Source organism: Peromyscus maniculatus, chromosome 7, assembly GCF_049852395.1.
Source record: "Peromyscus maniculatus bairdii isolate BWxNUB_F1_BW_parent chromosome 7, HU_Pman_BW_mat_3.1, whole genome shotgun sequence".
Classification (NCBI taxonomy): Eukaryota; Metazoa; Chordata; class Mammalia; order Rodentia; family Cricetidae; genus Peromyscus; species Peromyscus maniculatus.
The window spans coordinates 55,590,264-55,653,282 of record NC_134858.1 but is presented as its reverse complement, the minus strand read 5'-3'; the positions used below and the strand labels follow the sequence as shown (position 1 = coordinate 55,653,282).

Here is a 63,019-nt window from a genome sequence, read left to right as displayed (position 1 = left end):
ACCCCTAGGGCAGATGCACATGCTGGTGGGCACTGCAGACTCCATGTCTGGGGATCTGCTCTTTCTTACCAGGCCTGGAGGGAAGTCTCTACTGACAGGAGCTATTGTCCTACTCTTAGGCTCTGGAAACAATTCAGTGGGCCCTCTTGTTAAAAGTGTCACAGGCTGGACACCCCTGGGAACAGTCTTGGAGTCACGTGGTTCCCAAGCTGAGCTCCTGCCTTGCTCCTGACCATGTTTCCTTAGGTGCCTCTGGGATTTCAGGCCAATGGCAACCATCACCTCCTGCAGGCTGCTTTATCACTCTGCAGACTCACCCGCCCTCACGGGTGACTTCCCTCTCCACCCCTGAGGCTTGGGGCAAATGGGCCTCTTCCTAGCGATGATGCCAGACTCTGTTAGTTTTTAGGGGACAAGGAACAGAGATCGTACCTAGACTGCTGACTCTGGGGAGGGGGTTCACTAGGGTTTGGTAACTCTTCCCGAGCTCCTGGGTCACCTATTAGCTTCTTATTACAGCTTGGATACGATACGATGCATCTCCTCAAAAGGCTCATGTGTGGTGCTTACTTCCACAGCACATGTACTAAAAAGGCTCACGCGTGGAAGGCTCGGCCCACAGCTGAGGGATCCAATCAGTGAGAGGTGACTGAAGCATGAGGGTTCTGACCTAATCAATGGCTCAAGCCACTGACAGACTCATTATCAGATGACATTATTGGAGGTTGCTGGAAACTAGGAAGTGGGGCCTGGTTGGAGGAAGTAGGCTGCCGGTGGGGTGCTGTGGATATTGTTCTATATAAATAAAACACTGGTGGCCAGTGACGAGGCAGGAAGTAGGTGGGACAAGGAGAGAGGAGAATTCTGGGAAGCGGAAGGCTGAGGAGAGAGACACTGCAGCCACCGCCAGGAGAAGAGCATGTAAAGAAGCCGGTAAGCCACCAGCCACGTGGCAAGCTATAGATTTATAAAAATGGGTTAATTTAAGATATAAGAACAGTTAACAAGAAGCCTGCCACGGCCATACAGTTTATAAGTGATACAAGCGTCTGAGTGATTATTTTATAAGTGGATTGTGGGACTGTGGGGCTTGGGGAACCTGGAGAGAAGCTCTCCAGCAACAGTGGGGTTTGTGTGTGTGTGTGTGTGTGTGTGTGTGTGTGTGTGTGTGTGTGTGTGTTTGTTGCTTTTGAATGGTATATCTTGTATGTGGTCCCTTCCTGTTTATCTCTGCTCCCCAGCTGCCCTGAGGTGAGCAACCCATGACACGCTCCCTGCCTGTCTGCCTCAGTGGGGACTATGGACTGAATCACTCAGAAACCATAAGCTGAAGTAAACGCTCCCTCTCCCTCAGGTGTCATTTTCAGGTGTACCATCAATGACAGACTCACGTGATCAACCTTCTCCACAGTGGGTTCAGTCTTCCCTACCACCACTTGCCTGGGAAATGTCTCCATTCTCACAGGAGCATTCCTGACTAGGATGAGTATGGAAAACCCCACGAAGGTTGCGGTTCCCAGAGGGGCTCATGGAGCCCCAGGCTTTCCTTAGGATCTAAAAGTAGCTAATGGTTGGCAAGGAAGAAACATTTTTCTTCCAGTGATGTAGCCATTGGTTAATTTCCCATGCTCCTGTCAACAGACCTAATTAAACCGAGTCTCTCTCTCTCTCTCTCTCTCTCTCTCTCTCTCTCTCTCTCTCACACACACACACACACACACACACACACACACACACACGAAGAAAGAAAAAGGGAAAAGGGGGCTGGAGAGATGGCTCAGAGGTTAAGAGCACTGGCTGCTCTTCCATAGGTCCTGAGTTCAATTCCCAGCACCCACATGGTGGCTCACAACCATCTGTGATGAGATCTAGTGCCCTCTTCTGGCCTGCAGGGGCATACATGCAGACAGAACACTGTATGCATAATAAATAAATAAATCTTGAAAAAAGAAAAGGGCATGAGAGTAGAAGGAGGGTTAGTTGAGATGAGTACGGGGATCAGCAGGAGGAGGGGCCAAGAGAGGGTAATGAGGAATTAATGCATTATATATATATATATATATATATATTAATCAAAATACATTATATATGTATAAAGTGTCATAATGAAACCCACTATTGTGTATAATTAACATATGCTAATAAAAACTTTTTTTAAGAAATGAAATAAAAAGAACCAAAAGGCATCAGGGCCCCAGACCTCTTTCCAAACCTCCTCCATGGGTGTTTGTACCCTGCAGTGGGTCCCACTCTGCCGTCTTCTGGGGAGAAGATGGGTGAAGCAGCCACCTTGGGCTTGGGATTGTGTCGCACTTCTGAGATGGCAGCAGAGAGGCCCCAGAGTGAGTCCCTGTCACGTGGTGAACCTGTTTCACAGAGCTCCTGACCCTTGCTTGTCCCAGCCAGCAGAAACAGGAGGGAGAGACAGCAGGGCCTCAGGCAGGTGTGTGAGCTTAAGTCTTCCTGGCAGGGAGTCAGATCCGATCAGCATGGGGCCCAGGCCTTAAGCCATGTTGGCCTGAGGTCAACCAAGACCGCCGCCCCGCCCCACCCCACCCCACCCCCCAAGCACCTCAGTTGGTTGCTAGGGACCAGTATAATGGTGGCTGGTGAGCAGGGCAGGCTGGTGGGCAGTCAGGTCCCATGAAAATGCCAGCTGGCTCATGTGTATCAGGACACACCCTCCGCATCCTGTCTAGCTGGCCTGTGGGGGTCAGACGGTAGGACACAGTGGTTCTCAAGGGCTTTAGTATACCCACATTACCAAGGTGCTAACTGTAACATTTTCATTTATGCATTGAATGAATCCCTGTCATGATAGTCTGCTGGATGGCACATTACCGACTTGTCTTATTTTCATTTATGCATTGAATGAATCCCGATCATGATAGGCCACTGGATACTTACTGACTTGTCTTAAAGACAGGCTCTCATCTCAGACTAGGCAGATGCTCTCCCTCTCTGCCTCAGCCCTTGCCAAGAGGATGGAGTGGACTGGTGAGGGCCACAGGGTCTGAAGTTCCTAACAGAGAGTGCCCCTCAGATTTTCCATTTTGCCTTATTTTTGCTCCAACATCTACTCTCTGCCTTAATAAGACCTCACTCTGTTGCCTAGCATATGGTCACTCCAGCCATCTTTGTTTTAAAGTTCCAGCAGCCCCAAATGACCCTCATCCCCCTTTCTGGGTACCCCGGGAGATCCCATTCCAAGGGAAGAGCCATAAACACTTGTTCTCATAGGTTTCACAAACTCTAGTAACACCAAGATCCTGCTTTGTAACTCTAAAAAGTCCGCCTTTGTTCACTTGTTTCCCTGCCTGACCTGTAAAATGACGGTTGTGGTTAATCCATTTGCTCAATAAATAAGTATTGAACGACCTGTTCTGAACAGGGCCCAGCTGAATCTGTTATTTAGTGTTGGTTAAAAGGCATGGCGTGCACCAGGTTGTCAATAAATGACGGGTTTCTTACACAAGTCTCGGTTTTAGAAGGAGAAATGGGTGATAGGTGGAGGAGGGACAGAGAATGGGGACTCAAGAGGGGGTGTGGAGGGCTGGGCTTGCTGCGTCTTGGATTCCCACCCCAACCCCCTTCCCCTGTTAACATGGCCTGGCTCTGTCCTTGTCTTTGAATGGTGTGCCCAGTTTTTTGCCTCTGGTTGCATCAAACCACCTCTTGTCTACTACATAGTTGGCCCCTTGTTCCCACATCTGGAAAACAGAGATAAGGATCTTCCTTATTCTCAGGCACCCAAGGACACTGTAGTGTGCCTATCCTACCAAAGTGGTCAGCCTGAGGAGCCTCCAGCCCTGAGGACATGTTTAAGTGGCTTCCTCACCAAAGTGGCGCCCCCTGGCTTCTGACATAACACCTCTGACTTGTCACGGCTGAAACTTCATATTCTTCATTCCTGTCCAGCTTCCAGATAGTATCCCACAGGAGAGACTCTCCCAGAGGAGAGAGAGATTATGTGCATGTGGGAGTGTATGCATGTGTATGTCTGTGCATGCATGCACATGCAAGCAAAGTGAGATCTGGCGTACTGGAGGTCTTCAATGTTGGCTGACTGAATGAATGCACAGTGGATGTCCCTGTCTCAAGGGGGGGGATCATTAATACATTTGACAAATATTTAACAAATCTATAATCCATTCAGTTTCAGACTAAGTCAGGGCCTCTGACACACAGGTTGAGAGTAGCCAAGTTCTCTCCATACAGAAGGTCCACCAGCTTCCTTCTTCCCACACATTTTTTACCCTCCAAGGCTCACCTGGTTCTTGGGCCACCTAATTGTCTATCCTTACACCAGCACATATTTGAGTGCTAAAAAGCTGAGTTTAGGGTCGAAAACTGGTTCCCTAACTCATATTGTATGTCCTTTAGTAAGTGACTTGATTTCTCAGAACCTCAGTTTCCCCAGATGGAAAATAGGCACAAGTTAAAATGAAATGTCTTGTAATTTATGTGAGGAATGAATGAGATAAGGCACATGCTTACACAATTCCAGTGCATAGTATGTGCCCATTAAATGGAGCTATTTATTTTGCTTAGCTTCCTCTCTGTTACAAGGGCCACCTTGGATCCCTCCTGCCTCCTCCAGAGCACCTACAGCACAAGAAAGTGCACCCAGCAGGTGGCAGCTGAGTCTGACTTCCCAGAAGCAGATGCACTCCCCCTGAGAAAAGCCAGACACCAGCAGAGGCCTGGAGGCAGGGAGGAGCAGGAGGCATGGCTGACCTGGTGGAGGAGGAACCCAGGATGGCTTTGTGTGCTCTAAGGGCAGGAGCACCTGCTTTGATGGGCAGAACGCCTTTTCTCCCTGGGTGGACACGGTCTGTGTCAAGTCGTGAGAAGTCCTGGCGATCCTATCCCACTGTCAGTGATGTCTGGATCTGGTGAATAGGCCAAGGGCTTTCTGTGCCTTCACCATGATGGACTTCTATCTACTTCAAAACCAGGACACACACTCTACGCCCCACCTGGGCACAAGTGGTTGAGGTTATCTGTGACCTAACGGTAGTCATATGAACCTGGCTCAAAGGAGGGATTTAGGAAGGAAGAAAAAAAAATCCCTCATAGGGACTCTCAGAGACCCTGGCCCTGGGCTTGAATTTCTTCCCCTGTGAAATGAGAACCGCTCTGTAGGTTTCATTGCCATAATGGTTGAAAAGATGAGAAAAACAATCTCACCACTGATGGGGAAAAACCAGCCTCAGAGAGAGAATGGGAACTGTTCAGGGAGGGCAGGGCCTTGCTGGCCCACTGGTCCCCAGCTGGCCATCACTGGACTTCTACTCTGGTGGCTGCACCACACCGGCTTTGTAGGGCTCTGACCTCACTACAGTTGGGACAGGTCTCATCCCGTGATACCGAAGGTTTGCCAGATTTCCAGTCATGTCCTTGTATCCGCCCTAGACTAGCCTGCTAGTCCCTACTCGGGTTACACAGCACCTCCCCAAGCAGGGGCAGCAGGTACCAGCAGATCCTAAGGCCCCTCCTGGTGGGTTATGGTTCTGCATGAATAGAAATGTACCCCAGGAAGGCCTCAGGACTGATGTTCTCACTGGTTCACCGACCTTACCTGTCTGCTCCAGGCAGAGTAATGAGTCACACTGTGGCCATCTTATGGCCTCAAGCTGTTTGGAGGGGCAAAGCCATGTGATCCTTCTGACTCAGGATGGCTTTTGACCGGGTGTGAAAGGCTTCTACTCAGCCCCTCTAGGCTGGAAGTCACTAGAGATGTGGGGTGACCCACACTGACCACAGTAGGCATTCAGTGCCTCCAATTGATCTCGAGTGTGTACACTCTCCACTTGCTGAATCCCTGTGACTGCAGCTGAGGTGGTCCAGACTATCAGACCCATTTTACAGCTGGAGTCGAAAGGTTCAAAGAGGCAAATGGATTTGCCCAAGGTGATATGGCTGCTATATGACAGGGCCAGGCATAGCCTGTAAAGTACTTGTTCTTGGGGACAGGAAAGCAGAAGCTTGGTGACCTTGGGCCACTTACTTCACCTCTCTGAACCTCAGTCTTCTCATCTGAAAAATGGGGCAAGAAGATAATGTCATATGGTGCCATTCAGCACAGTGGCCTGCTCAATAAATGTGACCAGTGCCTTACATTATCACCCTCAAGACATTTGAATGCAGTTGTTGGGAGGTCACACTGCAGATGAAGCTGTTGCTGCCGTTCAGGACTTATTAAGGTGAGCTAAGCGGTTGGGCATGAAGAAGTCGGAGCCAGGGGAAGGCAGTGGATTTCCTCCTCCCCTCTGCCTGCCTAGTGCGGATGGTCCAGCACATCTGGGTCTTGGTTCCCAGCACTCTGATGGCTGCTATCAACTATCCACACACCTGGGATCTGCTCAGGGCCAAGATCTGAGAATTCTGAACTCCAGAGCTAAGAATGGGAGCTGAAAGAATCGGGAGTGGATTGGATTTTTGGATTTGCTCCGCGGCTACCAGGCTCCTGGTAGTGCAGTGTGCCTGAGGGCAGGGTGCCCTTCTCAGTGTTTGGGGCAACCCTAAGATGCAGGGTGGGGGGTGGGGGCGAGCGTGAGGTGGGGCTGTCTGTCCACGTAGCTCCGCCCAGGAGGACAGAGGGGCTTCTGTGTCTAGCCACAGTGGCGCCAACCCTGTGTTCTAAGTTCCTAGTCTTCCAGGTGAGCTTCCTTTAGCTTGCCTCCAGCTGCCGAGTTCCCTCTAGGACATGGCCCAGGCCAGCACTCACAGACTCTATGGTGCTGGGGACTTGTAGTGGGAATGGTAGGGTTCAGCTCCCTTCAGGAACCCTGCCATATGGAAGGGAGGGGGAATCCTGGGCCTCTGATTGTTTTAGGATGAGCTTTCTTGAAGGCTTTGGGGCCTGTGGGCCCGGATCCTTAGTATTTATGAATTTTATTATGACTGTGTTTGTTTAAATATATATATATATATTTATAGCTCTATGCATTCCCCCCTCCCCAGCCCCTAGTTCTTGCCCTTGGCTTTCTGTTTGGTGGCCGTATAAGGTAGCACTGTCTGTGTGCCCTTGTCTGACACTGTCTGGGTGCTGCTGTTCCTTGTGACCCTCCGGGTCTGTTCTGGAGCCAACGTGGGGCCCAAGCGTCGGGTGGTCAACGGAGAGCGCCTGGTCTTGTGGGGGGCTGGGGAGGGCTTGAGGGGGCCTGTGTGTGGCTCCACATGGGCCAGCTCTGGGGCCAGGCCTGCCTCCTCCTCTACCTCCTCCTCCTCACCATCCCCCTCTTCATCATCACAGCACAGAGCATGGTAGAGCACTTTGTCACTGAACCGTACCCTCTCCCTCGTCCCTGGGGTCCGCTGGGGCACCTGACCCTTTGCAGGGCCAGCGCCGAAGGCCTCTTCGCTGGAGGAGTCTGGCGTCTCCACTCGTGGCCCATTGGGGATGGGCAGACCACCATTCATGAGCTGGTAGTCAGGGCCTGCGCCTGGCCGTGGTGCCTCGGGGCCATCCACAGAGTCTGACGGGGTAGAGACGTCCAGGAAGGAACAGAACTCCCAGCTGTCTGAGAGGATATCGGCTGTCATGAAGTCCAGGTGGCCCAGGTCAAAGGGGCCGCCCACCCCCGCCTTGTCACTGCTGGAGGTGCTGCTCACAGTGGCCGTGGTCCAGTCGTCCGGCTCCAGTTCAAAGTCAAAGTCAGAGGTTAGCTTGTCGATCTGACTCACCACCTGGCCAGGGAAGGGAGAGGAGATGAGAGGGGCTAGGTCTGTGTGTGTGCCTCTGCCCTGCCCTTGGGCACCTCCTGGCAGGTGACTCTGGAAGATGGTGGCTGAACTGAAGTCACGGGTTTGGCTGCGAAGAGCCCACACTGGGGCCAAGAAGGCAGCTCAGTTGGTAAAGAGCTTTGCCTTACAAGCATGAGGATTTGGGTTTGATTCCTAGAACCCATCTTTTGAAAAAACAACAACAAAAGCTGGGCATGGTGGTGCATGCTTATAATCCTAGCCCCGGGGAAGTGGAAACAGGAGCCTCCCTGGGGCTTGCTGGCCAGCCAGCCAAGCCTGCTTGGCAAGTTCCAGGCCAGTGAGAGACTCAGTCTCAAGCATACACAAGGCCAAGTTGGACAAGGATGGGCAGCTTGTGCTGTCCACGGGAGGGAGGGGTACTGCTTTCCACCAGGCCCCCGTCCATTCGCACATCCTTTTCTCTCGAGTACAGCTGCTATCTGGAATGGGGACAGTGTAGTGGACAGGCCTCAAGCTTGTACTGAGGGAGACGGGGGTGGGGGTGGGGGTCAGATAGGAGGGGTTGAGGGACTCCAGCTAGCCCTGGAGACCTCCCGCCGGCTGACCCTAGAACGTGGTAGCTGGACTTGAAGTCAGTGGAGAGAAATGACGGAGTCGTCACAAAGACGACTCTGCCCAGTCTTACTAAAGCATCCTGGACCCACCAGCTAGTGACTCACTCAGGGATCTCTTTCCAACCCCGGGGGACTGGAACAACAAGTGTGTGGCACTGGCTGAGTCACCCTCCTCTTCTAACCCTCACGATCCAGAACCTCCTCCCTCCTTACCTTCCCTGCCCACTGATGAGTGGAGATCAATCTCAGCTTGTTGGGAAAAGGAATAAAGCCAGCATTCTTCGGGAAGCAATAAAGAGACCATCCATCCCGGCCCAGGGATGATTGTTAAAGTCGCTCATGGGGCAGCTCATCTGTGGAGGTCACTGTACCCTGTTCTGCCTGCCCATCTCCCAACAACCCAGAGGGAAGCCCTTGGCCTCTGAGCAGGCAGCCCTGCAGGCAGATACACACTTGCCTGTGCGGCTGCCAGCACATACATCAGGGTAGAATGCATTGAGGGGGGTGGGGGCGCGCAGATTAGGCAAAGGCCTAGGGACAGGACAGAGCATGAGGAGGATGAAGAGAGCAGAGTCAGGCCAAGACTCAAACATAAAGCAATAAAAAACCAGTGGAGGGAACAAGTGTCTGAGTCACAGAGACTCGGGGACAAAGACCTCAGGAACTGTATCTAGCTCCCAGCATCTGGCTGGCATTATCTGCCTGGGCTCAGGGTGGTCGGTTAGGAAGTTAACTAAGCAAGCCCTAACCCAGTCCTCATTACTGGGAACTGCTACCATGGGACGACGCTGTTCCATGCATGGTGAGGGGCAGGTGGCAACTGCCCCCAGGTAAAGCAGAAGGACACTGCCTGCAACATCTGGGTCAGTGGGAGGTGGGCTCTAGCTGCAAGTGACCTGACTGTCCCTATTCCTCTTAAGGTCTGTTTCTCAGTCGAAGTGGGTGAACGAGCTTACCTCTAAGGGAGATTCTAGGAATCTGTGTCTTTAAGAGTCAGTACGAGAAGGTGTTTAGGTGGCGGATGCCAGGGATAGAAGAACTTCTCTGCTGAGAGGCCTGCAGCAAATTGGAGGGGTTAGGACATGGGGTGGGGTGGGGTGGGGTGGGGGGAGACAGACTTTGGGCAAGTCACATACACTTGCTGGAACTCAAAATCATTTGCCATCAAGTGTCCAGCCAAAGTCAGCAGAGCTTTGTAGGGACCAGTGAGGTCGGTGGGAGGGCTCAGAGGGACCCTGGGATCCAAGTGACATCATTTCATACCTTGGCTCACCTACTACGCGCCAGGTTTTCCACTCTCCACCCATGAGATCACAATGCTCCCAGTGGCTGCCTCTTGTTTTGAAAGGCACTGGCCTGGTGGCCGCCTGGGTGCTGGGGCAGCCTCGGGAGTGGCTCTGCCATCCAGGCAGTCACAGGCTCAGAGGGGACTCCCTGATCAGTGAGAGCTGTCACCAGCTGCTGCAGCCCGAGGCTGGGGGTGCCAGGAGGAGGAAGCTGGAGTTGAAAGGCTTGGCTGAGATCCCACAGACTCAGCTGAGGCCAGGCTGAGCAGAGAAGTCCGGCTTCTTGAAGCTCGGCAGGAATGAGCACCATCAGGCCCCAGGCCTGAGGGATAGAGAGCAGGGATATCCCAGGTAGGCCCAACAGGAGCCTAGAAGCCTGGGAGCCCAGACGTGCTCCTTTCACTGAGAAAGCCCTGGCTGGCCACCTGTTCTAGAGGCCTTCTCATTGGCTCCCTTCTCTTCTTCATTAGCATCCTCTTTTGGTTTTGCACGGGGTATGGAGGGAGGGAGAGAGGGATGTGGTCTTCAGGTCTCACGTCTGCCCCCTCTTGGCAGGAGAACTGAAGGCAGGTGTTAATCCACTTCTAAGTTGTGGTCTCTAACTCTGACACTCCTCTCCTTGCTCAGGGAGATGAAGATGGATGAGATATCACCATATTTTAAACTCTAGTGTCAGGACAGGCAAACCTGTCAGTACCTAGACTCTGAAGCCAACCCTGACTTCAGTACTTACGAGCTGCGCAACCTTAATCAAATCACTCTGCTTTTAGCCTCTGTTTCTTCATCAGAGAATTCTAACAGAATTCTCTCTGCTTGAGAGCCAATGTGAGGACTTAACCTAATGCCCCCGGGAAAGCATGCAGAACAATGTAAAACAGCAACATCCACCTTGCACCAGTGAGCATGAGCACGAACCCAGGCCCAAGAGCAGATGGGAGTCAGGCTTCATCTAAGAAATGCCACCCTGATGAGCAGGTTTCAATGCCTGTTCAAAATGCCAGGATATGGTAGGTGTGCCTTCCATGGCCCCATGTGCCGGTACTGCCCATGTTGCCTGAAGTGTGGGTGTGTCCATTCAGAACACAACTAGAAGAGCTCCATGAGGCCTATGGCTGTGAGCTCACAGGCAGATCTGATAAATGCCAGAAGTGAGGGTGAGAAAGGGAAGCCATATGCCCGCGGTGCCCAGCTTCTGTGTAGGGCCATGATTAGCTCACAAACCCACTAATCCTTCCCTGGTGTCTTGTTTCCCAGGTCAATGTGGAGAGCAAGTATGGAGTAGGCCTGAGCTACCTGCCTCTCTGCTCAGGCTGTCTTGAAATCTGTGATTTCTCTCCGAGATTTAATAATCATTTTGCCTACATGTAATTTGGGATTGTCTTGGAGTGCAGAGAAATAATTATATACACAGAAGGAAAGAGGGGGAGAAAGAACCAGAAAAATCTCTAGACTGGGGGTCTAGAGAGAGACTGCTGAATCTACCTGTGCTATTGCCCTTGCTGACAGGGAAACTGAGGCCCAGCACCTGGAAAGAGCTGAGTTAAAGCCAGAAAGTGGAGTCTGACTCCTGGGTCTGGCGTCTTACAAACTATACTCATCTGTTCCGGAGAGGCCAAGAGTGAGTGCTTGGGAGGGAGGGCAGCGCTGAGACAGGACTGAGCCCCTCTCTCAAGGGTGTCCCCAGCCTGTGTCTTGATCTCAGCCTCGCCCACCAACAGTAACTTCCTGCCAGCGCTGATCCATGGCTCTGCATTAGATTTCCTGATCAGCATCAGGACCACACCACCCCTCTGCCTCCAGCCCTTCCCTGTTCCCCAAACTTCTGAGCCTTCCCAACACCACCCCCTTTCCCCTCCAGCAAGTGGCCTCCCCCTCATCTCTCTGCACATTTGACAGAGCTGGAGCCCCAGCTGCCACTGGGGCTCACCTGGCATGCCCTCCCTCCCACCATCCATCCATCCTCACTTCCTGGAAGAAGCCTGCTGGTCCCCAGCGGAGGGCGATGGTGGTCACAGCTATACTTTTACGCATGTATGTTGTGATGTGGCTGATGTCTGCCTGCCTACTAGACAGTAGGCCCAAGAGAGGGCAAGGTTGGCTCTGTTCCACCCACCACTGTGCCCCTGGCTTGCCACAGACACTGGCCCATTCTATAAACACAGCTGTAGTCCATGGGAAAGAAGGCTGGGAGGCCTCTTTGTTACAGACCTGGACCACCAGTACACCTGGCTGAACTCCCTTTCAGATGAATGCATGGGTGCATGCTTATGTGCATGTGCATGTATGCATGCATGCTTGTGTGTGTGCATATGTGTGTGTGTGTGTGTGTGTGTGTGTGTGTGTGTGTGTGTGCGCGTGCGTGCGTGCTTGTGTGGGTGCACATCCACTGAGGCCCCAGCAGCCAGTGCTGAGGGACCAAGAGTCCCAGACCCAGAGTCCCCACTCTTCCCCAGCTCCCTGGGCAGCTGGTTACATAAGTGGGGATTCTGCATTATTTATGACCACTGATTATTTTTTAATTCTGTGATTACATTGTTTATTATCTTCCTGGGGGGCTGTGGCATTGGGGAGATGGGGGGTGAGCTGACCATGATTCATGGCTCTCATCCTGCAATTTGGCCTAATTGGCCAGGGAGCCTCTGTGAATCTGTCCAGAGGAGGAGAAGGCAAAGGAAAAAGGGAGGAAAAGGAGGCATGAAAAAAAAAAAAACAATAAGGAAAAAAAAATCCACCCAAGTTGTACTGAGCTGCGGGTATTGAGCTGACCCACTTTGGCACAGCCCTGTGGTCCCCAGTTTTCCCTGCTCCAGCTCTTTTAGGCCACATTTATTTATCTCTTACTAGCAAAGTCTGTGGCTTTTCCTGCCACTTTGACACATGGCACCTGGCTGATGGACAGCGGGAAACAGGCTGCCACAGAGCCTACTTCCTATGCCAACCAGGTGGTGGGACCGCCACCTCCACCGCCACCTCAGGTCGAGGAGAGGCTGTACCTACCCTGTTCTCCTGAGGTTTTGGGGACACAGAGATGACAGTACCCTGAAGTCAGGTCCTACTCAAGACTCACTGATGATGTGGGGGTACAGGTGGTCAATAAAGGATCACTTTTGAACCCCCACGGACCAGGAAGAAACAAGTACATGTTCAAGGTGAGCTCAAAATCTGATGGGCCAGGGATGAGGACCCCTTCACCCTGCCTGTGGGAGCTTTGAGTCTGTGGGCAGCAGAGGGAACAGGAAGGCAGAGTCTCACCCAGAAACATAACCAAGATATATTAAAAGCGGCGTGTGGCCTTCCACCGACAGCAAACTTGAGTTCCACACTCTGATTCACAGGCTCCACAGGATACCCTCCCTTGCCCCAGGCCCAGACCCCTGCCCCTCTCCGCTCCACTTTCCACTGGCTTCCTGATGATCGGGCACACTCCCTCCTCAAGACCCAGGTGTCACAGCTCCCACCGCCTGCAATGCTCTTCCCCTAGACGTCTGCTGACCTTGTCCCTCATTTCCATGCACGTTATAGGCGCCCCTTTGTACCTCCATCCCTGTCACTGTCCTTTCCTCACTGGGTAGGGGATGGGACCACCTTCTGCAAGTGACCTATTAGAGGCCCCTACCAGACAGCCAGGACCTGGCCCTGATCTCCCTGCTTTTGGCTAAAAACCTTATGCGACTCAAGGCTGTGCAGGCAAGTGCTAGACTCATTCAGTAACAATACCTCGTGGGTGGCCGAGCCCTGGCTCTACAGAGAACATTTGCCTCACATGTATTAGGACCTCGGTTTGATACCTACCACTGCAAAGGAAAAACAGAACAAAAAGGATATGGAGCTGGCTTTGTGTATAGAAGGGAGCACAGGAGGAGTTGGTATCTTCCTCTTACAGACTGGGCCAACAGAAGCACAGAGAAGCAAAGTCACTTTCCTAGATTCACACAGTTCAGGGGGCAGCTGAACTAAGAACTAGAAATCTCTGGCTGCCTGGCATGTGCTCCTTGTCCGTTGGAATGGTCTATGTCTCTAACTGAGATCCATGGAATCTGGGGAGCTTAGGGAGCCTGCTGGGTTTGGCCTGGCATCCTGGCGTATTGGGGAACCTGGGAGAAAGGGCTAATTAATGTCTGGCTGTCATGTCACATTTCTGGGCAGTTCAGTTTCAGCTTTCAAAGTGCTTTTGCATTCTTCACCTTACTTAGTCCCCTACACCAACCCAGGGAGCTGTAGTGAGGGTTGGGAGGATGGGGAGAGGGAACTCCAAATCCTCTGGAAGTGTGATCTAGTATCGGCCCTCCCCCTTCAGGCAAAGCCTCCAACAACCTTACAGCATCCCTGGGAGGGACAAGTCATCAGTAGCCCCATTCAGAGAGGAGCAAATGGAGGCTCAGGGAGCGGGCTTTGTGCTCAGGAGTGTGTGTGTGTGTGTGTGTGTGTGTGTGTGTGTGTGTGTGTGTGTGTGTGTTTGGGGGTGTCTTCTGGGGTCAGAGGTGTCAGTCAGGAAGAGGAGGTAGAGACAGGAGGATGGTGAAGGGAGGCCAGAGAATGGCGGAGCCGGCTCTTTGCTGCCTAGCTCCTTCCACAAGGCTCCCATGCAGTGCCCCTGCCAACTCCATGTCTAACTCTTGTCTCCACACTCAAGTATTTGGTCTGAGCTGGTGGCAATGAGCAAGTGCTGCCCAGGGAGTCACGTGTGATGAGGGAATAGGGGCTTGTTCACTTTACCATGGGCCTACACATAGCCCTGATAGAGAAACACCACAAAGGGCCTGAATGGAGCCACGCAGACCAGCTTTACGTTCTCCCGAGGGACCTAGAGCGACATCCAAAGTTTAAAACCGGGACCCGAGATCCACAGGAACTCCTGTCCCCAACCAACCTCAGCCCACAGAAAGTTGGCTATGACAATTCTTCTGCTTGGGTCTCCCTTCCTCTCCGCCCATTACCCTGCGTACACATCCCCTTTATGGGGGACTAGGGAGCTCTGAGGCTCAACCCCCCACCCAGCTGGGTACCATTGGCAGCGGGCAGACAGTGGCATACGGGGTAGACTCTGGTTTCCATAGCAACCTGCCAAAGTCTTGGGTGGAGACACATGGCCTACAGATGTGGGGGAGGGGACTCGTCACTCAATCCTGGTTCAGACCTCTGGTGTGTGCAGACTATCAACTGGAGCTCTGGGGCGAGGGACATGGGAATCAGTGAGTATAAAAGGGAAGATTGGGGGCATTTAAAAGCTCCACAAACCAACCTGGCACTTGGGCACCACATCACAAGCATCAAGCATCTCTTGGAAGCTACTGTCAAAACGCTAAGGTTACACAATAGCCCACCTGCTGAAGCTTCAAATAGGCATTGGGAATCTTGAATTCTAGGCTCAATTCTGTCATGGGTGAGTTATGGAGCCTTGGGCAAGCCCCTATTTCTCTTCGGACCCCAGTCTCTTCCATAGTAAGTGGATAGTGTCTGCCTGGACTACCTGTGAGATCTCTTCAAGTTCTGGATGATTATGCTGAGGGAGAAGAGGCAGGGGTCTGCCCCACTGGGAGTTGTACCAAAGCTGACTCCCAGGATTATAGACAATAGCAGCTCTGGTTGGGGGCCCATGTCCCTGCCTGAGGCTGAGACTTTAGACAGTTCTTGTGGCCCTAATAAAACCATAGAGCATCCAGAATTAAGACAGAGGAGGAGAGGATACCTAATCCTTTGGACTCATGAGGCCAGAGGAAGGGTTGTTCAGGGACCTGTGGCCTTTGGCTTCCAAACTGTATTATGGAGTCCAGACCATAGCAGCCCAGCGTATGGGCAGAAGCTCCACCAGCTCTGCCTGCCGGAAGTGCCTCTCATCCCCACCTCTGAGGACAGGATCTCCTGGCAGCTTTCATGTAGCAGACCTTGGATCCCCACCCACACTACTCTAACAGGCCTGAGATCTCTGTCACCCTCCAATTCACAGCTCCCTTCAAACAACCCCTCTCCCTGCCTTAATTCAGGCCAGGCTGGAAAGCCACATTGTTCACAGCCTGCCCATCTCCCCAGTCTCTCCTACAGGCCCCTCCCCCCACTACACAGCTGGGAGGGGAGCTTGGGTTCCTAACTCAGAATGATCCATTCTCCCTCTCTCTCTGCAGGGGCCCTGGTTACAAGGAGTTGGAAGTTGCCTAAAGCCCACCTGGCTGGTGAAATGGGACCCAGCGGGCAAATTCAGGCCAGCGGCTCAGAACGCTGGTCATGCATTTTGGACTTGAACACAGCCCAGGGGGCAGGGTGGAAGACATGTGTACCTCATTACTCCAGCAATGTGGGAAGCTGTAATTAAACTGGGCTCCGATTAGAAAGCCAGAGAGGGTTTCTCGGTGACTTTTTGGTCTTTGCAAAAACCCTCCAGAAGCATGCCCTGTGAGGCGGGGGGGGGGGGGGGGGGGGGCACATATCCTTAAAAAGACCCATCTCTTCTTCAACGTACAGAAGGACCTCCGATCCCCACCAGGAGCTCCCAGCCACATTTTTACTCCGACAGGGAGGCCACAACCGGTTTAAACCCCTCTCCCCTTTTGGAAATGAAAGGTTTGGAAGTGATACTTTTTTGAGCTGGGCCTCAAGCAGTGGGGACTGGTTAAGTAAGAGACCACCCACACTTTTCTAGAGTCCTTGCTCAGAGTCTGGTGGGTAAACAGTGGGGGTCAAGGGACAGCTTGGGTTTCAGAAGAATGTGTCCCATTCAGAATGGAGTGGGGCAGATTTAATCCTCACTGGGCACCCTGAGGGTTAACTATAGAGCTGGGCCCACTGGCACCTGCTTAAGCAATCACCACCACACCAAGGCCCCAGCAGCTCTGGGGATAGTGATTTTTTTTTTAGTAAAACAGACCCGAGGAGAGAGAATGAGAAGGGTGATCCTCTGCGGAGCGGGCCATGTGCTCATAGCCTTGCACACTCAAACACACATAGATGTTTTGATGCTGAGCCCAGCCAGGCAGGGCTAGGGTTTTGTGTGGCCCCTGCTGGCCTCTCACTCACCTCCCTCAGCTCCTTAGCCACTTCTTTGAGTTCCCTCAGGATGCCTTCAAGTTGCCCGATGACCATCTTCATGCGCTGTCGAATCCGTTCTCTCTCTCCACCACTGTTGGGGTCGTCACTGGGCTGCCCGAGGTCCGGGGCACCCCGAATGTTCATCCTTCACCACGTGGCCGCAAGCCTGCCCATACTCGCCCCAGCGGGGCACACGCTTTGCCTGCCTCCACGGAGCCCCCCTCGGCCGGGCAGAGCTCCACATTTTAACGGCCCCCCAGCCTACCCTGGCCTTGGGCGGCCCTCACCCAGCCCCTGCAGCCTGCCACTCGACCTACTCTGCCTCTGGGTGGGGGATGGAGCACCCAGAGGGAGACAGAGTCTGACGGGGGGGGGCGTTGGGGGGGTCAAGGTGAGGACACAGGAGGGCAAGGGGAGGGGCCTTAGGGCCCAAGAACAGCTTCCAGCACTTGAAGTGCCTGTGGTGTACAGAGCTGATCTTTGCCTGAATCTGGGTGTGGAGGCAGGGGGATGATTCTGCAAGGACTCGGGTAAGAGATGCCCTTGGGATGGGGGAAGGCAGCAATCCCCTCGCAACTCCTAGGCAGTTACAAAGGCAGAGGTCTCTAGAAGCAGCCGAACCTGCATAGGGACGGTGGTCAGGGTCTTCCAGATGTGGAGGGGCCTCCAGATGTGAACAGCGCTGGAGAGGGACCTGGATTGGAGGAGGGCAGCCCCCTGCAGAAAGAGCGAGCCTGGCGTCAGCCCTCCCAGGCTGCTGCACCAGCCTGCTGCTGCTGCTGCCTCCCTCTTCTCCCGGCCTGCACCCTCCTTCCTCACTGGAGATTTATTTATTTATTTTTGTTTGTGGGGAGGGGTGGTGGAGGCAGATGGTTTTCAGCACACCCTTCTTCTATAGGGAGAGTGGAGGAGCCCCTGGTTTAGAGGCATAAGTCCTCAGCCTCCTCTGGGGCACTCTAGCTGTGCGCCCCCCCGCACTCCCGCGCCCCCCCCCCCCCCCCGCCACCAACCAAGCTTGGCCAGATTGGTTCAGCACAGGGCCTCTCCAGTCCTCCATCCTTCTTCCAATACCCACAGGGAGCCCTCCTTCCCAGCGGACCCTTCCTCCCCCAGCCCCGCCTTCCCTCCGAAGCTGGACTCCCCTACTCACAGAGGGTGGGGGCACCGGCTTTTCCTCCAAGCAGCGTCGGGGGCCGAGCCCCAAGACGAGGTTGGGGGGACCCCAAGGCTCCCCTAGGGCGGGCTTCTCTCTCTGGACCCTTCGGCTCTTGGCCTCAGGAAGGTCCTCCGAGCGGTGACCGGAGACATCTGGGCGGTGGGAGGGGGCGGGGCCTCCGCGCACCGGGGAAGGGGGCAGGAAAAATCTCCCACCACGCCCGCCAGGCTCCGGGTCGCGAGGGTCCGGAGGGCTCAGGGGCCCCGAGGCCACAGGTGACCCGGGCCGAAGCGACGCCGGTCCGGTCCGGGCGACTGAACCAAAGTCGGAAGGCTGGGGAGGGCGCCGGGATCCCCTCAGCCCACGCCCGGCATTCCCCGGGCTCCGCAGGGTTCGCGATTCTCTCTGTCCAGTCCAGTTCGGCGTGTCTGGGCCCCTCTGGGGTCTGTCCTGCCCCTGGCTTGCCTTGCCCTTCCCGAGCTGGCACTGCCAGGCGTCCGGGGTGCACTCAGCCGGGACCCAGAATGTCCGCGCTCCGGTCCGGGCGGCGTCCGGAGCGACCGCAGAATCCGCTCAGCCTTAGCCCGGCAGTCGGCTCGCTCCACCGTGGGCAAAGTCCGGATTCCTTCGAGTCCCGGGGGAGGGGCGGCAGCGGTGGCCTGGGGGACCCGGTGTCCAGCACAGCGTAGATGAGCGCACGAGGTCTGGGGGCCTTGGCGCGGCGGGGCTAAGCAGAAGAAGCAAAGGAGAGCAGAGGGGGCGAGCGAGGCGCCAGGGAGCCGATGGAGGAGGCGCGGCGGGCCCGGCCGGGCACACGGGGCGCGCAGCCTCCGCTAGGCTCCACCGCCTCCTGCGCGCTCGCTCACGGCTCCGCGCCTCGCGGCCCCGGGCGCCGGGCGGCTGCCAATGGGGCAGAGGAGGCACCGGGGCGGGCTCGGGCCTCTCTCCCCGGCTCCTTCGCCCCTCGCCCTGCCCTGCACCGCCCGCCCGGCTCCGCGGGCCTGGCCGGCTGTCCCCGAGCGCCGCCGCGCCCCGCCGGACTGGCCGCCCTGGCGGGCGCTGGCTCCCTCAAAGGCCGCCGGGCTCGCGCGGCTCCGCTCGCCTCGGCGCTGGCAGAGAAGGGGCCGGCCCCGCGCGCCGGGAGGGAGCTTTTAAAGCGACACACACGCCTCCCAGCACCCGGAGCGGAGCGCGCGAGCCGGGGGGTCTCGCCACCCCAGGGAGCCGGAGGGACCGAGCGCTGGCGGGGCTGGAGGAGGGCTAGCCAGGCCGCCGCCCGCTGCCCAGAGCGCACAGAGGCCCGCACTTGACTCTCAAGTTCCCTCACCTCCCTTTCACACAATCCCTTGGCCCTTTTTCCCCCACTGCGGTGCGCCCTGGGCTTCCCCTTCTGGCTCTTTACCTCCTCCGCCATCATACTTCAAACTGCCCCAAATCTTATGTCAGTTCAGTGAATAGAAGCCAACCAGCCTTTACTGAACACCTATTGTGTGGCACGCTCTAGCTGAGGGAGGGGGTGGTGAGTACTGGGGTGTTTCGGTTCCCCTTGCTCTTCATCCAAATTCTCATCAGTTTTTTATTTCCTTCCTTCCTTCCTTCCTTCCTTCCTTCCTTCCTTCCTTCCTTCCTTCCTTCCTTCCTTCCTTCCTTCCTCCCTCCCTCCCTCCCTCCCTCCCTCCCTTCTTTCTTTCTTTCTTTCTTACAGGGCCTTCAGTGGGCCTCGTCCCCTGCTAGCTCTGTTGAGGAGGAAATGTAACCCACGAGGACATTTCTTGAGCAGACTGAAGGGTGGTGCATGCAGAGGACAGGCAAGTTCTAGAAGCTTTGGTAATGTGGCAGGAATGGGGTGCCAAGGAGGAAGCACAGGCCAGCCACCTGTCCCCCACCCCTGAAGGTTCTTCCTAGGAAAGCAATCCTTGAGCTGAATCTTAACAGGGAAGTAGGAGTCTGGGTGACTGTGACCCGGGGGGAGGAGGGCTCAGCATCCCAAGAGGGAAAGTGGCTGGGAAGAAGGGCTCAGGAGCAGAAATAGGGGCGGGTAAGTTTCAGTCAAAGTTGCCCTGTTGATACCATTGGGAAGACTCATCAGGAGACAAGAGGCCGTGGTTAGAAGCTTGGAATTTACCCTATGGCAGAGGGAGCCTGTGCTGGGCCAGGGGGTGGGGAGTGGGGGGACTCCTGTTTGCTCTCCTAGGAGATCCCTCCACACTCAGTCAATGGTGGATTTGAGGAGGGCACAGCCAGCTGCCCAATTAGGAGGTTCTTGCTGCCTGAGCTGTGAGAGGCCAGCCAGAGTAGCCACAGAGATGTGGGGCGAAGGAGCATTGCTTGGTGAAATCATGCGGTGATTTCCTTAGACCCTGAACTTTGAAAAGGGGTGGAGGGAGTCCTGTGTTTCTAGCTTACAGGCGAGGCTGAGTAAATGGTTGTGTGTATCTGAGTGGTCTGGGGTGACGAGAAGGCTACGCAGAAAAGGAAAATAGGTCTCTGTTCGCAGAAGTGCTGGGGCTTGGCAGTGGCGGGCTTAGGATGGTTATTTTGGCTTATCCTCAGAGGAAATGAGATATTAAGCAGGTTAGCTGTGCGGAAGTAACATTGGCAGCATCAGGACCAGGTTGGCAGCTTGGAAGAGTCCAAGAGTAAGATAGGGAAGTAACCGTCAGGGAGGTAGGGACAGAGCCCAGGGAGGTGTCCAGAGGCTCAACCGGCACTGTGTCAAAGGCTGCTCTTGAGAGAAGGGAAGGAAATTCTTCGTTGACCTTCACACTTAGGAGGCAATTGGTGACTGGCAGGGACAATTTGCTCTGTGTGTAGGTGGATGAGTAGGGAACACAGAAGCCACAGTGTTAGGATTCAAGACTGAGTGGCTGGTGAGGAAGACATTTCAAAAGCCCGGTAGACAGGAAGTCCAGCTCCTGAACTACAGAGGCAGGGAGGGCTGAGGACTTGGAGCTGGATGGAATTTTAAGGGGGCCTAAGGGGTCCAGAATTTAGGACAGTGATGGTGGTGTAGATATCAATAGTATAACTTGGCCTCTGAATCCTCTCAGAGGTTAAATTCTCAGGATTTTCCAGAACCACCAGGAATTTCCTCCTCTGCTGCCTTTTGATGGTACTTAGCTGTCTAGGCTGGGGACAGAGTCCCTCGAGGGGGTGGCTCCAGAGATCCCACCAATGACTTGGCTTAAATTTGTCATAAAATGCACACGGTAGCACAGGTACCATTTTACCTAGAGTCCATAGCTCTGTGGCATTAGGTACATTGTGTAGAAGTCACACAGTCCCAGCCCTGCTTCTGCAGAAGCTATGGTGCTGGGAGGCAGCCAGCACCACGTATGGACTAAGCCTGCAGCAGTGACATGAGTGTCTCATTTTAGGCTTGGGACTGTCTGCTATGGGCCGCAGTGGGGGTGATGTGCTTGAATTGGGGGTGTTGGGAGCCCATGAGGCTTCAGAGTAATACTAACTGGCTTGGGGCTCATTAGGAAATTCAGTGCTTAGAAGGGGGAGGTGACATTTCTTTTGTCTTCTGCGTGGCTCAAACTATGCTTAGGACCTGTCCATAGCTGGACCATACAGGAGGGCAGCCAAGACAGAAGATGCGGGTGCCAGTGAACAAATCCTGTGAAGAATGGTTGGGCTGGCTGGGGTCAACTGGGGAAGAGCAGACTCAGAGAAGGTGATTCTAATCAGGAATCTTGAAAGATCTGCCATAGAATGGAGGGAGCAGACAGATGTAGGAGTGTTCAGACTTGCTTCCCTGAGTTTGGGGGAATTACCGCCCTCACTTCCTCACACACATGGCCAGATGTCCCATCCTCCAGGCTCAGCTTTGCTCCACCCACTACCTCCTCCTTTCCCAGGTAGTCTTCCCCAATCCTTTAGTCTACAGGAAGCATTGTTTTGCTCTTAACCAAATACTCCCCAGGATGTTTATTTGTGTGCTAGCTGTGTGACTTTGAGCAAGTCCTTTAACCTCTGTGAGTGGGGATAAGGGACCCATAAGCATTTTTATATTTTTCTGAATTGGCTATCATGGAGCAGAGGGGTGGGGGAGATTTTTTTTTTTTTTTTACTGTCTCTTGGACTCAGGAAAAAATGGGATGGTAGCTGTACCCACTTTCCAGGACAGTGCCTGTCCCCTGTAGGTGCTCAGAGATGGTAGATGCGATCAGCTCTTATTAATGTCTTCACGCCTGAAAATGTATTTCTCTTGGAGGCTGCGAACTCCACGTGGTGATGATGTCTGTGCGTGTCCTCCCTGTCTCTCACATGGACCAGTGTAGTGGACGGTGACAGCTAGTGACTCTTACCTCTCTTCCCTGATTTCCATCATTTCACTTCTGACATCCTCTTCCTTTGGGGAATGTCTTTCTGTTGTCACACATTTGCAGTGGGCTGTCAGTTAAAGTACCAGTTCCTTTCATCCATCCTTGCTCTGCGGCCATCAGGTAGACAGACATGTGACTCAGGTGGCACCAACCATAGATGCCCCCCATCTTCCAGCCACAGTGATGGGCATAGTACCAATCAGACTCCTTCTCTGGTATGTATGTGTTAATGACCGGAGGAAGAATGTTACTTCTTGTTTAGATGCATCCTAGATGCTGTGAGCATCTTTCCTACCCAGCGTAGGAAGCCAAATAGAACAAGAGAGAGTGGTTTAGAGAGGGTGTTGGCAGCATTGAGTCCCAGCTATGGTCCTCGTGACCTTGGCCCCTGTCCCTCTTCTTTCATTCCTGCAAGTGCGACATCTTACCCTCCTACAACATTTCTCCTATTATTCATTCCTCATAGTGGGTTGTCCAAAGTTCCTGAGGTCCAAGGGCTAGGAGCAGTTGCCTATGGCCATGGAGGGAAGCATGAGAGCTTGGGAAGTTATTGTATCAGGCCGCCTTGGGTTTGGGTCTAGGTATTCCATTTGCTAGCTGTGTGGTCTGGGTTGTTTGGGTTTCTTTGTCTATAAAATGGGCAAAGTGGGCATGGGGAGAGGGCTCAGTGTACTGAAGATGCTTGTCACGGAAGCATGAGGACCTGAAAGCCAGGCATGGTGGCTCATGTTTGTAATGCCAACACTGGGGTGGTGGAGATAGGCCCACTGGGCAGCCAGCTTGGTGTAACTGGTGATTGCCAGGCCAGTGAGACATCCTGTCTCTAAGGAGGTGGATGGCATTCCACATGTCCACATTTCCATTAACCATGTGACCAAATCACAGCTCCCAAGCCCCAGTTTCTCTCTTTGTCAATAGTTTCCTGATGATTGGCCTGAGGACTAAGTAAAACAATCCATGTATAGTACTCAGCACAGCACTTAGCAGGCATTCAGTAAATCTTAGTTGTATTGGTATTGGGGTCCGGGGAATTTTTCTGAAAACAATGGTTGGAATGAAAGGATCACACCAGACGTAGTGGGAAATGTTTAGAAAGAGGCACATCTGAGTCTTCAGAAGAAAACCACTTCAGTCTAACCCTCTTTGGCTGGACAACGATGAGGCTCATCTTGGGAAATGCTCATCCCAGGACACCCCCACCATTTTCTACCCTTCATAGTCTCTCCAACAAGCTTCTCAAGAGTTCCCACCCACCGCCCTGGCTCTGTGCTCCCACTTGCTTCTGACCCGGCTGACCCTTCTGCTGCGCTGCAGAACCAGAATCAACCTCACCCAGCAGAATCTAGTTCTTGTCAAGACCAGCAGGTGCTTTTCTTCCTCTGTCCAAGGTGATGGTGTGATTCCTGAGCCTGGGGACTCTGCTTGTTCCCCGAGCCTTGTCCTCTGTGGGAGAGGCACGGGTCTGCCTTTCTGATCTTGTCCTGCCTCTCTGCTGCTCCATTCATCCTATTTCTCCAGTGCCCAAAGTTGGTCTTTAGATTCTCACCGAGTCCTCTTCTCACACCACTCATCTTTCTCAGGGCTGGAACATCCATGCCTCCTAAGCCCTTAACTGCATTTTCTTTTTTGGTTTTTTTGAGACAGGGTTTCTCTGTGTAGCCATGGCTGTCCTGGAACTTTCTATATAGGCCAGGTTGGCCTTGAACTCACAGAGATTCTCCTGCCTCTGCCTCCCAAGTGCTGAGATTAAAGGCGTGTGCCACCATGCCAGGATCTTGATTGCCTTTTCAATCTCTCAAGGAGGCTGTCTCTGGACATTTCCATGGTGATGACTTGCAGCTACTTCCACCCCAACGTGCCCATGTCTGAACCCACTATCTTTCTCCTATATATGTCCCTTTCTGTCTTACCATCTCAGAGAATGGCTACCCCTTCACGAGCACCACAAACTTAAGGTGTTCCTAATCTTCAGTTTCTCATATCTATGGAGTCACTCAATCCTGTTCCTTCTACCCTACTGATTGTAGTTTCTGCAACTACTCGGCATTGGAGACTGCTTTCATCTTCTCTCTGGTGATGGCAGACCTGGGCTTGTGTCCATCAGCCCCTGCATGAGCCCATGACCTCCTGATGGGTCTCCCCATTTTTCAGATTTACCCTGAGGAGCCTCCCTATTCCTCATCAAGACCCCCCAACCTTCATGTTGGAGTCAGCTAGCTTTCTTTCATATTTACCTTCCTTCCCCTCCTTCTTTCCCTCCCCTGGGAGTCTCATATATTCCAGGCTATCCTCAAACTCCCTACGTAGCCAACAATGACCTTAAATGTGTGATCCTTCTGCTTTTACCTCCTTATTCCTGGGATCATAGGTGAGTGCCACCATCCCTGGGGTGGACCCAGGGCTCATACATGTTAGGCAAGCAATGTACTTGCTGAGTTACATTCTCCTGGTGTCAGCTTTCTGGCTCGCCCATTTATAATTACCTCAGGGCTTTCCTGCCCATACAAGATAAGTTCATCTCCTTCGTGTGGTATCAATGTCTTTCCTGGAGTTTGATATATTTTTTTTTAAAGACAAGATCTCATGTGTAGCCCTGGTCTGGAACTTACTATGTAGACCAGGCTGACATCAAACTCACGGAGATCTGCCTGCTTCTGTCTCCTTTGTGTTGGTGTTAAGAGGTATGCCACTATGGCCTGCAGGAGCTTGCCCTTGGCTGGCATTCCAATCTTGTTGCCCTTTATCACCCTTTGCCTGTGCTCCTGAGGACTGAGCTACTTGAAGCCTCTCCGTGTTAATTCTCTGCCTGAAAAACTACCCTCTTCAGGTCATACCCCAGGCCCTCTTGGAGCTACAAGAACAGTGTTTGTCACAGGCTGGCACAGCAAATCCACTTTGTCAACAAGACAATAAGCTGCTGAGAGCAGATACTGTGCTTGCCCGTTCCCCCAAAGGCCAACAGAATTGGCAGATGCATTGAACAAGTTGCCCCATGAGCCAAGGCCTTCAGTTCAGTCTTCAATTGAACATTCTGTTGCTGTGGGTCAAAGTCTTCAATTGAAAATTCTGTTGCTGTGCGTCAAATCTTTGTTAGAAAAAATTCAGAATTTTCCTGGAAATGTGGCTTTATCCTCTGGTTTATAAAAAGTCATAGAGAAAGTGGCTGCTGCTATGCCTAGAAGTTCAGCTTCTAGGTATATGGTGATGACCTGATACTTCTTTGTTTTATTTTCTTTTTTGCTTTTTGTTTGTTTGTTTGTTTGTTTGTTTGAGACAGGGTACTATGTAGCCATGCCTGGTCTGGAAATTGATATATAGATCAGGCTGGTCTCAATTTCACAGAGATTCAGCTGCCTCTGCCTCCTGAGTGCTGGCATTAAAGGTGTGCACCACCTGCTGTTTCTTGGTCAAGTACACCAGCATTACTCTGGAGGTCCAGACTATTGCCAACATGATTCTTGTTTTAGCCATCATGCCACAGAGAGGGAAATACAAGGTCTGAGTATTAGAGTTGCCATCCATCAACCAGTTAGGGAGCATTTGGACCTTGCTGGTAAGTGTCCCACCCCAGCTTTGCTGCCTGCTTTCTGAATAGTTCAGCCAGGCTCTGCTACTTTCTCCAAAACACCCAGATTAGCCATAGTGACCCCAACTTCTTTTTCAAGTCACCCCCTTGGTGTCTGTGCCCAAGCCTCAAGTGCTCCTGGAGGACTTTTTCCTCAGAGTTCACGGTCATGTGTTGGATTCATGTTTGGCTGAATTACGTGACATGAGGAACTGGGAAGTCTATGCTTTCATTCTCTTCACTGAGCATTTCACAACACTTTCCTGTCAACTGTGACAACATTTTGACTTTTGATTTTAATATGTTTACGTACAAATATCTAGAGACAACTTTTTCTATCCAATATATCTGAGAGACAAATTGCTCAATTGATCTGAGCTGGCTATTGTCAGCTTCAAGGTATGTTGTGTGAATATTGAATGAACTGCTAACCCATCTGTTTTTAATCTTTATGAAACAATATATTTTTGAGATGAACTAAGATGTAAAAAGCCAGAAGGCAGGAGCATGGTTCATAGCTCCGGGGGACCGCTCCTCCCTGCCCTGTAATTCCTGTCCTATCCCAGGGGAGCCCTGTGCTGAGCCCTTCCTCACTGCTTGCCTCAGATACTCCAGGAAGACGGTATTCTGTGGATCACAGCCACGCACACCGCCCCATCAGTCTGCCAGCAGCCCTGGGAGCTGGGTGGTTGTCATCCCTGCTCCCTTCTGGGCCATCTTCTCCTGCTTTATTTCCTGCCTCTACTCTTCTGTCATTTAAATCTCCCTCTCTGTCTGTCTGTCTGTTTCTCAGCCCTGGCTCTTGTCCACCTGCATTTGAACCTTCTTTCCAGACTCTTCCATCTTAGAGCTGAGGCCTCACTGCCTCTCCTGGGGCTCTTGATTTCCTGCATAGTCAGACTTGCCCAGGAGTCCTTGAGTCTCTGCCGTTCCTGCCCCTGCTATACGCATTCCTCTTCCTTCAGCAATCTCCACTCACCTCCACCACTTACCTGAAAAACCTTCAAAGCTAAGGTCACTTTGCCCTCCAAGATGCTCCATCCACAGGACACATTTGAGCCCAATTTGACTTTTCTTCCTGCTGCGTTTGGACAATCAGCCACGCAGCTCTTGTCATCCATCTCCTTTCCCACTGCTGGAGGACACCTGGACCTACTGGGTTTCTGCTGGCTCCAGGCTCACAGCTAATGGGCTCTCCACCTGCTCGTCTTTGAACTCTAGGGTTGCTTAGGGCTCAGCTCTGCATCTTTTTCTCTCCACCTTTCTCTTTCCCCTCCACACCCTCTTCTCTGGTGATAGCAGATCCCACTAGTGTGGCTCACTCCAAATCCAGATCTCTAGCCTTGACTCTTCTCAGCTTCATGTGGCTTAGCTGTTGTAATGAAGAACACTGCCTTCCCTGCTGAACTGACAGATACTGACCGATAAAGTTCAGGACGGTTAAGCAACTTGCTTGAGGTCACAGAGCTCATTTGTAGCAGGCTTCTTTTCAAATACCTTTAATTTTGATGCCTCTCTTAACACATATACATGTGTCTTTATTAACAGTAATTACACCTCATTGTAGTGGATGTCCAATGATGCAGCTCCCCTGCTAAGCCATACTCTGTTAAGCAAGGACCATACTGTCTTATTCATTCTTTTGGTCCCACTTGGGAGTTCCGCATTGGATGGGGATGGAGGACTATGTGTGTTGACTGACTTTTGGTTAACAAGGCTACCACCTTCTTTTCTAAATCTAATTTCCTACCAGGCACCAATAGACTTCCTTAGCTCAGTTATGGATTATGTCTCCTTTTAATTTTCATTCCACCATAAGTCTTAGGAAGAATTATACTAATAACGAATAAGCTGGGTGGTGGTGGCACATACCTTTAATACCAGCACTTGGGAGGCAGAAGCAGGTGGCTCTCTTGAGGTCAATGCCAGCCTGGTCTACAGATCAAGTTCCAAGAATCCTGTCTTGAAAAGCCAAAAACAAAACAAAACAAAACAAGAACAACAACAACAACAAAAAAAATAAGAGGCTAGAAATGATTGAGGCAACGATGATTGGCTCTGCAACATGCTCAGTGCTCCTACCCAATTCTGCCTTGTGGTCCTTCAGTCACTCTTGCTGTGGCCACTTTTCCACTGCAGGATCCTGGCTAGGGGCACCCCAACCCCACTTTAAGAAATCCTCCTTTAGGGAAGTGGAGATGTTGCTCAGTTGGTGGAGTGTTTTCCCGGCGTGGGAGAAATGTGGAATCCCCAGCATCGCATAAACCCAGTGTGAGGCGACCCACCAGTAATCGCGGCTCTGAAAAGGGAGAGGCCAGAGGATTAGAAGTTCAAGACCATCCTTCACTGCATAGCCAGCTTTATGCCAGGTTGGGCTACGTGAGACTCCGCCTCCACCACAACAAAAAGATCTCCTGCTCAAACCATAGTTGCGTGTCTAGGAAATGGTCCCAAGGGGGTTGAAGCCTTAGCCGTGATGGGGAAACAGGGCAAGTGAGAGTTCAGAGTGATAACTGAGGTCTGCATTATTCCAGTGCCCTCAGAGCCCGACAGTACTTTTGCACTTCCCTAGAGAGCTTGGCCACTTGGTCATTTATACCTTCTGGTTGAGAAGGGGAAGAACAGGGGCTTCAGGCTAGCTTGCTGGGGAGCCAGGGTTTGGGTGGATGAATTCAAAAGCGGAAGGTGTGAGGCTGAAGATGAACTCTGGGAGGAAGGGCAGGAGCCTCCGGATGGAACAGCAGGTTCTTGTCAAACACACAATTTAATTCTGAGGCTGTAGTCCTTGTGCCTGGGAGATTTTCTAGCTTGCAATAGTGTCATTTACAGATGGATTTGCAGCGGTGAATTACGAGTTTGTAAGCAACAGCTTCTCTGACGCCTCGAAGAAAAAAAGCTTATCCCTCTGCAAATTATAAATTCATAACTAACAGTGTTATCCAACTGAATGCAAAACAAATTCATTACTGACTACATTATTCCATTGAACATCAAGTGAATGAACCAGGCAGGTGTGGTGATAATCTAATTGTACTGAATTATTATTTTGATTGTATGTTAATAAATAAAGTTGTCTGGGAGTCAGAGCTATTAGAGCCATAGCAAGAGTGTGGCGGTGGTGGCACACGCCTTTAATCCCATAGATATCTGTGTGTTCAGGGTCAGAGCTATTAGAGCCATAGCAAGAGTGTGGCGGTGGTGGCACACGCCTTTAATCCCATAAGATCTCTGTGTGTTCAGGGATACAGTCAGCATTGGAGACATATGCCTTTAAGACCTAGGGGGCTGTACATTCAGACAGTGACGAGGCAGTCATGTGTTTGGGTTTACAACCAATGAGAAGGCAGAACAACATACTTTAAAAATACGAACGGACAGGAAGTAGGTCTCTTTTCGCGAAGCTGGGACAGCAGGAGGAAGGGTGAGATTATAGCTCTGAGCTCTGACCTCTCGGCTTTCTCTTTTACATTGTTTCTGTGTTTCTTATTTAATAAGACGGTTGGTTACATCTACATCTGGCGCCCAACGTGACAAGAATCCATTAAAAACTGCTTGGCTTGGCGGCAGGTCCGCTTTCCCGCAAGGGCGGCAGGCAGCCCGCGGCAGCGGCGGCACACGGCGGCCGGCGGCGATCGGCTTCTTAGTCCGAGCTGCTGGCGTCCTAGTCCGGGTAGCAACTTCTAGCCCGGGCCTAGGTCTGTGAGCAGCTTGCCTAAAGCCGGTGCTACAAACAACTCAGACCTGCCCGTAAAGCCAACGCACGTGGTCGGAGCTTAAGGAAGCCAGACCCAAGCCTTGACTCGGCACAAGAGGGAACACGTGGCTGCATTTAAGCTTTAGCCGGCTACGCTTTCTTGTGCGTTCTCTCTTTCCTCTCTCTCTCTCTCTCTCTCTCTCTCTCTCTCTCTCTCTCTCTCTCTCTCTGGATTTACACCTGGGACACTAGGTGGCTGCTTTGAAAATCCCCTCGGATTTCTACTGTTCTACGCAGATTTGGTAAGTCATAATATATCAGATATTTTAAAGGAAACTATCTAAAAGAGAATTTTTTTCCACATTAAAAAACAAATGGGTTTTATGTGTACATTGGAAGAAAATTGGTTTTTGTTCGAAATTTTAGGCAGTCTGGCAATGGAACAACTATATAATATTAGTATTGGTGGAATTATGCACCTCATCACTATAATAATCCACATTTTAATATTTAAAAAGATAGTCAATTTAAGTGCCAGGATAACAGCGTTAGAAGAACTTGTTAAACCTGTAAAAATTCAGACAGAAGAAATTAACAGTGAAGTTGTTTCAAGTCGGGATCATAAGGTTGCAGAAAGAAAGCCTGTTTTCACACAGTCACCCTTAATTTATCCTGTAACAGTACAGCAGATGCCTGATCAAATGGCTACACAAAATACTTGGGCTCCAATTGAAATGTTGGATTTAAAAAGGTTTAAGGAGGCAATAGTATCTTATGGCATGCATTCCCCATATGTAAAGCAAATGTTAAACACTTGGTCAACATATAATAGGATAGTACCACAGGACTGGCGGGACCTCGCACAAGGTGTTCTGGAACCCAGCCAGAGACTTCAATTTCTGACTTGGTTTAAGGAGGAGGCTAAAAACATAGAAAAACAATGGAGGGATAAAGGAGTACAAGTTTGCCAGGATCAGCTTATGGGCGAAGGCCAATATGCTTCAGCACAAGCACAATGTTTATATGATGTCCAAACCCTAATTTTATGTCGAACGGCAGCCTTGAATGCATGGGACAAAGTTGAGGAACCAGGAAAAAAATCTGAGTCATTTACAAAGGTGAAGCAAGGCCCAAAAGAGTCTTTTACAGATTTTTTACAAAGACTGGCTTCAGCAGTAAAGAGAACGGTCTCAGATTCAGAAGCTGGTAAGGCAATAATTGAATCTTTGGCCTTTGAGAATGCGAATGCAGCATGCAAAAGAATAATCAGGCCATTAAGGGCAAGATCTGCACCTATGGAAGATTGGATTAGAGAAACAATTAATGTTGAAGCTGATGAGCATGATGATACATGGGTAGGAGAAGTAATTTCAAAAGGTTTGAGGAGTGTTAGATGTTTTGGATGTGGAAAGCAAGGACATTTGAAAAGGGACTGTAGACAGGTCATTTCCAGAAACAATGTTTCTTCAAGGAACAATGGCAACAGAATGCCCCTTCCTTCTGGAGTATGCAGAAGGTGTGGTAAGGGAAAACACTGGACCAACGAATGTAGATCAACAAAGGACAGACAGGGTAATCCTTTGCCTCAGTCTTCGGGAAACTCCCAGAGGGGCCTCAGGCAGGCCCCCAGTGCAAATCCAGTTCAAACCTTTCCGGCAGCCATAGAGGAAATGCCTGCTCTGGAGAGCGATTAAATAACCAAATGCCTATTGGAATAAATCATGCTGGTCGGAATGATGAAACAGAGAGAATAGAAAATTCAGGAGAAAACATAAAGAAAATTTTTTGGCAAACTTCTATTAATGAACAAAGACCAAAATTAACGATAAAAATAAATGGTGTTTTGTTGTCTGGTCTGGTAGACACAGGTGCGGACGTTACCATAATTGCACCAGAATTTTGGCATCCAACTTGGCCTCTTCAGGAGGTAAACGTTCAACTGTTAGGAATTGGGACATTATCTCAGGTGAAACAGAGTGCAAGATGGCTCGAATGTATAGGTCCAGAAGGACAGAGAGGAAAATTAAAACCATATGTGGCTAACATAACTATGAACCTGTGGGGTCGAGACTTGTTGCAACAATGGAATACTCAGATTAACATCCCTCCAATCTCAGAAACAAATCATAAACTAGCACATGTTACTGAGAGAAATATTAGAAGATATTGTTCTAATGAGTGGTCACCAGCCATCCATATTATACAAGAACAGGGCACAATAACTGATGATCTTCCAAAGACACCAACAGCTCTACCTTTAAAATGGTTAACAGACAAGCCTGTATGGGTCCAGCAATGGCCTTTAACAACAGAGAAACTCCAGGCTTTAGAAGAGCTGGTAGAAGAACAGTTAAATGCTCAGCATATTGAAGAATCAACCAGCCCTTGGAATTCTCCTGTATTTGTTATTAAAAAGAAATCTGGTAAATGGAGAATGGTAACAGACCTTAGGGCAATTAACAAAGTAATTCAGCCAATGGGTTCTCTACAATCTGGGATGCCTTTGCCTACTCTGTTACCAAAAGGATGGCCTCTCATAGTTATTGATTTAAAAGACTGTTTCTTTTCAATACCCTTACAAGAAAAAGACAGAGAAAGATTTGCTTTTACAGTGCCTACTTATAATAATTCTCAACCGGTTAAAAGATTTCAATGGAGGGTCCTCCCACAGGGAATGTTGAATAGCCCAACTCTGTGCCAATATTTTGTACAACAGCCATTGGAAGTGATACGTAAAAAATTTCCTAAATCTATAATTTATCATTATATGGACGATATTTTACTAGCTGACTCAAATGCAGATACTTTAGAAATAATGTTTAAAGAAGTAAAGAAAATTTTGCCTCGCTGGGGATTACAAATTGCTCCTGAAAAGATACAAAGAGGAGATTCTATTAATTATTTAGGATATAAAATAGAGCTACAAAAAATTAGACCCCAAAAGGTGCAAATTCGGAGAGATAGACTACAGACTCTTAATGACTTTCAAAGATTATTTGGAGATATTTCTCATCTACGAACTATTGTTGGGGTAAAAAATGATGAACTGACTAATTTGTTCAAAACCTTAGAAGGTGACAAGGACTTAAATAGTCCAAGAGAATTATCACCTGAAGCTGAGAAAGAATTAGCCTTGGTAGAAAAGAAAGTGCATGAAGGACACGTGAATCATATTGATCCAAAGCTGGATTGCATTTTGGTTATCTTACCTTCTAGGCGTTCTCCTACTGGAATATTAATGCAGAGGGAAGATATTATATTGGAATGGATATTTTTACCAAATAAACCAAATAAAAAATTAAAAACTTATGTGGAAAAAATCTCTGACTTGATTTACAAAGGAAAAATGAGACTTCGTCAATTAGCAGGCATAGACCCAGCAGAAATTGTCATACCATTAACTAAGGAGGACATTGAAAAATTATGGGCAGAAAGTGAACCTTGGCAAAGAGCTTGCAGTAATTTTTTGGGAGAAATTAACAGCAAATATCCCAAAAGCAATAGAATTGATCTTATAAAGAGAGCTGAATGGATCTTGCCTCGAATTGTACGGCAAAAACCCATATCTGGAGTTCGTACATTTTATACAGATGCCAACAAAGAAGGAAAGGCAGGTTACAAATCAGAAAATTTAAGTAAAGTGGTTCAAAGTCCGTATAATTCAGTTCAAAAATCAGAATTGTATGCTATTCTGTTGGTATTAATGGATTTTTCAGAACCTCTCAACATAGTAACTGACTCTCAGTATGCTGAAAGAGTGGTGTTACATATTGAGACTGCAGAATTTATCCCTGATGCTTCAGAATTAACTTCACTATTTATTCAATTACAAGATACAATCAGGAAAAGGAATCATCCTTTATATATAACTCACATTCGATCCCATACTGGTCTGCCAGGCCCTCTAGCACAAGGCAATGAAGAGATTGATAAATTATTGATAGGAAATGTGCTGGAGGCCTCAGAATTTCATAAAAAACATCACGTTAATAGTAAAGGTTTAAAAAAGGATTTTTCCATAACCTGGCAACAAGCCAAAGAAATAATAAAGAAATGTCCTACTTGTTCCTTCTACAATCAGACGCCATTACCAGCAGGATGTAACCCAAAGGGTACTCAGAGAAATGAAATCTGGCAGATGGACGTGTTTCACTTTGCAGAATTTGGAAAATTGAAATATGTACACCACACTATCGATACTTATTCAGGATTTCAATGGGCAACTGCTTTGAGTTCTGAAAAAGCTGATTCTGTAATCACTCATTTGCTAGAAGTTATGGCCATCATGGGTATACCTGCACAAATCAAAACTGACAATGCTCCATCATATGTCTCTGTTAAAATGAAACAGTTTTTTGCTTATTACAATATAAAGCATATTACAGGCATACCACATAATCCTACAGGTCAAGCAGTTATAGAAAGATCAAACAGAACTCTAAAGGATATGCTAAATAAACAGAAATGGGTAACAAAAACCCCCAGAAATAGACTGCATAATGCTCTTCTAACTTTGAATTTTCTGAATGCCAATGAGAAAGGAACAACAGCTGCAGAGAGACATTGGATAATAGAAAAAACTACAGAATTAAATCAGCCTATATACTTTAAGGATGTGCTGACCTCAGAATGGAAACCAGGGTATGTATTACATTGGGGACGTGGTTTTGCTTTTGTTTCTACAGGAGAAGATAAGCTGTGGGTACCATCAAAATTGATAAAGGTTCGATTTGAACAAGAGAGACCTCTTAATTAGAGGAGGTGATAGTTCATCAACCAGCATGAACATCCAATTTAAACTAACTTGTATCAATAAAACATGCCTTTTCATTTCATCAGATAATAACTTGCCAAAAAGGAACATCCCCAAAATTAGTCTTGGGGAAAGGTTTTTGTTTTTGTCTTTTAGGAGAATGAAGGTTAAGGAATCTGAAGAACACTGGACAAATGAGACAACTGAAGAAAAGGGACAAATCATCTATCCCAAGAAACAGAGTGAAACGGTGTATGGGTATATATTATCTAAAAAAATTTTATGTCTTCCTAAATGTTTGTTTCTGCTTTTCTCTAAAGATTTAACACTCTTGGTTTTCTAATAGTCCCAGTTCAATTAAAATTTAAAGCTGACTTTGGAGTTGGAGAATGGCTCTCTCCTTCTTTAAAATCAAGCATGTTGTTAAAAGGAAAATGCAAACTCCCTGTATCATGCCAGAATAAGAGCCATCTTCTGCTATGGTACAGGACAAAAGCAAAATTAATTAAGGGACTATTCTATTACTAATCTCAACTCTTTGATTCTATTCTGATTCTTTAAACTTTTCTCAAAGTATAAATTTTATATCAAAATTTACAAGATTAATATATATATATATATATACATTTTAAACTTTGTTAAGATATGAATGGTCAAATAGAGTACTAACTAATTCTAGAAAAAAGGCTAGCTGCATATATATGTTTTTGTGTTCGAGTCTCTTATCAGTTTTCTGCAGGAAATCATGGCCAGGCCTAACATCAACTGAAGTCTCCAGAAAGAAGATGGGGCCCCACAACAACAACAATTCCACGTGGACAATAATAATATCATTAAGCTGACAAACATCATCCATAGATTAGCTTTGAACTATAAGATGCTCAGAGCAAATTTGAGATGACTAGCTGAGATGATCCAGTCTCAAAGACTACTTGAATAAGGACTTGAGATAAACCCTAAACTTTGGCATTATACACAGACTGGATAATGAAGGATATAGTTACCTCTCCTAGAATTTGACAATTAACCTAAAATTTTTCTTTCAGGATAAAGAAAACTTCGCCCATACCCAGCAGGAAGCAATTTTAAGAATACGACGCCCACATTCCCAAAGAGGTGGTGTGGGGCGGGTGGTTTTTTGGTCTTTTTAATGGGTTTTGGGTCTGGGATAATTTTCAGTATTTAGGGGGGTTGGTTACAAGTTATTGTCAAGGGTTAGGAAAAAGGCTAAGCAAAGGAGATTAGATTTAAGGTTCTTGTTTAAAAAAAAAAGAGAAAGAAAGAAAAGAAAAAGACAATTACTAGTTTTAAATACTTTACATTGGATTGAATTGTTTTATATTGTACACAAATTTGAAACTGATATTGTTAGAAAATGCTATATGTATATTTCTAATTGTATTTATTCCATCCATTTAACAATGTAATGCAAATTTCTGATCCTTGAATGTTATTATTATCAACTATTAGGATATAAAGAAATGAAAGCTAGTAGTTAGACATTATCATAGAACTTGTAGTCATATTAGATATGTTTTAAAAATTGAGCAGAGATGTTTTAGACAGGTCATCTTCAAACCCTTCAGAGATCTACAGAATATGGCATTTAAAATGTTTTAATAACTTAGAAAATTTTTCTTTTTTGAGACATGTCGGCTCCTGGCAGTACCAATCTACTTTAGAGAAAATATGGGCATTGAAGAAACTGCATATGGAGTCAACTTTCATTCTGGCAAAAGTTAGCCACTGGACAACAAAGTATCCTCGAATCAACAGGACAAAATGGACAGACAGATCACGAAACAAGGGACTACTGATTCTTGCCAAAACAAGTGTGGTTATGGCTTTATCAAAAGGCATCTTCTGATGCCAGGACAATATGGCCCCATCCCTGAAGTGGCCTTCGCATCCGGAAAAGGTACGGTGCCCTTTTCTTCGAAGGCAGCTTAACAGGCAGAGGGCCGATGGATTCTGTTGTACAATGGAACAGCAGCTGAAAGCTCATGCCTCTCAAAAGTAGACTGGCATTTAATAGAGGGATGTGGAGAAGAAGGGGATGCTGAGATGAAGCCATATATACACAGCCAAGAAGAATGGACATCTGAATTAAAAAACTGTCAACAATTTCCAGAATTTAAAATCCTGAATCATGACAGGACACTAGTGGAATTCAGGTGTTTCTGGTACGTGGACTGCTCTCACCCAATGTGAGGTTGAACTGTTGACCTTGTGTACATCCTACTTCACAAATGAGTCTGTCAGATACACTAAGCCTATAGGCTGAAGATGATGCCCCAACACTGCGGAGAAACCTCAGGTGACTGCCCAGGCAGCTGGCTGTTTCTGTCAACTCACAAAATTTTTTGGAAGTTGCTTGCATGCACTTCCTGTTTTTATTTTTGTTAGCTAATATTATTCCCTTCTTGGGTCTCTGAGGGAGTTGAAGATTAGTTAGTTATGGTTGAAGATTAGTTAGTTATAGTTGAAAATTAATTAGGATAGAAAGTACATTAGATACATCTTGGAATTACCAAAATAGGATAGATAATGGAATTATTTTCTCTGATTTGTCAAATACCTGTTTAGGTATTTATTACTTGTATATATTGTATATAGTTATTGTACTTTTGTATATAGTTTTTCTTTTGTTAGTTATAACCTTTTGCTTTCTTTTTCTTTTTATTAAAATAGAAAAGGGGAAATGTGGTGATAATCTAATTGTACTGAATTATTATTTTGATTGTATGTTAATAAATAAAGTTGTCTGGGAGTCAGAGCTATTAGAGCCATAGCAAGAGTGTGGCGGTGGTGGCACACGCCTTTAATCCCATAGATATCTGTGTGTTCAGGGTCAGAGCTATTAGAGCCATAGCAAGAGTGTGGCGGTGGTGGCACACGCCTTTAATCCCATAAGATCTCTGTGTGTTCAGGGATACAGTCAGCATTGGAGACATATGCCTTTAAGACCTAGGGGGCTGTACATTCAGACAGTGACGAGGCAGTCATGTGTTTGGGTTTACAACCAATGAGAAGGCAGAACAACATACTTTAAAAATACGAACGGACAGGAAGTAGGTCTCTTTTCGCGAAGCTGGGACAGCAGGAGGAAGGGTGAGATTATAGCTCTGAGCTCTGACCTCTCGGCTTTCTCTTTTACATTGTTTCTGTGTTTCTTATTTAATAAGACGGTTGGTTACATCTACAGGCAGGGGTTGTGGGATGGGGGATGTGACAGGAGATGGGAACCAAATAGTCCCCTCCTGCTTCCCTATTCTTTGTATCCTTTTGGGAATGTCTCAAGGTAAGCCAGAGTGGAGGTCCTGGGGCGATGATGTGTCCCATCAATGACCACCACTACGGCATTCACACCTCTTTCCTATGATGATAACCCATTCACTTCAGTGTTAGCTTATGATGCTCTGGTGGGAACTCACATGTGGAAGTCCTGAGTGCAAGACCTCAAAGGGGCATTGCTCCTAGAGTCATCCATACCGAAAAGGCATGGGGCTGCCATGCCAAGAAGAGAGGTCAGAAGCCGGGTCTATGGTTAAGTATCAGAGTGGAGACACTCCTTGTGTCTTTCTAGAACATTCTTCTCAGGGATCAGGCTTCAGGGTACGGAGACACCTATCTGGGTGCTTCTGGGTGGTGGGAACAAAGTGCCCACAATATGTAGATTTCAGGGTCTGTGGGAGAGGGAAAAACATGCTTTATAACCCAGATTCTGTATTCTGATGCTGTGATCAAGGTCCAATTAGTAGACCCTGGATTTTACCTCTTGTGTTATGATTATTTTAGAAAATAGGAAAATACAAGTAAAACTAACATATATTATAAATATATAAAACTAATATAGATGTAATATATTGTATACATACCACCCATAATTTTCTCCATTGGAAAGAGCCAGCTTTAGGGTGGATTAAACCTAAAACTCTACCTCAGTTCCCACAGGAGAATCATTCATTCAGGAACTTGAGGCTGGGGATTTAGCTTGGTAGAGTTGTTTGCTCAGCATGCATGAAGTCCAGAGCCTGATGGTACGTGCTTCTGACCCTAACACTCAGGGGATGAAGGCAGGAGGATCAGAAATTCAAGATCATTCTCAGCTACAGGGAGAGAAGGCCAGCTGTACCCTGTCTCAAAAAAGGGAAAGAAAGAAAGAAAGAAAAACTGAGCATTTGATTGCCCTAAAATTTGATGTGGGGAAAGAGATAGTTACACAATTAGTTTTTTCTTTTTCTTTTTCTTTTTTTCTTTTTGAGACAGGGTCTCACTGTGTAGCCCAGACTGGCCTTCATGGAGCTTGCTATATAGATCAGGCTGGTTTTAAACTCACAAAGGTCTACCTGCCTCTGCCTCTGGAGTGGGATTAGAGGTGTGAGCCACCCCTGCCGGGCCACAATCAACTTTTGAGAAAGAGCAGGCATCTCAGTACCTGGAAGCTTCCCTGTACTCCCCAGCCCAGCGGGCGTTTCCTGGCATCTGTCTCCACCTTGGTTTCTCCTCTTCTCTCTTCTCTGATGGTGTTGCCTCTCTCTGCCACCTTCCTCAGGAGCAAAGAGAAGTCCCTCTCATCCCATGCTTAGAGTTCTGGTACTGGCATATGTCTAAACAGTTGCCCCGAGAATTATTTTTTTTCCACCAAAGAGTTTCCTGTTGAAGCAGAGATCTTAATGCCAACTCTTAAGATAAAATATTTTAACCTTGCCAGGTGGTGGTGGCACATGCCTTTAATTCCAGCACTTGGGAGGCAGAGCCAGGTGGATCTCTGTGAGTTCGAGTCTACAGAGCAAGATCTAGGACAGGCACTAAAACTACACAGAGAAACCCTGTCTTAAACAACCAAAAAAATTTTTTTAAACCTTGTTTTGTGAGTGTATTTGTATTTTTAGGAATAGATGTTCTACACAGGAAATGTACCTTTATTCATTAGTACTATAGAGTCAGCCTATTTCTGTGTCAATAGACAGGCCTTTGTTTTCTGTTTTAATGGCTGCATATTAATCCATATGGTTTCTTTAAACTTTTGTTGCTATGCATTTAGGCTGTTTCCAATTATTGCTATTGTAACACCCACATATCATCTTTGCACATGTATCTAATTATTTCCTCAGGGTACGTTCTTAGAAGTACAGTTTCTGAGAAGGCACTTTCTGGAGGCTTTGCTATATTGTTACTTTTTCCCCCAAAAGTCCATGGCAACTTATACCCTCATCAGCAGCTTCTACCATAGGCACTCTAGCTTTGTCTCAGCCATGTCGCTGAGGTTTTCAGAGAGAGCACTAATGACCATTGTGGGAGAACAGTGACAAGTGCTAAGAGCTGCCCTAAGGATGCAGGGTCCCAGGAAGCAGGAATGGGAGAGACCCAGCTGCTCTTCCCAGATGAGGTTCTTGCATGGGGTCCATGAGAGGGTTGGAGCTGGACTGACCAACTTTATGAGGGAAGACCGTTTTCTTTCACATGGTGGGGGCGAGTGTGAGTAAGGGGAACTGATAGTGAGGACACGTGATCTTGCTGTTGTGACATTCCTGATGGTGAGAGTGGTCGTAACTGTGGCAGATGGGAACAGGTGACCGTGGTGGAGATCACAAGCACAATGTCATTGATAGTGATGGTGGTGGTGTTGACCATGATCGTGGTCACGGAGGTTGAGTGGTGACGTGGTAAAGGTAAATGTGGCATTGCTAAAGGAGAGGAAGGAGTGGTCCTGATAGGACAGCAGTTACGGTGTAGCCATGTTGGTGAGTGTAAACTATGGAGAAGGTGGGGTTGTTCGTGGTGACGGAGGTGGTAGACATGGTGGCAGCAGAGACGGCGGTCTTGGCACGGCAGTGCGCCATCGGTTGCGGTGTGAGATAGAAGATGTAGAAAGCATTGTGCCTGCCTCGTCACCGTGGGGGTGAGAAGGGGGTAGGGAGATAGGTGTCTCACAGCCGTCTTCAGGAGACTTCCTGTGGGGAGCATGGGAATGCCGTGGAAGTATGAAAGTGGCTATGAGCCAGGGCTCATGCATGGTCCAGACCTGGCCTCCTCTCTCTTCCCCTGTGCCTGCCTCTCAGCAGTTCCTGAGTCTCTTCACTTAATAGCATTGCCTGGGAAGAGCCTTTCTCTGAATCCCCAGGTACGGCAGGAAGCCTGCTGTGCGTGTGCACAAAGCTGCAGGACTCTCTCCTCAGGCAAGGACGTCTGGAAAACTTCAGGCTATGGAAGGCACGCGTCTGAGAGGCCAACATCCTAGGCATCAAGGGGTTACTCTGTGCCTGGAGATGGAGATCAGCCTCTCAGACTGCCCACTGCTCCCATGCAGAAGCCACTGGAGCCAAGTGGGGCTTCATTTTGGGGTGGGGAGACGCTTTCCCCCCCTCCCATTTTAATGGTGCTAGTGACCTCAGAAGGTTTCCATGGTGACAAGACCAAGATTCCAGGGGGACTTGGTGAAGTAGGTCAAATAACCGCCCTCAGAGCGTTATCCTACACACTGGGATTGGGGAGGACTCTGTAATCATGGGGCTTGAGGGAAACCGATAGGGCTGAGAGCATGCAAGGCTAGGGCTCAGAGAAGGGCCTGCAGGAGAGGCCTGTGCCCGCCTTCGTTACCGTGCCCATCTGACGCTCTCAGAAGGCTCCCTGTGGTGGCATCATGGAGCTGAGTGTGGCCCTCCTAGGGAGAGCTGCCTGCCACAGGACACCTACAGAGGGTACCTCCCAAGAAGAAGAAACCTGAGTGGCTGGTTCTTAGGCAAGAAGACAAGGCTAGCAGGAAACAGCAGAGAAGGGGTGTGAAGGACAAGGAGGCTAGCCTTTGGTAGGGCCGGGATTGGCTACCACGGGCTGGGTTTTCTAAAGAACAGCTCGGGAACACGAGCAGTGGAATCCCTGTGACCAGGTTTGATCCAGATGTGCACTCTGCCTGCACCCTGAGGTTGTGGGTTACCTGGGACGTGATAAGCAACCTCCTGGCAGTGCTCAATGTGGTCTAGCCTTCTCTTCTTTCCTCCCCTCCCCCCCTCTCCACACCACTCAGCGGTCGGTCATGACCTCCTGAAGGCTTCTGAAGTCCTCTACTGCTCCTCAGTGATTTCCAGCTTTCAGGCTGAGATGGCTTAGGCTGTGGACTCTCTCTGAGGGTAAGGAATAGAAGCCAGGAGTTGTCCGCTTGTGAGAGGAGCCATGTGCGTGTGTCAGGGCACGATCTGCACGCTGCAGGTGAGTTCAAGTCTGCAGACTTCACTCTCTAAGTTGGGCCCGAAGAATTGGACAGCTGCTCCCACGCAGCCCTGATGACGGAAGCATGCTGCCCGATCAGGGTCCTCTGACAAGCCCTGTGGTCAGAAGGCCAGGCGTGGGTGTCTGCCATCAGAGAAGCCTGGATGTTGGCTGAATGGGTCCCTTTACAGAGGAAAAGTCCTCTTTGGAAAATCTGCGTCAGTGAATCCAGGGAGCCAGTCCTGGATTCGTGGCCGACCCATGAATGTTCCAAGAAGCTCTTTTAGCTGGAACCTCAGTTACTGGGGGTCTGAGCCATGCAGGGAATGACAGATCCCCATCATAGCGTATAGCCCAGAGCCCCCAGTGGGCATGAACTGTCCCTCAGTGATTCCAGGCTCAGTGGACTGTCTGGAACTGCTGCCCACGACTCAAGGCCTAAGCTGTTGTTTCTCAGGGCTGTGAGGAACCAGGCCTGGGTCCTCCCCTCAGGACAGCTCCAGGCCAGGCCAAGGAAGATGGTCCAAGACACCCTCTTCCTTCCCATCCCCAGCTCTTCCTCCCCCTTTCTTTTCTTGCTTTTTGGATTTTAGACAAAGTCATATGTAGCCCAGGCTAGCCTCCAACTCACAGTGTAACTGAGGATGGCCCTGAACTTCTGGTCCTCCTGCCTCTATCATCTGAGCAGTGGGATCACATGTCTGTGTCACCATGGCCCATTGTGTGTCTACGTGTGAAGGTCAGAGGGTAATCTTTGGTGGTGTTCCCCAGGTGCCATCTACCTTTCTCTTTCTTGAAACAGGGTCTCTTCACTAAGTGGAACCACTATGTAGACTAGGTCAGTTGACTAGTGAGACCCAGGGGCCTGGCTATTCTCCACTGCTGGGATTATAAGCATATGGGCCACCAGCACAGCGCTCAGTCTCTCTCTCTCTCATAGCATTGGGTCTAGGAATCAATTTCATGTCCTCATACTTAAAAGGCAAGCATCTCACTGACTAAACTATCTCTTCAGCCCACATGCCAGTTTTATGGGGGCTTGGGGTTCAAACCCAGGGTTTTATGATGTTAGGCAAGTACCTTACCAACTGAGCCATGACCTTGTTCTTCCTGTTTTTCTTTTGGTTCTGGGATCAACATACATAGCATTGCTTATTCTAAAACCAGGCTCTGCTACTGAGCCATAACCCAGCCTCCACCACTGAGTCATACATACCCCAGCGTCTACCACTGAACCATACATAGCCCAGCCTCTACCTCCGAGCTGTACTCTAGCTCCTAGCATTGAGCTGTACCCCAGCCCCCACCACCAAGCTGTACCCCAGCCTCCACCACTGATCTGTACCCCAGCCTCCACCACTGAGCTGGACCCCAGCCTCCACCCACCACTGAGCTGAACCCCAGCCTCCACCACTGAGCTGTACTCCAGCCCCAAAGGCGTATTCTTGAGCCTTGAATGCCCTTTAGTCTCCATTCATTCTGGAATCTCTTTTTTCTCTGTCTTAACGTTTTCCAACTGGGTTTTGCTAGTGTATCATTTTGACACTGGCCATCTTCCTGACCTCTCCCCTACTCTGTTATTAGTTTTTCAGTTGATTCTCTGGAGTTTTCTGAATAAACAATCCTATCATGTACAAATAATGATAGCAATTTCTCTCCCTTTTCAAATGTTACACTTCTTTTTCTCTTTTAATGTAATAATGTATTAGCTTAAACTTCCAGAACAATATAACATAATTATGGTAATAGCAGGCTTCCTTGTCCCACTGTGACTTAAATATGAAGGCCCCCCAATAGTGTTTCATTACTAAGAATGATGCTGATGTTGGCTGCAGATGTATTTTTTTTTTCATTGTGTCGAGGAAATTTTTATTTGTGTTTTACTGAGTTTTAGCAGAGTGGCCAGTTCTATTAAATTCATTTCTGGTGTCTGTTAAGACGATCACATAATCTTTCCCTTTCTGATAATTGATGTGATTAATTACACCGACCTGTTTTCTGATAGGTCTTTCTCATCATTTCTGACACAATTTCTGTGCAATGGGGAGGAGATGTGTTGATCCTGGGTCAGGGCAGGGAATTCAGGTGGGATCTGTACTCTGCCTGAGTCCCTGGGGCTGCACTGTTCCTGGTTCCAGGGTGGAATCTCGGCAAAGCACACTGTGATACCCAAGGCACTGAACTGAGGCTCAGGAGGGCCGGATGGGAGAATTAGTCCCGGAGTGATCCTTCTAAAGTCCCACCAGGCCAGGCAACTTCCTTCAGTGGCTCTCTGCTGCCTTTAGCAGAAGACCCAAGCTCTTGGCCATTGCCTGGACCCTTTACAGCCAGCCTTTTAACTCATCTCCCCTGCAGCATCTGCCCGCTAAGTGTTCAGAACTCCTGGCAGGTGGCACACCCGAGGAGCCTCCTCTGGAGGCTCTGACGCTTTCACATGGAAGCTTCCCTGCTGGAATACCCTCCTTCCTCCCCAGGAAGGACCCACTGTCACTGAGAGGAGGGGGCTCCCCAACCTAGAGGCTCTGAGTCCCTGTGCCAAAGGCCTGGCACTTCCCTGGGTAGGGTGGGCCCTGTATTTCAGGAACCCCAGGGTGCTGAGGATCAGTCTGATCCCTCAGTCCTCTCTGAGCTCAGAGCCATCTCCAGGACAAATGCTCAGCCAGCCTCAAGTGGAACACATTGTTTCCAATAGTGCTCACATCCTGCTTGCATCCCCTACACAGGGCAGTGACTGACCACAATCTCTGTCTCGGAGCTCCAGCAGCAGAGGATCCTGGGAGGCCTGAAGCCCTGGCACGCAGCTGCAGCTCCCTGGAGCCTCTTTAGAAAACGCAGCCGGCCTTGTTTCCTCCTCATAAACAGCGACTGAGCACAGCATCAGGCCCCAGGGGAGACTGTTCCCCCAAAGCTGCTGCCATTGGAGATGCAGGGAGGGGGGGCAAGTGGGCCCAGGAGGAACCAGATGATTCTGGATCATGTCGGGAGGAGCAGGAGGGGGTATAATGGCTGTGACTGAATGCAGTACATTGTAGAGGTTGGTGTCTCATCCACTCAGTTTCCTTTCTTCATCTCCGTCCAGTCTCAGGCTAGCATCCTGCCACCTCCTTCCAGGGTCTGGTCACCTGGACAATCACTTTGCTGTCTTTGCCGTCACCCAGCAGCTAGCTGGAGCATGCTCAGTTCCCGGGACAAGCTGATACCCAGTGGAGGGCTGTTTGGTGGCTAAACCTGGAGTGTGTTGGCACAGCTTAGGCTGGCGCCCTCTTCTTTGTTGAACCTACCCCCACCCACGTTTTATGACTTCAGGGGCATCAGCTTTGGTGGTGGGCTTAGACAGACCTTAGTTCAAGTTCTAGCTCCCCCCTTGTTAGCTGTGTGATGCTGAGCAGGGTTTTCGTTTTTCCTTCCACCTCCCAGAACTTGTCTCTTCATCTTGAGCATGGAGGGCCCACCTCTAGAGTTGTGAGGATTTCATGAGGTGGCCAGGTGACCGTAAAGCACTTAGCATGGGACTGACACATAGTAGGAGCTCAGTTAACTTCAGCTATTGTTCCATCACCTAGGTCAAGGGAGGCTGGTTTTCTCACACATCCTCCTTTGCCGCTGAAGAAACTGAGGCCTAGAGAAAGGCAGGAGTTGAAATTGCTATGTTCTTTCCTCCATCAGCTACACCCAAAGCCAGAGAGAAGGATCCACTGGAGTCAGACCATTGGGCCCAAAGCCCCTACTACATCGGACCTTGGGTCTCTGGCTTCGTCTGGCACATCCGAGCTGTGGTTAATTTGTCTAATAGACCTTTACCTGGTGCCCAGCGAGAGTCAGCCCAGGTACATGCCCTTTGCATAGAAGAACTTCACATGCAATCAATAGCATTCAGGACGTATTCATCTTAATTCTTCTGACAAGCTCACAGAGGAGATGCAGTCATTATTCCATCTTACAGATGGGGAGCTAGAGCGGCTCCATAGCGTTCCCAAGGTCACACAGTGAGTGAGTGTGTGAGGGCCACTGTGGATGGGGACCTCACTGATGAGGCTCCCACCCTTGGATGTACCCAGACCAAGCTCTGTGATAGGGTCATAGCAAGTGTCAAGCACCCAAGCCTTCTGATGGTAATGGGGGGGCGGTCACAGGAGACATTATTGGGTGTGCTTGGCAGCCCGTGACTGGGTAGAGCAGAACATCAACTTCATCTTTTTTTTTTTTTTTTTTTTTTTTTTAAAGGGTCTTTTGTGGCCTCAGCTGCCCTCAAACTTGCTGCATAGCTGAGGATGGCCTTGAACTTCTGATCCTCCTGCCTCCACATTCCAAGTGCAGGGACGACAGGCATGACTCCCTGTCCTGGTTTATGCGGTGCTGTGGACCAAACCCAGAGAGCTTCAGTGTATTAAGAAAACACTCTACTGAGCTACATTTCCATCCCTGCTTCGCCCTACAAATGCCAATCACGGAGGCCACCTCTCAGGCCATCACAAGTGTTTCCCTGGAGAGAGGACTGAGGAAACTCGGAACAGAAGAGCTCTTTATTATTCAGAATAACTGCACTATTTAATTTACTATTAATAACAGCTCTCCAGTCAACCTTCTCTTAAGATGTGAGAACCAGAGAGATGTCCCTCTCTTCCCGCGCCTCCTCCCTTCTTTTCACGGACTGCTGTGGACTCAGTCACGAGAGCATGAGCTGTTTGGGGGGCTGGTGTGGGCGGGGTGGAGGCCCAGCTGATGCATCCAGCCCAGCTACCCTCCTCCTCTAGGGCCTGCTCTGGTGCCTTTCCCTGGCTTCTTTGGAGGCCGCTGCCTTGCTGCCGTTGGATCTGTAGCTGAGGGGAGCATGTCTGTCTTGTAGGCTGAGCAGGAAGGTCACGGTCTGATCTGGAAGTGATACTGCAGTGAAGATGAGGGAAAGCTGTTGTAGGCCATCCTTGCCCTCCTGAACCTGAAGGCTGGTGTGTGCTCAGGGGGGCCACAGGCAGACAGAGGATTAAAGGGGCCGGGGTTCTCTAAGTGAGTTCCCAAACTGTCCTATGGGGCCTAGTGTAAGAAGGAACATGTCCAGAGTGGGACAGGGCCTTTGAAGAGAACTAACCCCAAGCCAGGTGAAGTCTTGGCCCAGCAGTCAGAAGACTCAGGGGGACCAAGAATAATGCCATCAGAGTAGGAGGTCTGTCCATTTCACCTACAGCTCCACTCAGGGCCTTATTGTCCAGATGCTGGGAACATGGGGAGCTCCTGAGTGCAGAATACAGTTGCTGCCACCATAGGGCAGTGGTGGGGCAGAGCCACTGGATCTGGCTAGACATGAGGGTGAAGCAGCGATTCTTCCCCAGGGCTGAACTTGGCCCATACATATTAAGGTGACATCCCAGCTCTCAGTATGTATTGAACTTGACTCAGCCTTTCATATTCCAGCTCTGGTGTGATCTTGGCTCTGCCTGTTGGCCTCCTAGTTACTCTACCAGACGATAAAAGGTCCTTTACTTTCTCTTCTGACTTATCCGGCTGTGTAGAGCTAGAGGACAATAGTTGTCCCCAGGGATAGGGATGCAGTTAACATCCTGCCTCACGTCCTCTCATCCCTGGGATGTAGCCAGACAGCCTCGTCTCCTCTGTTTTGGACCCTTCCATGCCCTGGCCATCTGTAGAGTGGGTGAATCCTAGACACCCTTGCGGGGGGGGGTGGGGGGTTTGAAGAGTGTGCTGTCACACCATGCCGTGGGCTGGTTTCAGTCTGCTTGATGTAACACTGGCTTTTTTGCCAAGCCAGAGCAGGTTTCATATACCTGCACGCACACACACACACACACACACACACACACACACACATACACACACACTCCTAACTATACACTCGACCAAGCAGGAAGGAAGCCTGGCTTGTTGTGAGGCCTCACTCTTTATTCAAAGAGCAGTCTTGGGTGTCTGAATGGATGCTTGAAGACTCCGTCTTTGCAATTAACACACTGCTGCAGTATTATTAGCCTCTGATAGGCAGGTCTGCCTTCGCCAGAAACTATAAATATGTGGGGCCAATGACTCAGCAAATCTGTTGCTATTTTTCTTGCAGGTCCGTGTGGATCTGTGTCTGTGTACACCATGGCCCCATCTTCCTGCAGCTCCCATGGCTAGTAACCATGGAAACACAGTCCTCCCCAATACCATACTCTGCTGACAAACACTGGGAGTCCCCCCCAGCCCTCTCCCCACCTCAGGGAGGGAGCATGGACCTCACGAGTTTCCAGCCAGCAAGGAATGGTACTGATGAAGAAGTATGACGCTTGCTTTATGGCTTTGAAGGGCCAGGCCAGGCCTCCAAGTCCTTTTTCTGCTGGTTTGTGGTCAAGGCCTGGCCACTTGCCTAAGGCGAGTGCTCTGTACCCTAGTGGAATTGAGGGTGGTGGGGCAGTTTGTGAATGCTGTGGGCAATGTGGCAGGGGAGCTAGGGATCGGGTATAGCAGTGACCGTGGGCATTGAGGTTAATCAGTGTGGGGTAAATACTTGGGCCTTGTTTCTCCATTGAGAGAAGCTATGGAAGAGAGTATGGGCTGCTAATCCTTCCTCTTTCCCTTTCCCCCCTCCATCTATTCCTCCACAAATGTTCCCATTCACACTTAACTCTGCTTGTGCCTGGCCCTGTGCTGGGTGTGAGCTCCCAGTGATGAATCAGTTGGATCGCTCCTCCTTGGGACTCACTGGCTTGAAGACAAGACAGTTCCTTGAATGATTCTTGGGAGCCCTGGAGATCAGGGCAGAAGAGAGGGGTAGGCATAAGAGAGGGACTTCCTAGGGGCCTGAAGCCCATGGCGTGTGCCTGGAGGAAGGGGTCCACCAGGTTGGGGGTCACACTGGTAGGAGCTGCAGTGTTGAGTATGGGGGTGAATGAGTGAGAGAGACACCTCAGGTTCTCATTCTGCTTCTGGCAGGGGCGGCTCTTGAGGACGCTGCCTACGTTTGCTGACTTGTGAATGGGGATGCTCTACCTGGTTGGTCTCTGCTCCCAAGGACATGAGCGTTAGTATACTACAGAGATGTCAGGACTGTCTTTATGTCCCCTGCTTTCTTCCCAGATGAGGGAGCTGGACTGGATGGCATGTAGACTTTCCCTGTCCTCAGTTTCTCCATGTTCCAAACCGGAAGAAGCAGCTTCTAACAGGGAGTTGGACTCTCACTGTGAATAGCAACAGTTGTTGGGAGCAACTTCTTCTTGCTTTGGGGAAAGCAGGGGCCGGACCACAGTTGCCACTTCTAAGGACATCCTTTCTCCTGGACCTCCTCCAGGGACTGAAAAGCCCCAAGGCCAGCATCCACCACTGTGCTGTCTTTCCCCTTTCTACCCTTCTGCCTCAAGAAGGGAGAAAGGCATAAGCACAGACCTGTGAGGGCCACCTGGCCAGCTCCTAGTCTCCAGGCCACTTAAATCCCAGTTCTCAGATTCCCCAGGCGCTTGAGGATCTGATACTACTTAGTATCTATTTGTCAGCTCGTAGAGATGACACAACAACCCTTTCACAGGGGTCACCTAAGACTATCAGAAAACACAGATATTTACATTACAGTTCATAACAGCAGCAAAATTACAGTTGCGATGTAGCAACAGAACTAATTTCATGGCTGGAGGTCACCACAACAGGAGGGACTGCCGTAAAGGGTCGCAGCGTTAGGAAGGTCGGGAACCCCTGTGCCATTGATGGGGAGCTCCTATAGTTATTTCCAGATGGGAAATCTGAGACTCAGAGCTTAGAATCTGGTCCCAGGTCTCGCAGACGCAGGGCCAGGGCCGGGACTTCAGTCCAGGTCATCAGTGACCCTCTGTGTCACTCTGTAGCACCCTGGCTCCAGGATGAATTCCTACCAGTGGGGACCAGTGGGGACCTGGAGAGGACAGAAATAGTGTGCACACAAGGCTGGAGAGATGGCTCGGTCAGTAGAGTGACCGCCGCACAAGCATGCGGGGACCTGAGTTTGGGACCCCAGAACCCGCATAAAACCCAGCATGACAACCAGGCATGATTACTCCTGTAATCCTGACACTGGGGAGGCAGAGACAGAAGATCCCCGGGGGGTTTGGCCCAGCAAGTCTAGCCTAATCAGTAAACTTCCGACTCAGTGAGAGACCCTGTGTCAGAAACCAAGGTGAAGAGTAATTGAGGAAGGTACTTGGCATTGACCTCTGGCCTCTACGTATAGGAGCACACCTACGTGAATTACACGATGTCGTGCCTGCAGAGTAGTATGTATGCGATTGTGAACTGAAATCGTGAACTTGTCTGCAGGAGGACAGGTATTCAAAACAACTCCAAGGTGATGCCTATGGTGTGACTCAGGGTGCAGATTTACCCCACCATTTCAACAGTCTGCTTCTCTAGGTCAGAGGAAAAGTGAGGTGGGTTTCGGGGAACTTGTCAATTACAAAAGGCTGTATCTGTGTTTCACTTAAACAGTGAAAACAACATACATGGAACATGGGTTCCAGGCTCCATGAGGACCAGGTAGGGCTGTGGTAGGCAATGATCTTCAGAGGGGGAAATTCTTCAGACAGATGTTACTGTTATGGGCCAGGTCACTTCAAATGCTTTCTCTGCCCTTCAATGATTCACAGAGCAGCTTCCCTGCCCATTTTAAAGATGGGAACTCTTACATCTATAGATAGCCTGGCCCCAGCAAAGACTCCTGGCAGCGGTGGATGCATAGCCAGAATGGGCTATCCCTTGTGATCAGATTGGTGACCACTCCAGTTGTCAGTGGAGAGTCTTCATCCAGTGACTGATGGAGGCAGGTTCAGAGACTCGCAGCCAAACATTGGGCCAAGCTTGGTGAGTCCTGCTAGGGAGAGAGAGGAGGGATTGTAGGAGCCAAGGGGTCAGGGTCATAGGAGGAAACCCCACAGAAATGGCTAGCCTGGCTCATGGGAACTCAGATTCTGAATCAACAACCAGGGAGCCTGTATGGGACCAACCTAGGCCCTCTGCATATAGGTGACAGTTGTGTGGCTTGGTCTGTTTGTGGGACTCCTGGCAATGGGAGCAGGGCTGTCCCTGGTGCTCTGGCTGGCTCTTGGGAACCTATTCCTCATGCTGGATTGCCTTGCCCAGCCTGAATACAGGGGGAGGTGCTTGTTATTATGGCAGCTTGATATGCTGTGCTTTGCTGATGCCCATGGGAGGCCTGGCCCTTTCTGAGCTAATAATGAGGAGTGGGGTATAATGTTATACCCCATGCCGTAAAAACAACTATATAATGTATAATGTTATACCCTCACTATAATACTAATAGTGGGGTAGGGGGAGGAGGGAGAGTGTAGGAGACGAGGAGGGAGGGGAGGAGATGTGGTCGGGATGTAAAATAAATTCGTAAATTATTTTTTTAAAAAAGGAAAGAAAAAAAATAAAGCCAGCCTGGTCTGAGGTCAAGCATTCTATGGCTGTGGCTTGCCCCTGCCTAGCGAGCAAATGCAGAGAACCTTGAACTTTGTCTTCTGATAGTCCTGGTTGTGACTTAACACAGTCAGTCCCGGTTCTCAGAGCTTTGGTTTTCCTGTCTGCAAAACCCATATGGGTGCAGCTGCCTTGAAGGGCCTTTGTGAAGGTCCAATGAGAGCCAGTCTGCCAGGTGGCCGCTGGGAGTTGGGAACTCTATTCAAGGACCACAGTTGACTTTTTCTGCCTCTTATTTGTCCTAGGCATGCCATTCTAGATGCCTGGTTCAGTGAGACACAGCTTCAGCCGGAACCCTGGCCTGGCTGTGTAAAAACAACTATCACATGCGGAACACACAGGAGTCATGTTAAATGCCAAACACACAAGAACACACAAGGCCCCGATGCCACCCTGCCAACCTATTATTTTCCCCACTGTGCAGATGTGAGAAGTGGAGGTTTATGTTTTACTGGCCCCACAAAATGACTTAGAAAGATTCCCTCCCCCCTTTCCTAGCATAAATTTCTTTTTTCCTTTTCTTTTTTCTTCTTTCTTTCCTGGTTTTTTTGTTTGTTTGTTTGTTTGTTTTTTTTTTGTTTTTTTTTTTTGTTTTTTTTTTTTTGTGTGTGTGTGTGAATTAAAATTGTCCAGATAAAACCCCTATGCCTGGAATGCTTTCTAAGAGCAGAATTTTTGTTAATTCAATCTGAAGCTAGGTATGGTGATATTTAATTCCAGTGCTCTGGGGCAGAGGCAGGGGACTCTCTGAATTTGGGGCCAGCCTGGTCTACAGAGTGAGTTCCAGAACAGCCATGGCTACACAGAGAAACCCTGTCTTAAAAGAAACTACCACCACCACCACCACCACCACCACCAATAATAATAATAATAATAACAATAAAAGGAAAAAAAACCAAATTCAGTCTGTTTACAAGTTCTGGGGTAATTCCTGTTTCCTATTCCTTCCTCTTTCTGTTTGGTAAGTTCCCTTCTCTCAAGAAGGTGAGAACAGTTCCTACCTTTCGGGCTCCTTGGGTGGAGACACTGGGTTGATGAACTTGTACTTACTCTGTGTGTTGACAGATCAGCTGCTCTGTGCCTGGAACACAGCAGATCTCCTCACACGACTTCTGGGTACCTAGTGTCACTTCTTTCTGTCAGAGCCGAAGAGGGCCAGGATGCAAGCCAGTGCCTCATTTGGGGTAGACGAGAAGTTTGTGTCCCCTACAAAATTCGTATTTTAGAATGCTAATCCTGGTGCTGGAGAGGTAGCTTCTCGGTGAAGAGACTGTTCTTGCAGAGGACCCGAGTTCTACAACTAGTACCGTCATCAAATGGTTCACAACTGCCCATGATTCCAGCTCCAGGAGATCCTGTGCTTTCTTCTCTGCAGAACACACACTCACATGCATAAGCCCTAGGCAGACAGACATACATATACACACGATTAAAAATAAAAATTTAAAACTTGCTAAGCCCTAATGTGATGGCGTCAGAAGGTGGGGCCTTTGAAAGGTGATTGGGTCTTGGGAGCTCTACACATGGGCCTTCATGGATGTGACCAGCACCTACTTGAAATCCCAGGGCTGGTAAGATGGCTGAGTGGGCAAGGGTAATTGTCACAGAGCCTGATGACCTGGTTCCTCCTGGGTCCCACCTGGTGGAAAGTGAGAACCAACTCCTGCCATTTGTCTTCTGACCTCATGGGCTGTATCATGCATGTGTTCAAATGCCCGAATACAGCACGCGCACACACACTGAATGTTAAAAAAAGAAACCCTAGAGAATTCTCTTGACCCTTTTGTAATGTGAGCACAAATGAAAGACAACTTTTATATGAATCAGGAATGGGCCCTGTCCCTGCCCCCAAACTGGGAGATGGCCTTTGGCTAGGAAACTTGACCCATGGCATTTTTGCTATATTAGCTTGGACTGATTAAAACTCTTTTGAATTTAAGGCCTGACCTTCCTAAAGTGCCTAAGAGATTTGAATGAAGTCTGCAGGTTGCTATCCATTTGACGCTGGGACAAGGGCATGGGGGCACACTCAGACACCCCAGAGAGCCAGGAAGTAGGCAAGACCAGCCAAACCACATTCCTGAGCTCAATAGCTCTGTCAGAAGCAACTTAAGGAAGGCAGAGCTTGTCTTGTTTCATTATTTGAGGGGCAGGAGTGCTGCAGGAGGTACTCTGGTTGGGTCACAGGAGCATGGTGCAGCAGGTCACAGGGTTGGCACAGGCAGCAGCGGGAAGAGGGATGGAGACTGGTGCTCTATTTGATTTCTCTTTTTTTCTCTTTTAATTCAGTCTGGGACCCCCATCCACGGGACAGTGCCACCCACATTAAACCTCTCTGGAAATGCCTTCACTGACACACTCAGAGGTGTGTCTCCTAGGTGATTTCATACCCAGACAAGTTGACAATGAAGACTAACCATCACCAGGAGCTTCACTGGTCAATAAGCCCTCTGACCAGATACAACCAGACGTGTATCCTCTATTCTTGCCTCCCCCTTTGTCTCCAGCTCCCATATCTGAGTCCAGGAGGAGATCTCCGTGAACTCCATGAACATCACTTCTGCAGCTCCTAAGCCTAGGCTACATGGAGATTTCATCAACTCCATCTAGACATGGGCCACTGGCCAAGCCAGGTGTGTGGAGGAGACAGACTGTAAGGATGGGAACCTGCTTAGTTTTCTTGCCTCTGGACTTGCATCCTTCCCCCTGCTCTATGAAGCTGTATAGTGCTAGACATGTGGTTAGAAAATTCATCCCTAAGATCAACTTTTTGGGGACTGTTTCTAAAGATCTATGAGTCAAGGTAGTCAAGGTAGGCCCACCACTCTACCTCAAATTGGGAAGTCTAGGAAATCCCTCCTACACCGCAGAGCAAGGCATGGGGACCAATGATGACATGCTAACCCTCCAGTGTATACAGCTAGAAGCTCATCTTGTGGCAGAGGTAGACACACACAGGTCTTTGGTCATCAGCGGTGCTATCAAGGGTCAAAGGTGCTGCGGTGAACAAAGGGAAAATGTCTAACCTATTCTGGACAGGGGTGAGAGGTAGAGTGACGTCCTGGGTTGAGTCTTGAAGGGTACACGGAGCTAGGCAGGAGGTTAGGCACTTCTAAAGAGGAGGAAGGGACCACATGGTCCCTGGGTTGTCTGTGTTAGAGAAGTCCCTCACTACTCATGAGAAAACAAGGTAACTCCTGCTTCAGGGGTGGGCAGTCCTGGGCTACCATGCTGCCAAGGCCTTTCTCCAACTGGCATTGGACAGATATTGATGGACTGGGCCCCGGAGAGCCGCAGAGGAAAGCGAGAGGAGAGCAGAGACCCCTGGGTAGACACAACTGTGAGGCCTGGCCGTGTCAAGAGATGTTCGTGCCTTTGTGGAAAAGGACCATCACTGGGGCCAGTGGAGGATCTGGCCAGTTGGTCAGACCAGTGTCTGAAGTGACCTCCTCTAAGGGCTGGGGAGAGGTGTGCAGATAATTGTGGGCACAAGGGTCACCCACAGCCACTTGGGAAGGCCTTAGGCACATGGGGTGACCTGCTGCTTTCTGGACAGAGCTTCACAGTGTCTGGAAACTGGGCCTTGTCCCTCTTGTCCCCACTAAGCCCTGATGTCATTGGACACACCCTTCCATTTCCAGGTTGGGTCCCAGTGGTTATCTTCCCGTCCTGTCCCTGAGCAAGGTTGTTAAGGTTCGCTGAACTTGCCTGTGACTCTCCCATCCAGCGTCAGAAGCACAGCAGATCCAGTCTATGTCCAGTGGGAAAGACTCAAGAATGGGACTTTAGAAAGCCTGTGTGACCTTGGGCAAGTCAGTCAACCTGTCTGGGCCTTTAGGACACCTTATGGTAGTAACCAAAGTGGGTTAAACACACACACACACACACACACACACACACACACACACACACACACACACACACACACACACACACTGCTTCTCTCCCACCAGGCCCACCTATTTCCCTGTAACACAGAGGGCAACCTTCAGGCACCCTTCCTGTCCACTGACTTTCCAGTACTAGTGTAGGTGGCAATAGACCGTCCCAAGGCCAGGATTATACATCTGCCTTCCATCCAGTCTTAGGGCTCAGTCCTTACTTGGTCCCCTTATCAGCTCCAGGACCAGGACATGGAGGACATCTGTGATCATGTGACATCAGAAAATCTGCAGAAAGGTAGAGTCTACACTCAAGCAAGACCCGGCCTCGTCTCTCTCTATCTGATGACTGTGGCATCGTGGCCACCCGGGAAGGATTCCCCGTTGGCTTCAGTGTGTGCCATGCTGTGTGCCCATGCATGTGACTTGTCATAGGGAACCTCTTCTTGGTGTTCCTACAGGGAGAGCTTCAACCCGAGCTCCAGCTGGGAGGAGCACCCTCTGCTGCCTTTGGGATGATTGCCCAGCCTGCTCAGTTGGCATCACTCTGTGCCCTCTGCCTTGCGATCCCACCGTGCAGATCTGCTCCTTCCAGAGATCTGCCGGGTCCCTCGGATCTAAGGAAACCCCCTCTTCCAGAAAGTGGCTCTTGACTCACAGGGGCACCTAGAAGAGACGTGCAGATTTAAGAAGGGCCTTCTAGGCCTCTGGCCAAATGCTAATGGTGGAATTTCAAGCCAGGTCTCTGAGATTCAGAATCTTCCTTCCACACTGTGGATCTGATCACCAACCCCACCCTAGGAGACAGTGGGGTAGGAAGGACACATCGTCCTAACCATCTGGAGATAGATGGCCACGGGGAGGGCTGGGGCAGAGTAATCTGTGACCAGGGCTTGGGAACTTGGTTTAGGGCCTGCAATGGCTGGCTGGGCTCCACCTCATCAAGAAGATTAAGGGTAATTGAGTAGCGGCTCTCAGAGGCTACTTGAAAGTTGGAGGTTGGCCCAAAACCTGCCCACTGAAATGTGCTCACGCCAGGGTTATGAGAGCTCCCATCAAAAGGCAGGAGAGCTTCCAGGCATCCTGTGGCTGGAGGAGACCTGTGGCGATCAGAGCAGGTCTCTTCTGACACAGATGTGACACTTGATGCTCACCAGTCTGTGAGGGACACCTGACCATTACTGTCCTCATCATCGCCATCTCACAGGAGAAGAAAGTGAGGCTCGCGGAAGTATTCCTGAATCCCTGTATCAGGGCAGCCCATTGAGGTCAAGTGCCATCGCCATAGAGACTCTGGGCAGAGTCCCCCTTGCTAAGCTCCAGGAACCACCTTCCTTACTGAGTCAGACGGAGACAGGAATGAGGGCCTTGGGGCTGAGGGATCAGGCCAGCCTGCATACTAGTTCTTTTTACTCCATCCTATGCTATGGTTCTTGCAGGAATCTGCGGAGGCCTGAAGAGGGAACTGGAGCTGGAGCTGGAGTTGCAGGAGGTTGTGAGCTGCCCCATGTGGCTGCTGGGAACACTGGTCCTCTGCAGCAACGAGAAGCACTCTTAACCACTGAGCCGTCTCTCCAGTCCTACAGCCTAGGCCCCAGTCACTTTTGAGCTCTTAAGTTTTCAGTAGCCCCCACTACCTCCAGGACCCACTGCAGGCCTCCCTGCTGCCTTCCTCCCGCATCACCAGCCACCACCATCCCCATTTTCCGCCATATGCTTGTCTCTTTTCTCCTGTGACTTCCTGCCATCCTCTGGTCCTTTACAGCTCTCTTTCCGTGAAGCCTTCCTGTGTTCATTGTGTAACTGGGGCACGTCACAGAGAGCTCTGTCACCTTCTCTACCTTCATCTTCATCTTCACATCCTTTCGGTGAAATAAAGGGAAGAAGAAAGGGAACCTGTGTCCCTCTCCTGAGTTCCCAAAGAAAACCTGGTCCCAGTCCTGTGTTCCATTCACGAAAAGAGGAGCTCATGGCACACACTCTTCCTTTGAGCTTCCCCATTGTGGGTCCTGAACCTCTGAGCCCCAGAGCCAGGACACCAGGGCTCTGTTGTGCACCCATCTGCACACCCTGGAAGGCTCGGAGTCCCTCTTCAGCCCCGAGGAGAGCTGAAGGTTAGCTCCCAGATTTGTGCTCTGGGTGAGGGTGGAGCCAACTAGGCCCCGCCCCCCTCTCCAGGCCTGGTGAGAGTGCTCATTATCTCCCTGCCATGCCAGCCAGGCCTTGGGGTAAAGCCAGCCCCAGCTTTTGATGGGAGACAGATTTAATTACCTTCTCAGGCAGAGGGCGAGGATAATGAGGAGCCAATGGAAAGCTTGGCAAGGCAGCTCGCCCCGTGGCCCCAGGCACTTGGCCTGCCCACCCCTACATCCAGCCTCTGGGGATTTAGGGTGAGCAAGACTCTGGACCCCCAGGCGGCTGTGGCCCTTGTGTGATGCCACCACGCCCCGAGATTGAGTCAGCGCTCTCTGTCAGGGTTACACAAAGTACTCCCACCCAGTGTGGAGAAATGGTCAGCCTTCTGCAGCAGCGTGGCGTCCTGGGACAGATGGGAAGAGAAGCAAGCGGCAGAGGCAGACAGCAGGGCTTTTGGATTGTCTGAGACCTGAAAATACGGATGGAATGGGAAGTTAGGGCCAGAGATGGTGGAGGAGCTTCCGCAGGGCGTGGGGCAAAGCTTGTCACTGGAGGGTTAGGGCATGGCGGCCTCCTCCACGGGCGAGCGGTTGCAGAGTCACAGCTTGCTCGTCCCGGTGTTTTCTTTTAAGCTTTTATAAGATTGCCCTGGAGCTTCCCTTTGAGTCTGCTCCTGAGTTCTTTTATTAATAAGACTAGGAATCCCAGAGAGAGGACCCCAATTTCCCTGGTAACCCAACTGGAGCTCCCCAAAGTTTCCAGTAACATTATGGCTGGACTTGGGAGCTTCACAGAGTGGTTAAGTACTGGGGTGTTCTTGGATTCTTATTGGCAAGGATGAGGAGGAAGAGGGGAGCTGGGGGACAGAGGAAGGCGTCTGCTCCATGGTGATGAGGCTGGGGGAGAAGTTGGGCAGACAAGTGAAGGACATTCTTGGGGGGCCCATCCTGGATTCCGGGTTCTTCCTTGAGGGTGACACAGGGTATCTTTTTCTGCTTCCTGACTTTTCTGCCTTTCCCTTAGAAATGCTGTCATACTGGGCTCCATAGCTACACATCAGGCTGGCGGGGGGATGAGGTGGGGAGAGATAAGCCTGAATGCCCTAGGGAGGGGCTGGTGAAGAAGGACAGGGTGGATGGTGGTTCTTCTACCTGGCCCTCATCACAATTCCCCAGACTATCTATTCATTCCACTCTGCATACTGCTCCTTCCCAAAGAGTGGACACTTAACACACCGCCAGCGGGGAATTTTTTTCTTTTTCTTATTCCTAGGCAAGTTAACTCGTATCTTCCAGGCCATAGTTTCTTGATCTGTAAAGTGAGGCTTGAAACAATCTCGGGATTGTGGCATGAATTTAAAAAAAGAGAGACAGAGAGAAAGATAATGTATGTAAAATGCTTAACATAGGGCCTGGCAAGGGGCAGCCCTCCCAACTGCTAGCTGTAATGATGGTTATTATTATTAATCCCGTTGGGCGGTGTTTCTCCACCTTTGAAAATTCCAGGTTCCTTTGCGAGAAGCACACAAGCCTCAAACTCCGGTCTTCCACCGCATAGGATTGAAAATGTCAAAGAAATAACGGGTTGCGGGGGGGGGGGGGGCGGGCGGGGGGGGGCGGGGACCCAAGAATTTACTGGGCTGGGTCGAGGAAGGTAGTCTAGGCTGCATTTCTGAGTGTGGCCCCCTCGGCACGGGGCGGCCACTTGGGTCGGGCTCCCCTCTTCCCGGCTGCGGCCCGCAGTGTCTGTTGGATCCCCGCCCAGCCTCCTAGCTCGGGAAGCAGTGACTTTGAGCCAAGAACGGAGGAAGCTCTATCGAATACAAATACCTTTGGACCCTCAGATCCCAGCCGGCGCTCTATTCTCATGCTAATGAACGGAGCCCGGAGTTCGGGAGGTTTTGAAGGGGAAATTGCCAACAGAGGAACCCAGCCCAGCCTGCCACGCTTCTCTTTTGCCAGGGCTAAGACCTCCAGGGTCGTTTTCAGCACAGCCTCCTAGTGCCCAGCACCAGCTCTACCCCCGTGCTCCTGTAGTTCTGCAAGTCCCCTGGGTGGCTGGCCTCCATTGTTCAGGGTCTATGAACTGGACAGTCCCTTTTGAATCGAAGTAATAACTCACTCGACAGTGATAGCTGCTATTCACATACCCCTCCCCGGTCCTGGTGTTTGGGAGTGTGGACTGAGCACCACAGCTATTTCCTGCAACCCTCATCATCCAGTCTGCACAAACAAGAGCCAGAAAGGACAGCAAATTGTCCCAGGCCTTGCCACTGTGATGCCAGGCTCCAAATTCAGATGTGTGTGCTCAGGGCTACAGCTGTACCACATAGGCCTTGAAACTCGGGGGTGCCAGGTTACATCACCCTGTGACCATGAGTTTGGGGTTCCTGGGCTTGTAAAAACTTGCTGCTGCTGACCCATTTCATTTCTGGTGTATTATTAACTCCTGACCTTTCACCCAGACCTGAACGACCCCTGTTTTAGTTCAGCGAATTCCTACCCACTCTTCAAGGCTTGCATTGCTTCTATCAGCTCTGCTGTATAAAGCTGCCTCACCCCACCCCCACCCCCCAAACTCCACTCTGTTCTTATTGTCCAGATCTCTATGATATCCCTCGGGTGTGGCTCTGCCTCCTTCCCTAGGCTAGAAAGCGCTTGAGGGGCCGTCCCTGCCTGGTTCACAGTGCCATTGTCTAGCGTAGAGCCTGGCACTTAGCATGCTTCAAGAAATGTTTGAAGGATGAGCGCTGACTGGGAAGGATGGTCCCGATGGAGAAGAAGGCTGTGATCGCCACGCCGATGAAGGGGTGGGTGGGTACTGAAGTATGCGTGTCCTGAGCTCTCAGCATCACAGAGCGCTATACCTTGACTTCACTCCCCCATCTGTGCTGGCAGTGTCTCCTCAGGCACACCTAAAGACAGGTCACTTCAGGCCTCAGGGCCTTGTCTAAGGCCGCGGAAGCACTGACTCAAGAGTAATTGCAGCCCGGCTGTGCAGGGCACCGACATGGCATTTGACTGACACCTGTCCCCTACCTTCTAGGGGAGGAGAGGAGAATGAGGCTGTGGACCATCGCTACAGCCTCCTGGGGGAGATGGGGGGTGGAGAGAGCATGAGGTGGATGGGGGGTGGAGAGAGCATGCGTTCTTCCTCTTAGAGAGCTCCAGCCCTGTAGGTAATCAGGCTCTAAGCGGAGGCACACCAGCATCCTGTGGCAGCCTGACTATTGTCACGTCACATGAGTCACACAGTTCCCAAGAGCATCACGCACCCCCCCCCCCCAGAGGAAGAGTGACTCTCCTCATGTAGCCCCAGTCACAAACACCCTGCTCCCCTACCTCTGGCACGTAGCACAGACATTAACTAAGCCTGCTTCCTTGAGACCTTCCACCCCTCAGAAAGCTTTAAAAGGAGTCACGTTGCTTGGCTGGCAGGACTGAAATTCTTCTTCAGACCCTGTCACCCACTGCCACCTGCAGCTTTAATAAACCTCTAACCTGCCAGACAGTTTGAGTCAGCATCTCTCCTTCCCCTCCTTTTCTTCTCTTCCTGCCTAAAACCTGACACTCCTCAGAGGACTTCTGAATGGAGTTCCCACTCCACCTTGGCCAATTGCTCTTTCTTGAATTCTCCACCCACCCTGTTCTAGACTAAGAAAAGCCATGTGAAGACAGTGAGCTGGTGAGCAAGCTCCTGCCTGGGGAATTCCTTTCTTGCTGGGCTCTGACCTGACTCCTGTCCCGTAAGAAGCCTGGCTCCTGAAGGGTCTCCAGGTTACGTGAGAGGTTCTGGGGGAGGAGACTTATTCGGGGAGTCGTGTCCTGAAATTCATCTCCATCGTCCAAGAGAAGGAGGGAACCCTGCCCGGCTGGCTGGTGGTGCTGGGGTAGGATGAGGAGAAGAAAGTCATTGGAGTTTGATGGGAAACTCATTTTGTCTTAATTGTATTGTGCACATTAAACCAGAAACTATAAGAGTGAAGGCAGAGCAGAAAAAGTGCTGGAAGGAGTTTGCAGGGGAGGAGCTGGGGTGGGGAGGTGTCCCAGACTCATTTGGGATGAGGATTGGGCTTTGCGGACTTCTGGGCCAGGCAAGGATGGCTCCACCCAACTTGTTTATATTTAAAATTTTATTTTTGCATGTGTATGGGTATGTAGTGTGCATGTATGTGGTTATGCATATTGTGTGTGTGTGTGTGTGTGTGTGTGTGTGTGTGTGTGTGTGTGTGTGGTGTTCAGGAGCATGTGTGTTGAAGCTAGAGGTTGATGTTAGGTATCTTGATTACTCTCTGCTTCATATATTGAGGCAAGGTCTCTCATTTGTACTCAGAGCTTGCAGATTTGGTTAGTCTAGCTTTCCATCTGGCTCTGAGGAGCCTCTGTCTCCTTCCCAATACCCCACAGAGGACTGGGCTTAAGTAGGTGAGCTAATGTTCCTGCCCAACATTTTATATGGCTGCAGGGATTAGAACTCAAGTACTCAAATTTGTCCGACAAGCCGCTTTACCCACTGAGCCAGCCCCTCCCACCAATTCTTGCCGGTTGGGCCTAGAGAAGGTGGTAGGTAGAACGCAGGAGCCAGGTCTCTGCAGAATTGATTGATTGTCAAGCATTGTGGCGGGCCCTCGGCAGGACCTCCTCACTTGTATGATATTCTTCATTGGAACCCTTGAAGCAAACGGTTGAGGTGGACACTATAGCTACCCCAATTTCCCATGAGAGACCTGTGCAGAAATGGACGTGCCTTTCCCAAGGACACACAGATTTAACAGCTCCGTATGGTGAAGTGAGTGGAGCTTGACTTCTGCAGTGAATATGGAAAGGACAACAGAGGCCAGGCCGCTGGGGAGGATGGAGAAGCCATTTAGATAGACCTGATGTACTGATGTAGGCCCTGTCCACGCAGCCAGCCAGGGTGGAAATGGGAAAAAATGCTTTGGCGGGTTCATTTGTCCCACCACTTCCCCACGTCTGTCTGCCTGACTCAAGAGCCCGAATGGCAGCCTGGTTCACGGAGAAGCCCCGAGTCCTGTTTGCTAGAGGAAGGGCTCTCGGAGGATCAAAGGAACGAGGAATACTTCCTGGAGAAGTATGTAGGGACCCTTGGCTGGGTCTCTTGTCCTCTCTAGAACCATGACGTCACCTCTGCACAGCAAGAGCTGCCCTCACCTTGGGATGGCGAAGGAGGCCATGGCTGAGGAAAACAAGCAACTCCTGAGGGTGACTGAGAGTCTCCTGGGAAAGGGGTTAGCCCTGCATTCAGTAGAACAGCCCCCCTCCCCCGCTCAGCTCCCCACCTATGTCCCACACTCCCAGGGAAGAACCCTGGGGGTCAGCTCTGCCTTTCTGCTAATCCAATGGGGTGTCTACTTGGTGGACTGCAGAATGGCAGGTAGACACAGCTTTCTCTGCCTACTCCTGTGCTGTGCCCAAAGCCTCACCAGAAGCTTCAACCTGGCTAGGCCGTCTTGGTTTCCAGGGTCTGTATTCTCACTACCAACTTGGCTGCTAAAAGAGGCACCTATGGATTCTGGGCCTTCATCCAAACCCTGAATGGCCCCTGATGAGCATCTCACAATGATCTAAACTTTCCAAGACTTTACTGGAGAAGTCATGGTCTAAGCCCATCTCAGAGGGCTTGCAGGATGGAGAAGCCATTTAGACAGACCTGATATACTGATGTAGACCCTATCCATGCAGCCAGCCAGCCACCTAGGCCACCGACGGCAGCAATGTGGTCAACAAATGGCAGTACTAAAATGCCTTGATTTTGAATGTAGACTTCATCAGGGCTCAGACTGTGGACGGAGTTAGGACTCATTCTGTGACCAGTGCCAGGGCTTAGGATGTAGTCAAGATCAACACTCCGTGTGTGACCAGGGTCAGGGCTCAGTGTATGGCCAGGATCAGGGCTCAGTGTGTGAGCAGGGTCAGGTTCAGGGTGTGACCATGTTTGCTTGATGTGTGGCTAGGATCAGGACTCAGTGCGTGACTAGAATCAGGGCTTAGTGTGTGGTCAGGTTCGGGGCTTGCTATGAGACCATTGTCAGGGCTCAGTGTGTGCCCAGAGTAGGGAGTCAGTCTGTGGTCACGATCAGAGTTCAGCCTGCAGCTGTCACCAGCAGCCGACATTTTCAGGGAACTGACTTTCCTTAGAGTCAGATCACAAAGGCAAGCCTCAAGAACAGTGGTTCTCAACCTGTGGGCCACATATCAGATGTCCT

General features: G+C 50.0%; 1 protein-coding gene across 2 annotated transcripts; it reads right to left on the bottom strand.

Annotated features, from left to right (window-relative positions):
* Positions 1 to 2,595: 2,595 nt before the first annotated feature.
* Positions 2,596 to 18,766, bottom strand: Insyn1 (inhibitory synaptic factor 1). 2 transcript variants are annotated; one of them, XM_042281031.2, is made up of 3 exons: positions 16,622 to 16,733; positions 9,281 to 9,380; positions 2,596 to 7,692 (listed from the first exon to the last, which is right to left on the bottom strand). In XM_042281031.2, the coding sequence occupies exon 3, from the start codon at positions 7,546 to 7,548 to the stop codon at positions 6,970 to 6,972; it is 579 nt and encodes a 192-aa protein (XP_042136965.1). In that variant the 5' UTR covers positions 7,549 to 7,692; positions 9,281 to 9,380; positions 16,622 to 16,733; the 3' UTR covers positions 2,596 to 6,969. The 2 variants fall into 2 exon arrangements, with proteins under 2 accessions (XP_042136965.1, XP_006971560.1); XM_006971498.4 differs by lacking the exon at positions 9,281 to 9,380 and adding an exon at positions 17,784 to 18,766 and having other exon boundaries at positions 2,606 to 7,692; positions 16,622 to 17,350.
* Positions 18,767 to 63,019: the final 44,253 nt, after the last annotated feature.

What these genes read in the sequence shown, in the direction of transcription:
- Insyn1 (XM_006971498.4), bottom strand. Translation starts at nt 16,777, where the DNA reads ATGAACATTCGGGGTGCCCCGGACCTCGGGCAGCCCAGTGACGACCCC. An exon ending in TGGCTAAGGAGCTGAGGGAG is followed by an intron (nt 7,693 to 16,621) that starts GTGAGTGAGAGG and finishes TTCCCTGGCCAG; the next exon opens with GTGGTGAGTCAGATCGACAA.